The sequence below is a fragment of the Microcaecilia unicolor genome, chromosome 10 (genome assembly GCF_901765095.1).
Source record: "Microcaecilia unicolor chromosome 10, aMicUni1.1, whole genome shotgun sequence".
NCBI classification, from domain to species: Eukaryota; Metazoa; Chordata; class Amphibia; order Gymnophiona; family Siphonopidae; genus Microcaecilia; species Microcaecilia unicolor.
Window position 1 is genome coordinate 214,579,206 of NC_044040.1, and position 72,089 is coordinate 214,651,294.

Here is a 72,089-nt window from a genome sequence, read left to right on the forward strand (position 1 = left end):
GAAACACCTCTTTTAATTTTTTTGTAAAAAGGACTCACATTAAGTCAAAAAATGTAAAAAAAAAAAAAAAATCTGAAAATGCAAAGAGGACCTTTCTAAACCCCGCATGCACAGCTCCTGCCAACGTGCGAGGGGAATCCTGGGTTTTGGCTACCTGAGAATTCATTAGTTTATGAGAAAATACCAAGTCAGACCATGTGACCATGCAAATGAGGCAAAAAAAGACGGGTGAAATATAAATGTCAGGTAGATAACCATCAGCCATACACCTCTGAAGAGCAGTCTTCAAATTCTTTGGGGTTTTACATTCATATTGAGAACCAAAACGTGTACAGAAACCAGACACCCACACAAGCCCGAGGCACGCAGCCGGCTCCCTCTGCAAACAGACCTCTGGAAAGTAGGTTAGATCAGACAGACAAAAAAAATATGTATATATACACACAACTCCTTCTCTGAAATACGCCCTCTGTTTATTGATTACCTATAAGACTCAACAGCAGTGTCATGATTATATCTACAGACATGCAAATGATCAGTGCAATAAAACAAGGAAAACACGAAAGCAGATGCCCAGGGTGGAAGCACAGCTCCTACGTTTAATCAGTTCAAGACTGAAGGAGACTTTACAAATCTGTCACAGTATATAGGTGATCTATACAGAATTGTGGATAAGCATTTTATTTTTAGTCCAGAGCCTCTAAATAGAATACTTATTCCTCTCGACACAACTTTGCCAACCCCTGGGGAGGCATTTTGCAAGGCAGCCCTAGCGATCTGTCTAGCCAAGGGTACACAGGGAATGCTGCAGTCCTTCCCCCCCCCCCACCTCGGTTATGCACATAAACAAGTGTCCGAAATCGTGAGATCCGCCTCCTCCTGCTTTCCACCCACCCTTGAAATCATACAGTCGACATTTACCAGAAGAGACGTGGATTTCACTTAAAAAAAAAAAAATCAAAGCATCGGAAAAGCACACACAGCGTGAACTGCATCCAACGACGGGCAAATTCTTTGCTTTGCAGATCATCTTTTCAGGAATCCTACCTACTCCCCCCTCCCCTAGCGTTCAATAAATCCTGAATGTACTTTTTCTGTTATTCCCCATCGCAGCCACTGAACGAAACACACGTCCCCGATGTCTGCAGCAGCTCCTTGCGAAAGCAGGAGGTAGGGCCTGGGATTCTCCCCTTCTCTCTCCCCCCCCCCCTCCCCGAGAAAATAAAACAGCCAAGTCCTGAAGATGTTCGCTCCCCCCCCCCCCCACCTTACACACAAAATACCCTCCTCTGAGGGGCAGAATCAACACAAAGCAAAGACATTTCATTTAAAAAAATAATAATAATAATACCAAATGCCCGAAATGCACATTCCAATGTCTCTGGTACTGACAGACAAACACACATTGAAATTGCCAGATTCTGCAGACATCATGTGCAGCCCTTGAACAAGTAAGAAAACACCACTTACAGTCCTTGGAAAACATACAAGACAGTCCTTTAAAATGAAGAATATTTAAAAAAAAAGCAAGGCCATCAGTAGGAAACCCAAGCACGCATCAGGAAAAGACGACCTTGGGGGGGAAAAATAATAATAATAATAATGAAGCGCCCACCCCTGCAAAAATCCACAGCTCCGGCCGCTTCCTGCCCCTGCGAAAACTTTGGGAGTCAGAGCCCAGAATGGCTCTGCAGAAGCCAAAGCAAAGGATAAAGGAAAAAAAAAAAAGGAGGGGGGGGAGTTCTGTGTCCCTGCCTTGCATGGTGGGGAAGGGGCTGGGGGGGGGGGGGAAGGGGAGAAGAGTGTGCTGAAAGTTTCCCCCCCTCCTTGTGCTGTGCGCTTGCTTTGCTTGCTGTGTTTATGCGCTTATACTTGCAGCCCGGGCGCTCAGCCCCTGGACTCTGCTCTTATGTCACCGAATAGCAAATGAGTTCTGAGAATTTCGGGGCTGGGCTTTCAACTTGAAAGCCTACGTCAGCGCCCTGCCACGGGGCCACGTGACCCGTCCGCCGGAGCGCACCAAGTGCGCGGGGGAGCCCGCCGCCGTCCCCACCTCCTTTTCTGCCCCCGGGGTGCCGAACGAAAGCTTTCGGGGCGCTTTTTGCCCCTCTAAGGGGCTCAAACCCTTGGGGGTTATCGAGGGCCACCGTCCGGAGGGGGGCAGGGGGCCGGGCTGGGGGCAGGGGGCCGGCGGGGTGACACGCGATCCTCCCCTGCCCGTGCGCAATGGAAAGATCAGAAGCTCAAATTCCGAGAATTGAGCTCTGTTGATTCTTAGAACTGGGGTTCTTAGAAGTGGTGATGCAAGGATTTTCTAGGAAAGCCCAACCAGGTGATTTTTTTTCTTTTTTAATTCTTTTTTTTTTCTCTCTCTCTCTCTTTGCCAATTGCCTGGCGCGAAGTTTCATAGGGTTTTGCTTCTGTGTGTGTCTCTTTTTCTAGCAGGTGTTGGAGAAGCAGAATTTAAAAAAATAATAATAAAAGTCGCTGTTTCTGTGCAGTAAAACTGATGCATGGGGGGGGGGGGGGGGGGCGGCAGCTGATCTGCTGGTGCTTTTCTTTGGAAAGGGAGGAGGAAAGGCTGCTTAATTGTGTTTTGCTTTCTTGGAGAGACGTGTTTAAGATCTGGGAAGGACGTGTTTGTGTGTCTGTCTGTGTGTGTGTGGTGTGTCTGGAGCTCAGCGCTGGCTTCTTCCGCAGGCAGCCGTCCCTGACTGTCACACACACACTGAGCTTGCTCGGCTCACTCAGCCCGTCTGGCTTCTTTCCCTTTCGCTCCGGAGAAGGGGAGGGAGGGAGGGGGAGGCTCCATCTGATTAGCCAGCCTGCGCCTTTGCAGCCCGTGGTGTAGGAGCATGCATGTGCGGCTCTGCGATCTCACTTGTGCGCCCCTTGCACGGACCCAGCTGGATGGGGGGGTGGCGGGGACCTAGAAACCGGGGTTTCTCTCGTCGCACCTGCCTGTTCATGCGCGTTCGGTCGCTCGCAGGGCTTTAGCAGCGGATCCGGGCTGCAGTCGCTCGCGAGGGTTTCCACAGCCAGACTGATTGCAGTAAAAGGAGGGGTGGGGGAGGCAGGGAACGCTATTTTTAGCTTGGAGATGGGCGCATAAAGAGCGATCGCGCCTTCTCGGACAATAAAAAAAAAAACGGTTCCGAGACGTTGTTTTGGGAGGCAGGAGTCTCGATGCAGTGTGGAAGGCTGGCTAGAATTTGTGGCTGTGAAGCGTGCAACATAGAGGAAAAGAAAAAAATCATGTTTTTTTGACCACTTGAATTGTGAATTTTCAAATGAGTGTTGATTTTTGTTTTGTTGTTGTGTCATCAATGTCAAAATTTCTGTGCTGCTGCTCTTGCACTGGGTAGCCTTGTGGGAATAAAAGGGGTCGGATAGAGGTGATCGGTATGTGCAATTCTGGACCTTCCGAAGGGGGTGGGGAAAATACATGGGAGACTGTTGCAAAAAAAAAAAAAATGTTTTGAAATATTCATGCTAGATTGAGCAGACTGACAGGGTCGCCCATTTAAAGTGCTCGCAAAATTTGCGTGGAAACGAAAGGTTTGAAACTTTGTACCTTTCTTCCCCCCCCCCCCCCCCCCCCTCAGTTGTGATTTGTAGCATATTCGTTCTTTCCAGCCAGATAAAATGTAGACATTTTAATGGAAATAACACATCTCAGATCTCCAGCAATGCAGACTGGGAACCCCGATGGAAAAGAAAGTTAACCACAGAGTATAAACTTCTAGCGCGTAACAGGATGCGGGTTTAAGAGGTGCTGGAGGGCTTTTCCCCCTAGGCAGAGCTGCTGGGGTATTTTTAATTTTGCTTCTCTGTATGCACGTCTATATTTATATCGCTACCATCTAGACTTCCAGGGGCGGCTCTGATTTTTAAAACTATTTACTAGTGGAGGGATTGGGATTGTGCCAGGGCTAGTAAATCTTCAGTCCAAACTGAAGTTCAGCTGGCCCGGAGCCACACGCTATTCCTGGAGGTATCTAAAAAGCTCATACCCACATTTGCTGGGGGGGGTGGGGGGTGGAAGAATAAGTAAAATAGATCTGCGCAACTTTTTTTTTGTTCTTAGGGGACAAATGAGGGGGGGAACAGGACTGACGGGGGTGGGAACCAAAACTAGCAATAAAGCATGTCAGACTACAGAACAGCTGTAGATCACTTCATGGAGCTTATCTTGTTTAAAGATGACGCGGATCTGTTTTTTTTTTTTTTGGGAGCGCAGAACAAGAGAACGACTATACTTGGGATTTGACGTGTAAAACAAAAATGCCAAAAAAGCAATGTGTACGTCATAGAGGCCAGCTCTATGGGTGCAGGAGCACCCCTAATATTGAACAAACTCCTTGAGTATAACCATTATATTTTGAAAAGTTGGCTCCTATGATACCCGGACATATAGACACGGATGGGGGGTGGGGGAGGGGGGGCTCTAGGACAGCATAGTCTGCAAAGTCTGCACTTGAGAAATTCTTGCCAGAAAAAGTGCCTTTTGCAGATTAACAAACTATTATGCTGGGGGGCAGGATTGTCTGAGATTCAAATGGGGTTTTTTTGGGGGGGGGGGGGGAGTGGGTTAGTGGCTAACGGAGCTTTAGCGACCTCCACTGGTTTTTGAAATAAAAGTAATAATAACATAGACTGTTGCTTGGAAGGTGCAGATCTGTTAAAAACGTCAGTGACAGCATTTTTACACGTTATTTTAATGAGCTTGGTGTTGACCGCTGGAAAAGCGAGTCATCAAATTCAAATACGGACTCTGGCCAGGTCGCCATATCGGACTCATACGCAGCTTGGCAGTAGACGATGCAAGCTAGACTTTGGGCATTACTTAAGCCAGGCTTAATGTAATTCCAGAGCGTTAGTTTTTGACTGGGACTCTTAAACGCTTTTAGGTTGATGTTTTTACATAGTAAGATATAGGAATATACTTAAAATGTGCTGCAAGATTGAAGTGCCCTGGGACATTCCCAGTGTCACCAGTTTGACAGCAGAAGGGGAGGGGAGTGTAAGAGGTTAGATTTGATTTGTGACTGTGCAATGCGCATACTGGTGGCATACGTCTGTCCTAGACAAGATCTGAAATACCATCTTTGATTATTTATTGCCCAAGGCAGAGCTAGCCAAAAGTGTCCTTTTCACTGCTGGTCCTGTACACCGTTGGGCAGGTCACCTCTTCTGGGCTGGTGTCCTGCCCTCTGCAGAAACATGTTAGGCCACGAAAGGCTGGAAAGATGGTAAAAAAAAAAATGTTTCTCAAACTGATTTTAAAAGTGAATAATAGAAGTAAGATTATTGCCTCTCTAGTATCCAGCCAAAATTCCACTTGCTTTGCTCAACCACATGTAGATTTCCAAAAATAAATTTTGCCATCTAGTGGTGAAATGGTGCAATTGCGTTTTATGCTGCCTTTTCCTCAGGTAGGAAATATCCCGTGGAGTGTTTTCCTTAAAACTCTCCTTAGTTCCTTAATCAAAATGTATTGGACTAGCATCTTACTTTCTTTTCTATGTTTTGCTTTATTTCTATTTATTTACCTTTAAAAGTGAACTAACCCGGCTACCACACCCTTAAAACACAAAAGTTGTGTCTCTCGGACGAGGACATGGAACTCGTGCAGGTGACATGTTTACCAACATAAGTCCTGCACTTACTGGGCCTCTCATTATTACAGAAATTATTTTCTCTCTGTAAAAAATCTAAAAGTCTTATTTAAATAATTGACCAGTCCAGTGCGTTTTTGTAAATTGTGCTGGGCTAATCTTGTAGTGACTGACACTTCACAAAACGTGTTTAATGTTTTACTGCTACGAGCTTAAGCTACCAGTTAAATGCTGACGAAAAGCATGGAAGAGCTTGATTCGAATATTAGAGGACAACTATGAAGCAACGACACTACCTCCTGTAAATAATGCTGTTTATTTTATTCGTACGTGCAGTCAAGTAACAGTGTTGCTAGGCGAAACCGTGTGAAGTTTTTTTGTTCACCCCAGTCGAGTCTAAAGTATGCTGAACTCCAGAACGGCAGAAGTCCCGGTGCTGCACAGTTTTAGTAGCACTTGAAAAAAAAAAAAAAACCTGCACAAATAAAAATAAAATGCATTTAAAAAGTGCTGCATTTAGACTTGATCAAAGCAAATTAAGCATTGGCTTCTGTTAGTGGTAGAAAAGAGCGCAGCCAAGTCGCTGGGTAACAAAGTACCTGGCGAACCCTTCTGGCTTTGCTCTCAGCAAGGGGCGCATCGATGTTCTGCCCAGTGAGGCCTGTAGGGGGCAGGACGGCGCATAAATTGGATTCATGCCAGACATTTATGTACTGTAAAAAGATGGAGGCTCCGCTTGCCCCTTCCTCCCACTACCAGCAATGCGATTTAAACCTTTTTTTTTTTTTCATCAATTTTATTGAAATATTTATAACAGCATCCAGCACTTGTACTGGGGTTTTTTTTTTTTTTTTAAAGTAGTTTCCTTTCTGCTAAAGAGAAACATTTCCACTCACTATGATTTTGTCGATATCAAATGATGAAATTCTGTGTAATGAGAGCTTACCTATGGGATGCCATTTACCAGTCCTGGAAACTGCTGATTCTGAAAACGAGACAGATATTAAAAGGAATAAAATACAGTTGTCATCGAGCAAGCTTTTTTTTTTTTTGTTCCGTTTGGGTTGCCGGTTTGACACTTCAGTCAGATAACCTTTAAAAAGACAGGTTCCCGTGCTCTCTTTGAAGATAGTTTAAAAACCCCTTTGCTGTTCCTTGCGAGCCGTGTTAAGAAACTGAGCCACGCAATTTCTTCCTTTCCTAGAAACCTGTTTTTTTTTTTTTTTTTTTGTGCCTGCTAGTGCTACTCAGTGTTTTTTTGGCAGGACCTGGAAACTAGCTCACCATCTGTTTGTAAAGATTGCTCACCAGAGGGCCGGATGGAAAGTGTTCGTAACACCAAACCTACTTTCCTGCTAGCACGGTAATAACATTTAGAACAGATGTGGAGCTGGGAAAATGCTTTTAGCGTTGGAAATATAGTTACTACGTAATCATATCCTAGCTTGAACATTAGAGAATATTATTAAGAAAAACATCATCCCCATACCTTCTAAAAGCACTTTCCAAACATTTAATGGAACGTTCACAATAGACTCGTGCTTTAGTGTTCGTAGGGCTTGAGTAACGCCCAGCAGTCCTGCCTCCCGCGAGATCTTGACCTTACACTAGTGTCTGGGGAAAGAAACGATACCGAGCAGAGCTCGGGGAGACGCCACCAGAGCTCAGCTCTCATTCAAGAAGAAGAACCACCGACTGGCCGAAGTGCCCGAAAACCTGCAATCAACAAAAATAGGCCTGCAGTTGAATGTGTTGGTGTAGGGCGCCCTCTAAGGGCCAAAAAGTATTTTACACGGGAGGCACAGCAGTTTGCTGTTCCCCATCCCCAGTACCGTTCTAATTTTATGACAATTTTTACTTGTGATATTAAATTATGAATATTACTGTCCCATTCCAGGAAGTCGCCTAAAAGAAAAAAAATATATATATCAGAATTCTTTTTCTATAATCACTGAATTCCCACTAGGGAAGTTTTTACTCATAGGGCAAAAAATGCAGATTAGGTACATAATTTTTGCAGCTTTAGAATAAATTCAATTAACTTTTTTTAAAAAAAATCACTAAATGCCAACCAATAGCTGGTAACCAAAAGGGTGGTTCTTTTACCAAAGAATGGTGGGTTCTCACTTTCTGCATCCAGTAAGGCTGCACCCTTATTGGCAAGCAGAGGAAGGAATTGCTTTGGGGGAGGTGGGGGGAGAGAACAAGTTTAAAAGTGAAGACTGGGTTGAGAACTTCTGTTCTGGACCCTAATATTATGGACTGTAAATACAGCCTCCAGTTGTTCCTAAGTAAGGTCCTGGCTGACCCATAGTACAGAAGACCTAATTTGGCAATGGTAGATTTTGTGTGTGTGCAAATGGGCTGCATTTTTCACTAAGCCACCTAACTGGTTTATGGGAGATGCTTCTAAACCAGTGTTTCTCAACCCAGTCCCTGGGATAAAATTCATAAACCAGCTCTACTGAATGCAAATGTATCTCCTACATAGTCATTACAGGTATCCTGAAAACCTGACTGAGATGTGTCCCAAAAACTTGGCTTGAAAACTAACTAACTTTAAAATCTAAGGAAGTGATAGGTAGGGAACTTCCCTAAAGAATAGAAACACTTTCTGCCCCCCCCCCCCTTCCTCTGCCACATGCACAGCAAGCGTTGCCTTTTTCTTTTAAAATGCCCGCAGTCATTGGCAGGAACTGAGAGGAGGTTGGCACCTACTGGGAGGTGGGGTATTTTCTTATGAAAGCAACACATACAGCAGTCACTGGTATTTTACTGGGTGCTGCATGTGATAGATTAATTACAGTCTCTTGCTTTAGCGAGTCTATTAAAGAGAGAGAGAGACATTGAAATACTTTTAAAACAAATAAGAGGAAATAGTTTTTCACTCAATGAATAGTTAAGCTCTGGAACTCATTGCTGGAGGATGTGGTAACAGCAGTTAACCTATCTGGGTTTAAAAAAGATTTGGACAAGTTGCTGGAGGAAAAGTCTATAATCTGCTATTGAGACAGACATGGGAAGCAACCGCTTGCCCTGGGATTTGTAGTATGGAATGTTGCTACTCTGAGATTCTGCATGGAATCTTGTCACTCCTTAGGATTCCAGAATCTTGTTATTCTTTAGGGTTCTACATGGAATGTTACCACAATTTGGGTTTCTGCCAGGTACTTGTGACCTGGCTTGGCCACTGCTGGAAACAGGATATTGGGCTAGATGGACCACTGGTCTGACCCAGTATGGCTATTCTTAAGTTCTTAGAGAGAAAAAGAGTAAGGGGGTGTTATCTTTGGTAGGTTTAGTTATAGAAACATAATTTTATCTCTTTATTGAAAGTGTGCATTTCGTGCTGATTGTATAAATCAACATACATTGGCTTTTTGGTACTCAGTGAGGGGTTTAGTCAGGGGTGTGCTGGTAAATTTTTAACAGGCTCTTTCTCCGGACGTAGCCAGCTCTGCAGTTGGAAGGGCCATGGGTGGCTGGGGGGGAGGGGGCAACACCTGCCTCTCTCTCCTCCCTCCCTTTGTGCGGGCAAGCTAGGCATACCTTTGCTGGCAGCCAATAAATGGACTGCCACCACTCCCAACGTCTTGCTCTGAGCAGCATGCTGGAACTTCTCTCACATGCTGGAGAAGTCCCAGCCTGCTGCCCAGAGCTGGAAACAAGGAGCGGGGAGCAGCAGTAGTCTATTTACTTGGCTGGCAGGGCTCAGCATCCCCACCATCAAAGTAAAAGATAATTCAGCAGGGGGCCCAAGCCCACATTTTGGGAGCCAGTTGTTAAAGTAGCCATGGAGGGCCCTACTTTAACAACCGGCTCCCAAAATTCTTAAAAACCGGCTCTTGCGAGCCTGTGAGAGCCTGCTCCAGCACACCACTGGGTTTAGTGAAACACCTAGGATCACAGGTAAAAACTCTCTCCTGATTAGTGCAACTCAGACAGTCTGAGGCATATTTTCAAAGCACTTAGCCTTCCAAAGTTCCATAGGTTTCTATGGAACTTTGGAAGGCTAAGTGCTTTGAAAATATGCCTCTCTGTAACTTTCACACTCTCACTAAGCCTTGGATCAGTGTCGTGAGTTTCTGATTGACTATGGACATATTTCCATTTGGGGGGGGGGGGGGGGAAGTAGCCTAACCCTTTTAGTTTCTACAAGTTGCCAGCAATAATAGCAGCTGAGTTGTGCATGTTCCTGATTCTTTTGGAGCAAGAAGTGAATGATGAGGGCGATGGACTCACCTATCAGTCTCTCTTGCTTTCCCATCAGCCTATCTTGAGCTGGATACTGGAGCCAGAGGCCTGGCAGAGAGTCCGAGGGACTACCGGAGCCTGCGCCAGAGAGTTCCTGGAAAGCTGGCTCGGGGGCGCATCTTTTGCTGTAGAGATCTTTCCCTGAAACAAATCTAGATTCAGTTGAATGCTTCCTAGAATAACAGGGCTGAGATGTTCCCCTACCTCCTACTCTACTACAATCATTTTCATACAAGAGAATTAAGAAAAAAAAACCCCATAATGCATTTGCGACTTGATTGATGCCAGACCCTGGGCAGGATTATGAAGGACAGTGTGAGAGGGGCAAGGATCTAATTCTCTTCTCTTTACCTCCCCTCCCCTCATGCTGGTGCTTGTCATTTAGAAAAGTACAGGTAGGATCACTTCTTTTTTTTTTTTTTTACAGAAAGTTGTTCAACTTTGACTTCCCTTTTCTCCAGGGTACTGCAGTGACTAGAGAGCTTTGTAAATCAATGAATTGCGTTCTTGGCTTTCATTTCGTCATGTGGTTAAGTGCAGCGACTTGTTCCAGGAGGAGTAAAAACATTGTTATCCCTTCCTTAAACTTTTTTAAACCTGTAAATAGTTTGCTGTCTTATGTTGTGCTTCCCAGAGAAGGAAATGCTAGCTCCCAAAAACCAGTTAGTTCAATCAGAGATGGTTTACTTTTTTTGTTTAAGTTCTATTCATTCAAGTGGACTAACCCTGGTTTCCATTCTGACTTTTTGGATAAAACAGAGCGTGAGGTGTTCACCAAGAAAACCACGAAACGAGTCAACAAGCCCTGCCTGATGGGGCATGTAAACACGTTTATTTCATGCTGTAATTATTCCACTACTATTACTACTAATCATTTCTATAGTGCTAATAGACATATCACTGTACACATTATATGCAAGAACTTTCTCTGTCCCTAGAGGGCTCACAGTCTAAGTTTTTATACCTTGGGACAATGGAGGGTTTAAGTGACTTGCACAAGGTCACAAGGGGGAATGCGCTTGTTGCACACCTACCAGCTTCCCTGTACCTAGACACCAGTATCTCCTTCTTACCTACAAATGCACTCAGTCTGCTGCCCCTCACTATCTTTCTACCCTCATCTCCCCTTACGTTCCCGCCCGTAACCTCCGTTCACAGGATAAATCCCTCCTCTCAGTACCCTTCTCCACCACCACCAACTCCAGGCTCCGCTCATTCTGCCTCGCCTCACCCTATGCTTGGAACAACCTTCCTGAGCCCTTACGCCAAGCCCCCTCCCTGCCCGTCTTCAAGTCTTTGCTTAAAGCCCACCTCTTCAATGCTGCGTTCGGCACCTAACCCTTACCGTTCAGTGAATCCAGACTGCCCCAATTTGACTGCCCCTATCGGACCGACCGTTCACTTGTCTATTAGATTGTAAGCTCTTTGAGCTGGGACTGTCTCTCTTTGTTAAATTGTACAGCGTTGCGTAACCCTAGTAGCGCTCTAGAAATGTTAAGTAGTAGTAGTAGTAGTAGTAGTATTACATATAGCAGTGATTTAACCAGAGCTGAGATTGTGATGTCATAATGCCTCATTCCACCAATGCCTGAGAGCCAGCCTCATCAGTGATGTCACAATGGCTTGATTGTCCTATATTTGTCTCACTCTTATCTATTAGATTGTAAGCTCTTTGAGCAGGGACTGTCTCTCTTTGTTAAATTGTACAGCGCTGCGTAACCCTAGTAGCGCTCTAGAAATATTAAGTAGTAGTATTACATATAGCAGTGATATAACCAGAGCTGAGATTGTGATGTCATAATGCCTCATTCCACCAATGCCTAAGAGCCAACCTCATCAGTGATGTCACAATGGCTTGATTGTCCTATATTTGTCTCACTCTTATCTATTAGATTGTAAGCTCTTCGAGCAGGGACTGTCTCTCTTTGTTAAATTGTACAGCGCTGCGTAACCCTAGTAGCGCTCTAGAAATGTTAAGTAGTAGTAGTAGTATTACATATAGCAGTGATTTAACCAGAGCTGAGATTGTGATGTCATAATGCCTCATTCCACCAATGCCTAAGAGCCAACTTCATCAGTGATGTCACAATGGCTCGACTGTCCTATACTTGGCCCACTTCCCCCCTTAGTGTGAAGAGTTTCAGTCTCTGGTATCCAGAGCTGAGATTGTGATGTCATAATGCCTCATTCCACCAATGCCTAAGAGCCAACCTCATCAGTGATGTCACAATGGCTTGATTATCCTATATTTGTCTCGCTCTTATCTATTAGATTGTAAGCTCTTTGAGCAGGGACTGTCTCTCTTTGTTAAATTGTACAGCGCTGCGTAACCCTAGTAGCGCTCTAGAAATGTTAAGTAGTAGTAGTAGTAGTATCCTTCTTCTTTCGTTTTAACATTAAACTTAATTGCTTGCTGCAGCTGCTGTCCGTTGTCTGAATCTCTCCAAACCTCAACTCTAGGCAGTAAGGGTGGTGGAAGTAAAGCAGTAACAGGAGTCAGGAAAACCTGGAATAAGCACAGAGAATCCTTGGGAAGGAAGGAAAAGCCAGAGATAATTGTGCACGGAGCACACCAGGAAATGCATTGAGTTTTCAGGATGTCCCATCAGTCTGTCTTCTCACCATCTCAGCCACTTCCTGCTAAAAAGACTCTCCCTCTCCTTTCGGAAGCCCATTTCTAAATATCATCTATATAAGATTTTATTGAGATACTGTACACTGGAGGATAGATACATCCGGTGCAAGTCCAGCAATTACAAATAACCTTACTAAATAACTATCATGCCAGAATAAGCATTAATTCACACCTACTTTCCTTTCCAATATGCCCTCCCCCCTGGTGTTCTCACGTTTGAAGCCTGAGCTCACATTCTGAAAGGGTGAGTCTGCCAATTGGTTTCTGATAACAAACAGCAGTGCAGCACCCTGGCGTATTTAGAATGGTCAAAAAATAGAAAGCAGAACTTCTGATGTCTGAGGCTTTCTGTTGGGTGAGGCTTTCAGTATCTGTCTATACAATTGTTTGCTTCTCAGATCGGTGTATGCAGTTTAAACAGAGCGGGACACTTCATGAGGGTGCCCCATAGAACAGGCTGAAGGCACTAAGCTGTTAGGGAAAATGATGATTCAGTCTTTGAGTTTTGAGCTAAAAGAGTTAGAAGCAGAACATTAAGTACTATGCAACCTATTCTGTCCCTTAGGGCATGTTGTGATTGGAAAACATCAGCTGCCATGTTTGTTGTCTGGGCTCCACTTAGAGAACCTTAGTGTATGTGTGGTTGTAATATATGTTCTTATCCCAACCTCTTGTTTGAAAAAGTAAATATGCCTTTTGTGTATTTGGGTTGTGTTTTGTAATACTGCTGAATGCTGATTAGACAAGGTGTTGGGACTTCCATCCAATCATGCTCCAGTAGGCGTGTCCTTGCAGCTCAATAATGTCACAAACATTGGATTATGACATGGATCAAACTTATTTAGGATGAATGAGCAGACGGTGACTGGCACCCAGGAAGTGTTTTCAAAGGTACAACAACTGCAGGAATTTGGTTTTAAGGTGGAGCTCCTGCAACACAGCTTAGCAGATGCCCTCAGCTGGGAAAGTGGGTGAGGTTGTGTCAGCTCTCCTAGGTTTGAGGCTTCCTTTGGAAGAACAAAACTCTCCAGTAGCTTTTTGGAGTCATCTGAAATGGCCTGTAAGCTGCTTCTTACCCAGCAGTTTGGGGGGGGGGGGGGGGGGGGGGGTTACTTGTAATATTAACAAATCTGTTCCTTTTCAGCCTATAAATATTAACATTTTTGTGTCTTTTGTTTCTTTAAGGTTTTAAAGACATTTTGGGATTCTGACTTCTGGGTAAGTAGTTATACATTATAGTTTCACTGTGAGACAGAGAAATAATTGATTGATCTAAGGTTACCCCATAGACGCAGAATGGGTTCTGAATCCTGCCCAGTGTATGAGCAGAAGATCTCAGGACAGGTGCAGATGGATGTGTTTTGCTTGCAGAGCACTGGTCCTATCAGTGCAGTACCTGAGGATGGTCCAGCTGTCTTTCTGCAAACCTCCACGCTTCCCTTTTTCACACTGACACACACTTCGCTAAATTGCCAGGGAAAGTAGAAGTTGAAACTCCACTGCTATGTGTCCCCCCTCCCTCCCCCCCCCCTGTTTTGTTTGTGTCTCCAAGTCCATGCAAAGTCAAAGTGTGTCATTTTTGCAGATGTACGCTTTGCCGGGCAGGTCTGATGAGGTCTGTGATGTCTCTCTCAGGTCCTAGCAGGATGGCTTCCTCCGCAGACAGCTGTATCCAGTTCACACGCCACGCCAGTGATGTTCTCCTGAACCTGAACCGCCTTCGAAGCCGGGACATCCTCACAGATGTTATCATCGTGGTAAACAGAGAGCACTTTCGCGCCCATAAAACAGTCCTCATGGCCTGCAGGTAGGTGACATGTTTATTGTTGCAAGAGTTTGCTAGTGATTACAACCCAAGAGGTGTTATGAATTGAATTAGCCTATTTAGAGTGGAGGTCTGAAAGGAAGGCAGTTTGTGGATGTATAATTGCTGCTGACTTATTGTGTGAGAAGAATGAAGCTCTTACTTAAGACCTCTGAAGTAAAGTTAACACTGGCCACAAGGGAATGATCTGATTGGCTAATCGTGATTATATGGGTAGTCTTGCATTTCTTTCCGTTGTAGTCAATTCACACCAGCAGTCTGAGGGTAATTCTAATAGTATGGCGCCAATTACGCATGTAAATAGAATAATGGCATATATATTTGTGTAAATTCCAAACATCCACCTAAGCTCTACTCTGTAAATATGTGCATATTTTACAGGTAGGTGGAGTCTGGTTGTAGATTGTACCAGGGGCGTTGCTGCTATGGGGCCACGGGGGCCAGGGCCCCCATAGATTTGGCCCTGGACCCCCCTACCGATGACCCTCTCGACACCCCCCCCCCCGCCTGCTTGCTCGCCGTCGCCTACCTGTGCGGGTGGGGGATGGGGTCCCCGCCCGCACAGGTAGGCGACAGAGAGCGGGCAGGGGGGTCAAGAGGGTCAGTGGCAGTGGGGGTGTCAGCAATGATGATGGCGGCGGCGGGGGAGTGTGGGCGATGATGGCGGCGGCGCCGGGGGGGGGGGGTTAAATGTGCCCCCCCCACCTCAGCTCTGGCCCCCTCTACCGCTGAAGGTCAGATACGCCCCTGGCTTGTACAACTTATAGAATGCTATAAGTGGCACAGCGCTTACCCTAGTTCTATGGTTGATATAGGTGCTCAAGCCTAAAATAGAGCCATACGTGCCTGTGTTACAGAATACTAGCATTACTGGGTACATATGTTTTCCTCTATTGAATAGGCATCCTCTAGACATATATGTAAATGATATCCACATCCACAAACAAACTAATGAATTAATGAGCTCTTAACAATCGGTTATTGATGTTAATGGACACTAAGTAGGACCTTCCAGATGGATTTATCTATGCTCTGTTCTGTAACAATGCGCAACTCCAAAAGGGAGCATGGCCGTGGGTGGGTCAGGGACATTCCCAAAATGTAGGCACCAAAGTAATAAATAAGCGACTTTTTAAATTTAAATTTATTATTTTATGTAAGGCTTCAGCAGGTGTAATTCTCGTGCCCAAAGTTAGGCCAAGATTCGTGCTAAGTTGGTATCCTATAAAGGCAACTTAGTGCTAAGCAAGCTTTATAGAATCAGCACTTAGCATGGATGTTAATGGAGCCTAACTTTGGGTTCCGTTTACTGAATCGGACCCTAAGTGACTGTAAAACTGTTCATGAATAGGGTCTTCTTGGGTAGCTGAAGGCATATGGTCAACACTTATCTTTTTCCTCGTCTTTAGCGGCCTCTTCTACAGCATCTTCACCGACCAGATGAAATGCAACCTGAATATCATCAACTTAGACCCAGAAATCAACCCGGAAGGGTTCCAGATCCTGCTGGACTTCATGTACACGTCGCGCCTGAGCCTTCGGGAAACCAGCATCATGGCAGTCATGAATGCAGCTCTCTATCTGCAGATGGAGCATGTTGTAGACACCTGCCAAAGGTTCCTCAAAGCCAGGTGAAATGAAGCACTGCACCTGGGAAGCTTTTCTGGGATCTCTCCTAGTTTTAGTGATGGGTACAGGTTGGTTCAACACTTCTGAATAGCAGCAAGGATCTGCTTTATTCTAGCCTTGGTATTACTGGGATGTGCATCTGTTAAGAATGACGGAGATGCTCGGTACTATAGATAGTGTGACACACGAGGGACACTTGGTGGCCCAAGGCATTGCAGAGCCTTTGTAGCTCAAAGTCACCAGATTAAATCTAGTTGCTGCAAGCCATTAGCATCCAAAAGCAGCTCAGTGGCCTTACGAAGAGTCGATCATCTCTATTCAAGTCTTAATAGATCAGTGTTCATATTACTATGAAGTTATCATAATTGGCAGCGACATATTGGGAATGTGAATGGAGTTCTTGTACTGAGATGTTGCTGGAAATTGAGCTACACCCTCCTCCCTGGGAAGTGGCCCTTCCAGAGAAGGGTAGAGATCAGGGGCATAGCCAGACAACAGATTGTGGGTGGGCACCAAATGTTCTCCCCCCCCCCCCCCCAAAAGACATCTCAGCTGGCAGGAAAATGCTTCTTTCCACCTTGGCAGTCTGCAGCAGGTATGCGCTGAAAACTGAACATGCGCAGGTGCCAGTATCATGGAGAGTGTCATTTTCATTACCATCAGGAGGAAGTCTTCAGCTGTTAGAGCTTAGGATCTTCACCAGCTACTGCTAAACGTGTGCTGCTGTTGGGTGGGCCTGCGCCCTAAGTGGATGGGCCCTGGCCCACCTGTGGCTACGTCACTGGTAGTGATCCTGGTAGAGCAGTGTGTCTTCAGCGCAAAGACGCAATTTGCTTGCAGAGCTGCTGTACTTGTGGAAGCAAAGTGGTGGAAAGAGCACAGGACTGGTTGGAAGCCTTAAATGGGGCTCAATTTCAAAGCACTTAGACTTACAACGTTCCATAGGTTATTATGCAACTTTGTTAGTCTAAGTGGTTTGAAAATATGCCTCCGCAAGAGGGCATTTTGGAAACAGGTTTTGGCCAGAGCTAGGGTAGACCAAAATTAGGACATCTTTCAATGATAATGGAATAGGAAGAAATGTCCAAGGCACCTATTTCAGTCACATCCAGGGTACAAAAAGGTGCCCTGATTGAGCAGCTGACCACTGGAGGGATGAGGGCATGACCCCTCCTTAATCTCCCAGTGGTTACTGACCCTCTCCCACCTCTCTAAGAAGTGAAAGTGACCGCTTCAGGTATTATGGCCATTATGGAGTAGCCTAGTTGTCAGTGCACTGGACTGTGAACAATACAACCCGGGTGTAATTGCCATGTTAACTCTTTCATTTCTGTATAAATATGTGAGGCAGTGGGAGTGGACTGCTGTGGAGGGCAGCCAACCAGGGTACACCATTGATGTTAGCCCTACTGGAACATAGAAATACCTACTGTACTTGAATTTATAAGACATCTGCAAGCGTGATGGCTACTGTAGTGATGGATTTTTAGATACAGTAGGTTTTTATCTGCTCCTAGAGGGCTCACAATAACATATAAAAGAATTAAGGTGGGATTTGTACCTTGGTCCCATTGTTTAAAGTCCACTGCAGTGACCACTAGGCCTGCCTCTCTGCTCTGCAGGAGTATCTCTGTGTCCATTTTTGTACAAATGATGCCAGATGGATGTTTTTGTGATTGGTTTTTAGGCGTCCTTATTTTGGACGTTTCATTTTGGAAAATGACTGTTCATTTTGGATGTTGTCAGCATAAGGACATCCTTCTCCCATATTTTCGAACAGGAAATCCCAATATTTTTCCTGTTTCAAAATGGCTGTGAGATGGACATTCTGACTTGGATGTTCTTATGAAAATGCCCCTCCATGGTTCTCTCACTGACTTTGTACAACCATTAGCAAGTTACGGTTAATCACAAGGTTGAATTCAAATACCATCAAAGCTAGTTGTCTATGAATCAGCATATCTATTTTGTGCTGAATAACTGTATAACAGTTGTTTGTGTATGTTTGCTTTCTTCCAGCGAAGAGATGGTGTCTACTGTAAAACCTCCCAGAGAAGAATTCTTACCTGGAAGAGTGATGTTGCCTTCAGATGTCATGGCTTATAGGAATCGTGAAATGTCCGAGAACAGTGCACCCCTTCGGAATACGACTATCTGTGATGGAAGAGCCTTTGGCCCCACATTGTACAATGGTATGACTGGATCCACTTCTGCCTACCCCATATACAGCCATATCCCAGTGCATGGTTTTCTCTTCCCGGATGAAGAAGCGCGAGAAGTGAGGATACCCATGTCAGAAGTAGCCAGGGCCAGTCGGTACCAAAAAGAAAGCCTACTGCCTTGTGACAACACTAGGACAGTCCTTACAGATTACAGAAGGGCCATTAACGATGTCTCATCGAACATGTGCCACCCCACCATCTATTCTCCAAAAGAAGTTGCTCAAGAAAAGATGGCAAATGACTTGCACTACAATGTAGTTTCAACTTCTAAATCCGCTACCCCGTCTGGCAAAAGTAACCCTTTCTTTACCTGTGACAAAGCAGGGAAAGAGGAGGAAAGAGCCTCTTCAGAAGATGAGATCAGCCAACATTTTAAACCAAGCAATGCACCAGTGAACCGGAAGGGGCTGGTCAGCCCTCAAAGTCCCCAGAAGTCAGACTGCCAACCCAACTCGCCTACTGAGTCCAGCAGCAGCAAGAACGCCCGCATCAGTCAAGGATCTGGTTCTCCGTCGGCCAAGAGCCCCACTGATCCCAAAGCCTGCAACTGGAAAAAGTATAAGTTCATTGTACTCAACTCCCTGAACCAGAGTGCGAAGGAGGACAACAGCAACCAGAGTGAAATGGAAAATCTCTCTCCTCAGTCCTACGTCTCCCCATCGTCGTGCCAACAGCCCATTGAGCCTGAAAATCTAGATGTGCAGAGTCCAATGAAGATGAGTGTGAACAGTGACGATTCAACAGTACCGCAGGCCAGCAAGCTTAACAACATTAACAGGTACTGAGAAATGAGTTCTGAAATGGTGCTTGGCCATTAATTTTACTAGTGCTATGGTCCAATGTCTTTGTTTATACAGTACTACTACTAATCATTTCTATAGCGCTACAAGGAATATGCAGCGCTGTACATCCTATATAATTCTCACCTCCAACAGGATGTGCTTGGGACCGTGCCTGCCAGAAGTGGTCTGCTAGGCAGGCACGCACTGACATCAGTGACAGACAATTTGACAAAGCAAAACAATCTGAGTGCTGGCCATTAGGACACAGGGTAGATAGGAGAGTTTTAAAAGACTGAAGGAAAGTGTTAAACTGGAGAAGGGGGGGGGGGGAGTTGTGAATGACTGAAAGACATGCAAATTTGGGACAGGAAAACAATCTCAATGCTGGCCATTAGCACACAGGGTACATAGGACAGTTTTAAAAGACTGAAGGAACCAAAAGTGTTCGGGGGGGGGGGGGGGGGGGGGCGGCAAGTTCTGAAAGAATGAAAGAAATGAAAATTTACGAGAGGAACACAATCTGAATGCCGGGCATTTGTACACAGGGTAGATAGGACACTTTTTAAAAAAAAATGAAGGACGTGAAAGTATTACATCTTGGGGGAGGGGTCAGGAGGAAAGCGGTGGGGTATCCGGATACTGGGCGTTAGGGCCACGGGAGTACATAGACTTTTGAAAGCCTTAAGGAACCCAAAGTGTGGGAAGGAGGAGGAAAAGGAGGGGAGGGACCAGGGTGAGGGGCATTAGGAACAGGGGAGGGGGCCCTGTCACACACTCTCATTCTCACACACACACTGTCACACAGACAGTCTCACTCTGTCACACACCCGCACATTCACTCTGGCTCTCTCTCTCTCAAACATACATACTCCCAGGAAAACCTTGCTAGCGCCCGTTTCATTCGTTCCAGAAACGGGCCTTTTTTTACTAGTCATACATAAAAAGACAGTCCCTGCTCAAAGAGCTGACCATCTAAGTAGGACAGACAGAACAACTAGGAGGTAAGGGAATTAAAGAGGGGATAAAAGGGGACAGGGCAAGTGAGTAGTGGTTAGGAGTCAAAAGCAGCGTTAAAGAGGTGGGCTTTTACAGTACTAATACCTTTTTGCAATAACCTTGTAGCATTTTTAAGAACAGTACACAATATAATGCAATCATAATCAATTTAATGAAAGCTGGTTTAAAACATTTTTGAGAGATGATTTGTTGATACAGCTGTGCGTCCTACGTTTCATACAGCAAGAAAGGAGAAGGGCGAGAGAATTCATGAAACAAGAAAGATGACCGGGAAGCGTGTGCATTACAGGCAGTGCAAGGGGGAGTCTTCAGAGGAGAGGGGTGAGGCTGAGCAAAGTGTTTTAGGTGTAAGGGTTAGGCTTCCACATTGTCAGTGAAATCTTGAGTGTAGCCAAAACAAGAGGGTGTGGTTCAAAAGATGGCATGGCCATTAATTTAGGAAAAATAGCCACATGTATCCAATATACATATGTAAATATCAATTCTAGACAGATGCTACTTACATGTGGAGATCCATATTACCCAGAGATTTCAAGCAGGGCATGTGTGTTCCCCATTTTACAAAAGGAAATACATGTGTATGGGGCATGATCTTTTAGATCTTACACCAACTCAAAGACATGCATGGATTTTAAAGTGCTCATTTTGGTCGTGGCTGTACATAAGGTATTAAGAGTCGTTCTCCTTAATCTCGTGTAGTTTAATTCCGTCTCTTTATTGGTGGTACTAACACATGCAGGTGTGTAAAATGAGGCAGCTACATGTGGAGGGGTTGCCATTTACACGGGAAAGTTACAGAATCCTCTCTTCCACATGTTAAGTGCTGACATCTCGACGTGGAAGCTGCTGGGTCTGTGTCATTCCTTCTTCCCCCCTCCCCCCCCCCCCAAAAAAAATGTGTGTGCATTGTAAAATGGCTGTTCTCACTGCATGCGCCAGCAAACTCATGTACCATGTTTAAACTATCGCGGAACACAACCTTAACTGGACATCTCGGTTCCGATCTTTGTAGTCTATGTAAAATCGGGTTCTAACCCAGCAGACTGCAGTGTTTTTGAGGGTCTGAATGGAAGTATAAGTCATAACGATGAGCATGATGGTAATTGAGGCAAGATGCAGAGCATTAAATGGGCACATTCTATGAATGCTAAATAGAGAAAAGCAGATACTGGCATTCCATTCACAAAAATGGAAAAGTGATGTCCTGAGACATCTAGTGAAGGATTCGGTGATCGACTGAGTCAAACATGGAAGATATGTGGAGGAGGAGACTCTCTCCAGTCAGCACATGAGGAGACAGTTTGCTAATTGTATTGAGGCAGTTCTAGTCAGTGTATTTTTTTCTAGCAAAAAAGGTGCCGGTACTCAAATGCCAGGCCACCCTTCAGGGGTGCGGTAATCACTGAGGAACCCACCCCACAATAGCCAGACCCCCTGCAACCAGTCACAGAATCTATGACAAGGCAGCAGGGGCGTAGCCAGACAACAGATTGTGGGTGGGCACCAAGTGTTCTTCCCCCCCCAAAAAAACTATCTCAGCTGGTGAGAAAACACTTCTTTCCATCTTGGCAGTCTGCAGCAGGCATGCGCTGAAAACTGAGCATGCGCAGGTGCCGATATTGTGGAGAGTAGCGTTTTCATTACCATCAGGGGGGAAATCTTGAGCTGGTTAAGCTTGGGATCCCCACCAGCTACCGCTAAATGTGTGCTACTGTTGGGCGGGCCTGAGCCCTAAGTGGGTGGGCCACGGCCCACCCAGGCCACCTGTGGCTACGCCACTGCAAGGCAGAATTGTTGTGTAGAGCCTGAGCTCTTTCATTAAAACTTGGGGACCTTGGGTCAATTTTAGCAGACAATGGAAAAGGTGCCGGTACTCGGTACCCCCTCAGAAAAAGCCCTGGTTCTAATACACTGTGAAGGACTGAAAATGAACTGCCAGAGTCTAGAGCAGACGTGAAAGAGCAATTAGTTGGTGTAAAGAGCTTGGTCAAAGATGTTGCCTAAAATGGAAGTAGGAAGACAGTAGCTATTGCCCTAAGGGATTTCTCTGAAAGGGCCACAGGAGAGCATTTTGGTAAGACTAGAAGGCCAGAAGAAGGTGAGGAACTGAAAGTGGTGATCATAAGGAAGTGAGATGGTTAAGCTGGAGAGGAAAAGGAGGCAGGTGATGGGTCATTTTGGAGATATTGTGGGTTTATAGACTAAAAATTAGATGTTGAAGCTTTATCAGCTGAAAGTGGGCGGGTGAAGAGAAGAGAACGGTGGTTTCACAGGAAGGAATGGGAGTAGAATTAGAGAGCTGGATGGGTGGAATCGCAGATTTATTTATTTATTTTGACAAAATGACCGCCTAGAAATCTCAGACAAGACCAGTGATGATAAGCTAGCAATATCGAAGAGGGAAAGGGCTTTGTGAAAGACTAGGACGTGAGGTTACAATGGAGTAAAGAACTTGTCTATTATTTCTTCAATCAGATCTAATCAGGAAGAGGGTTAATTCATGTGAATCGCAGTATATCAAGTGTTTGGAAATAAGTGATCGGGGTGGAGTTTTCTTAGAACAGACAGAGGTTGGAGAGGACCTAATGATAGAAAGTTTTTGAGAATGATTCATGTGAATTATTGTCTAGCTATAGTGAGACACTGGATAGGGCTCTTGCTATTGGACATGCTGCCCTAACATACCATGTACATTGTCCCCGAAATTCTAGAAATAGTGCTTAAACTTACTCACGCATACTTGGGTGCATGCCTGATTTGTGTGCGCGACTTAATTGATTAACGAGCCAATTAGCAGCAATAATTGGGTGCTAATACTCAGTTAATTGGCGTTCATTGAAATGTATGCACTCACTTTTAGTCATGGGGATCCACATATTAAAAAAAGGGGGCGTGACCATGGGAGGGTCATGGTCAGATCAAGGGCGTTCCTACAATGTATGCACATTATACAATAAGGGGGCCTCCGTGCCGAATTTATGTGCGAGGATTTCCACCAGGGTTTACTTGGCATAAATCCTCGCATCTAAAGTTAGGCACATTCTATAAACCGCGCCTAACTTTCAATGCAGTTTATAGAACGCTTAGCATGGTTTTTTTGTTTTGTTTTTGTTTGTGCTGATTTTTTTTTCAGTGCTATTTATAGAATTTGGTCCTGAATGTGTAGGGTGGAAATACATTGTACCAAAATACTGCAGGAGACGAAGGGGTTTTTGCCATACTTTGAGAGTTATACACAAATGCTAGGTGCTACAGGCTGTATATTGGAACTAGGCCGTGTACCAATAAACCCTTTTAACAGATTATTGAAGAATTATAACAGAAGCCTACTTTCCCTTCTGATCTGGTAATATGAATGTCTTGCAAAAATGTCAGGCTTTCTTCAACTCCCTCTGCTTTTCAGGGGGAGACAAACTAGCCCTGCCCTTTTGGAGAAGCTTGAGTGGCCATGTTTGTTGAAGAAATGGGGAAATAAGTTGTAAGGAAACAGCTGGTCAGAGTGCAGAGATGTGTAGGCTACTGCAACCACAGTATGGTTAGTGGTGGCCAAAATATCTGGGAGATCCACACTGTCATATACCTGAGTGTTATGCAAGAGTTTTTTCCTGCATGGTGTTTGGCCAACGCCTTCTCCTTTCATTGTGTAATGGGAGCGGAAAGTAATTTTTGGTTTCATAATAACATCCTAACTGCGTACAGTACACCTAAATGTGACCTGTATTTGTTTCCAGGTCAATGGATGAGTCATCTCGAGGAAGGGAGGGGCATTCTCCTCTCTATCTGCACACACCCAAATACAGTTCCTGTGGATCCCAGTCTCCGCCTCACTTTGAGATATGCCCTCACACACCCGGCTCTACTTTTGGAGAGGAGATGGTTGAAACACAGTCTGAATATTCGGACTCCAGCTGTGGTAAGACAGTTTCCCTTTGCTTTCTCTCCTCTAGAAGAGAGCACTTCTATTCCATCAAGTGAAGGAAAGGAACCTCACGTAGATGGTGTTCAGAAATGTCTTTATTTAAAAGTCTTCTAAAACAATGAGGGAGACCCGACACGACTCATTTCCCTAGATCCCTGATGCAGGCTGGTTAGGCCAAAACACGTCATTCAATATATGTTCCTAGATTGGTCATCAAGCAGCACAATCTCCACTCGCTGTTTTCTCTTGACGACCAATCTAGTAACATATATTGAATGACGTTTTCCTAGACCCCTGATGCAGGCCGGTTAGGTCAAAACACGAGTCGTGTTGGGTCTCCCTCATTGTTTTAGAAGACTTTTAAATAAAGACATTTCTGAACACCATCTACGTGAGGTTCCTTTCCTTTGCTCTACTGTTACCTGTTTGGTTTTTTACCTTCAAGTGGAGCAATTTGCCTTCTGTTTGTAACTGAAATTCCTCACAACACTACATGGGAAGGAACACACAAGCTAGCATTTTGCTATTTGCACAATCACCCTAGGCTTTGTTGTAAATGTTTTGTTCATAAGGTGACCGGTCGAGTCTTGCATATTCTTAATACATTTATGGTACACTGTGCCTTTGCATCAGTTCTTTGTGGCTAGCCCACTGGTCTTTAACCCCTTAGTGATCTTTGCAATTCCCACCTCTTCCCCCTAGTGGCTTGGCTAGTGACCCTTGCTGGCCTTTGGGTTGAGAAGTGCACTTTCAGTGCTGCTGCTGGACCACCAGGGGGCGTCACTGAAGCAGCGGTTGTCTTCCCTTCCTCTGGAAGCTCTGAATTCAGATTGCTTAGGCCACGGTGCTGTAATCCGAGCCATGGGGGCAGGCCCTGAGAAGTCTGTGTTTTCCAGTTTCCATGCTCAATCCTTCCCTTTTGTGTTTTTCAACAGAGAACGGGACTTTCTTCTGCAACGAATGTGACTGCAGATTCTCTGAGGAAGGCTCACTAAAGAGACATACCCTCCAGATGCATAGTGATAAGCCCTACAAGTGTGATCGCTGCCAGGCTTCCTTCCGCTACAAGGGGAACCTAGCCAGCCACAAAACAGTCCACACAGGTAGTTTTCTTGGCATATGGCTTACTTCTGATATACAGCCTGCAGTCCCTCAGGTGAAATGTAGGCCTTTTGGTAGATGCTTGATTTATTTAAGGTCAAGAATAAATCAAACATGAGCAATAGACAATTACAGCAGTAAAATTCAAATAATACTAAGTATGGTATAGTATACTACTTACAATGTCAACACAATACGTAATAGAACATTTTAATTGACAGTGTAGGGTATAAGCAAAGATGGAACATATGGATAGGTAAGAGAGTAAGAGGAGTTAGAGAGTAAGGCGACTAATTTAAAGAAAGTTGCACAAGAGGTCGGAGAGATGGTTAAATATTATCTCGGCTAGGGTAGGAGTGGATAAACGTGTCCTTCTGCAGTATGTGCAGCCCAAGAGAGACTAGCAAGTTAGTTACGTCTTCCATTAAAGGCTTCTTTTGTGGCTTTGACTGAATTACTACATTCAGTTACTTCACCCCTGGATCTGGACCATGATGCCTATTAACATAGGGTATAGCTAATGTCACCATGAGCACCTCAAACCATGAGTGCAAGGCCAGACGCATCCTCTGCTTTTACCGCCAGGTTTCAGCCTTTCTACATCCACCAGAGATTTCGTATCAGCATGTCCAGGTTCTGGAAAGAAATTCTAACTCCAGCTCTACCCTGATCACTGTTGAGCTCAGATCTGTCTCCTTATCTCTCTAGATCCCAAATAGAAAACCAGGCACGTCTTCATCTAGCTCATAGGAGCCAACATTTCAAAATGATTGGTGTTGCCAAGCACAGTACAGATCTTCCTGCATACAATGAAGGAGCTTGCTGTATATTCGGGGTGCTTTGCACCCACTGTCACCCACATAGCTGGCACCTATGATCTAGCGTTTCTGTCAAACTGTACTTTTTGATTGTGGTGGAGAGGATGAGGCAGTGGCCTAGCTATGGGGGAACCACGGGGGCCTGGGCCCCCTCAAACTGGCTCTGGGGCCCCCGGTTTGGCTGGCGGGGGTCCCCAATGCGCATGCTCAGTTTCATTACAACGAGCGTTCACGGCACTGAAAGCAGGACAGGGCGCCAGCAACGTAAGACCAGTGTGGGACAAAGTTTAGCTGGTGGGGGTTGGGGACCCGCGCCAGCCAAGGTAGCTTCCAGCTGTGGTGGCGGGGGAGGGGGGAGCGGCGGTGGCAGTGAAAGGGCGGCAGCAGGGAGGCGGGCCAAAGTGTGCCCCACCACCTTGAGCTCTGGCCCCCCACCCCCTTCCCGTCGATGTCTGGCTACACCCCTGGGATGAGGGGATCCTTTTTCAGAATAAACGATTAGGCTAATGGGATTTATCCCATGGATCCCTCTGCTCTCACACATTCAAACAGAGGGATTAAATACTCCGTTTCCTGGGCTTTCCAGGGGTGGCCTCTTCTGCTTTAAGTCTGTGCAATTGAAAACGTCTGTGGTATCAGCCAAACAGAGCTTCTGAGTTAACTGAAAAAAACAATTCACCCGTTTTTTTTTTCTGTCTCTTTTCCTTGGACTACAGGAGAAAAACCCTATCGGTGTAATATTTGTGGGGCTCAATTCAACAGGCCTGCCAACCTGAAAACTCACACGAGGATCCACTCGGGAGAGAAGCCGTACAAGTGTGAGACTTGTGGCGCTCGCTTTGTCCAGGTGGGGATCCACTTTGCTTCCATGGTTTTTAAACATAAAAATAGTTCCGAGTAAATGTCGGCAGATTTATAGAGCAGTTTTCATGCAAATACTGTTCCAGTGTATGATGCAGGCCGGTGCTTCAGAAATGCACACGAAGCCACCTCAAGGGCACATGGCCTGACACGTAGGGTTACCATATGGCTCCAGACAAAGGAGGACTCATTGATCCAGTCTGGGTTTTGCTTCAATTGAAAGCAATGGAAGTAAAACCCAGACTGGCTCAATCTGTCCTCCTTTTTCTGGAGCCATGTGGTAACCCTACCTGACAGCACGTGCACTGTTTGAAAACCTATTGGTCAATCCAGGGCCTGCTTTAGGCAGACTGAGGCCCAGGGCAGACATTAAGGAGGGGGCCCTCTCCCCCGTCTCCCCATCCACCCACCGCTACTGCCACATATGAAACAACTTTAAATGACTTCTTCACACACAAAACACAGACAGGCCTTCACCAAATACAGAACAAGGGATCAGAAATTAGACAAAATAGAATTATGAACACCAAAATCGAAACATGGCAAGTACTGCAACACTGAAGAAATAAAAACAGAAATGTACTTGCTTTTTGTATTGAACATGATTGGTAGCATCACTAGGGTGGGTGGGGGGGGGGGGGGGGGCTTGCAGTGGACTGCATTGGGGACTTATAAAGCCCATTTAGATATAAGTACATAAGTAATGCCACACTGGGAAAAGACCAAGGGTCCATCGAGCCCAGCATCCTGTCCACGACGGCGTATTATTCCTGGAATTGTGGATTTTTTCCCAAGTCCATTTAGTAGTGGTTCATGGACTTGTCCTTTAGGAAACCGTCTAACCCCTTTTTAAACTCTGCTAAGCTAACCGCCTTCACCACGTTCTCCAGCAATGAATTCCAGAGTTTAATTATGCATTGGGTGAAGAAAACGTTTCTCCGATTTGTTTTAAATTTACTACACTGTAGTTTCATCGCATGCCCCCTAGTCCTAGTATTTTTGGAAAGTGTGAACAGACGCTTCACATCCACCTGTTCCACTCCACTCATTATTTTATATACCTCTATCATGTCTCCCCTCAGCCGTCTCTTCTCCAAGTTGAAAAGCCCTAGCCTCCTTAGTCTTTCTTCATAGGGAAGTCGTCCCATCCCCGCTATCATTTTAGTCGCCCTTTGCTTCACCTTTTCCAATTCCACTATATCTTTCTTGAGATGCGGCGACCAGAATTGAACACGATACAACGGCATTATAACATCCTCACACCTGTTTTCCATACCTTTCCTAATAATACCCAACATTCTATTCGCTTTCCTAGCCGCAGCAGCACACTGAGCAGAAGGTTTCAGTGTGTTATCGACGACGACACCCAGATCCCTTTCTTGGTCCGTAACTCCTAACATGGAACCTTGCATGACGTAGCTATAATTCGGGTTCTTTTTTCCCACATGCATCACTTTGCACTTGCTCACATTAAACGTCATCTGCCATTTAGCCGCCCAGTCTCCCAGTCTCGTAAGGTCCTTCTGTAATTTTTCACAATCCTGTCGCGAGTTAATGACTTTGAATAACTTTGTGTCATCAGCAAATTTAATTACCTCGCTAGTTACTCCCATCTCTAAATCATTTATAAATATATTGAAAAGCAGCGGTCCTAGCACAGACCCCTGAGGAACCCACTAACTACCCTTCTCCATTGTGAATACTGCCCATTTAAACCCCACTCTCTGTTTCCTATCCTTCAACAGTTTTTAATTCACAATGGACATTTCCTCCTATCCCATGACCCTCCAATTTCCTCTGTAGCCTTTCATGAGGTACCTGTCAAACGCCTTTTGAAAATCCAGATACACAATATCAACCGGCTCCCCTTTGTCCACATGTTTGTTTACTCCTTCAAAGAATTGAAGTAAATTGGTCAGGCAAGATTTCCCCACACAAAAGCCATGCTGACTTGGTCTCAGTAATCCATGTTCTTGGATGTGCTCTGTGACTTTGTTTTTAATAATAGCCTCTACCATTTTCCCCAGCACCGACGTCAGACTCACCGGTCTATAATTTCCCAGATCTCCCCTGGAACCTTTTTAAAAAATGGGCGTTACAGTTTTTACCCTCTCAGTTGTCCCCCTAAGTTTTTTTTTTTTTTTTTTTTTTTTTTTTTTCCACCGTTCTTCTCATCTTATCGTAGTCTCCTTTTTTAAAGTTAAACGCTAACGTATTTGACTTCCTCTGTATAATTACTTCAAGGTTGATATCAAAACTGATCATATTATGATCACTGTTATCAAGTGGCCCCAGTACCATAACGTCCCTCACCAGCTCCACTAAGGACCAAGTCTAGAATTTTTTCTTCTCTCGTCGGCTCCTGCACCAGCTGCTCCATAAAGCTGTCTTTGATTTCATCAAGGAATTGTACCTCTCTAGCGTGTCCCGATGTTACATTTACCCAGTCTATATTTGGATAATTGAAGTCGCCCATTATTATCACTTTGCCCATTTTGTTCGCGTCTCTGATTTCTTTTATCATTTCTGCGTCTACCTGCTCATCCTGGCGAGGCGGACGGTAGTACAGTCCTATCACCGTCCTTTTCCCTTTTATACATGTTTAAAAAACATAAGAGATCTGCATGAAACTAAATATTTATTACCACTTGCAGTGGCGTTCCTGGGGGGGGCTGGCACCCGGGGCGGATCATCGATGTGCCCCGCCCCCCGGGTGCAGCGCCCCCCCCCCCCAGTGAAAGGACACCGCCGTGAAGGACCCCCCCAGCAGGTGCACGCCGCCGGGGGGGTGCCGCGCGCACCTGTCCTCCGTTGTTCCATGCTTCTTCTCTGCCCCGGAACAGGAAGTAACCTGTTCCGGGGCAGAGAAGAAGCATGGAATAACGGAGGACAGGTGCGCGCGGCACCCACCGCCCCCCCCCCCCCTAGGAACGCCACTGACCACTTGTCCATGAAACATGTTCAAAAACAGAATAATCAATTTGCGCACCTAAAATGTAAACTTCTACAAAACAGATGCAGACGTGATTCCGTGTGCGCCAATGAAAGGACAGTTTAATTTCACTTCCAATCTTTATAACACCAGGCTTCCCAAGGCAGATTACAACAACAGTGAAGATGAACCCATCAAGAAACAGGATATCCTCACTGAAATTTGGCCATCCGTATTGAATAGAACGGTCTAGAAATATGAGCACAAAATACAGAGTTTATCACTGCTGTTTCTCTACCAGCTACAATACTTTTTTTTAAAGCTATTTTAGTGACATTCAATTGTTATTTCATAATATTTATAGTTACATATGGGAAGCTTTCAAAATAAATTAAAAAGATGTCAAATAAGTAAAAAAAAAAATAAAATAAAATCTTTTGTCCTCCACCTTTTAAGGCACTGCCTATCCAACTGGGACACCTTTAGTTTTTTTTTTTTTTTACAGTAGGATCATTTTATTTTAGTTACATTTGTACCCTGCGCTTTCCCACTCATGGCAGGCTCAATGCGGCTTACATGGGGCAATGGAGGGTTAAGTGACTTGCCCAGAGTGTCAAGGAGCTGCCTGTCTGAAGTAGGAATCGAACTCAGTTCCCCAGGACCAAAGTCCACCACCCTAACCACTAGGCCACTCCTCCACTGTTGCTACTATTTGAGATTCTACATGGAATGTTGCTATTCCACTAGCAAAGTCAGCCCTTGCAGATCACCCATGTGGCCGCACAGGCTTCTGCTTCTGTGAGTCTGACGTCCTGCACGTACGTGCAGGACGTCAGACTCACAGAAACAGAAACCTGTGCAGCCTTCTACATGGAATGTTGCTAGTGGAATAACATTCCATGTAGAATCTCCAATAGTATCTATTTTATTTTTGTTACATTTGTACCCTGCGCTTTCCCACTCATGGCAGGCTCAATGCGGCTTACATGGGGCAATGGAGGGTTAAGTGACTTGCCCAGAGTCACAAGGAGCTGCCTGTGCCTGAAGTGGGAATCGAACTCAGTTCCTCAGGACCAAAGTCCACCACCCTAACCACTAGGCCATTCCTCCACTGTTGCTACTATTTGAGATTCTACATGGAATGTTGCTATTCCACTAGCAACATTCCATGTAGAAGTCGGCCCTTGCAGATCACCAATGTGGCCGCGCAGGCTTCTACATGGAATGTTGCTAGTGGAATAGCAACATTCCATGTAGAGTCTCCAATAGTAGCAACATTCCATGTAGAATCTCCAATAGTATCTATTTTATTTTTGTTACATTTGTACCCTGCGCTTTCCCACTCATGGCAGGCTCAATGCAACTTACATGGGGCAATGGAGGGTTAAGTGACTTGCCCAGAGTCACAAGGAGCTGCCTGTGCCTGAAGTGGGAATTGAACTCAGTTCCCCAGGACCAGAGTCCACCACCCTAACCACTAGACCACTCCTCCACTCCATGCATAGGCAGTCCATTATTTCTAATAATCCTTTTACTGTTGGTTTCACCAGTGGTTTTGTTTTAGGTGATGAGCTGAATCCAGTATATGGTGGAGATTTGCCATCACACTAGTTTACCCAAAACAATAGCAAAACGCTATTGAAAACAATAGTAAAAAGATTATGGGCTAGATAGGCTCACCCCGTCTCCTGTTCTACCTAGCCTCCTTGCCCCAAGCCCAACTTCTTTCCCACTCTTTCCCACCCATGCAGCAGGTCAGCGTCGCCTCCCTTCCTCCCTCAACCCTCTTTCCCCGAGCCTACCTTTAATACGTTTCAAAACTTGCCGGGCGGCGGCAGAGATTCACAGGCCGTGCGCTGCAGCAGGCCCGACATCGTCTTTCTCTGCTGCGTGGCCCGCCCTAGCAGAAACAGGAAGTGACCTCAGAGAGGGCGGGCCGCTGCATTAGAGAGAGGATGTCGGGTTGGTGGCAGCGCAGCACCTCTGAAACGCTGCCACTGCCTGGCAAGTTTTGAAACAAAAATTAAAGGTAGCACTTGGGGGAAGAGGGTTGAGGGAGGGAAGAAGGAAAAGAGGAGATGCGGGTCCAGGGTGGGGGGAACGGTGGCGGTGAATAGAAGGGAAGGGAAAGATGCCGGAGGAGGATGTCGGGAGATGACCTGCCAAAGTGGGAGACTTGGCAGGTCTGTGACAAGAAGGGGGAAAAATGGTGGACCATGGGGGGGCCCCTGGAGCTGTGGGGCCCAGGGCATCTTCCCTGTTTGCCCTCACCTCCACCCCAGTGCTGGCCCTGAGTCAATCATAGGTGGATGAATACAACAGGGAGTGAAGCAGTGTTGCTGAGGCTCAGGGAGACCTCCTATCCCAGGATTTGTTTTCAACTGTAATCCAGTTCCTAACTTCTTAGCAAGACCCACAAGCTTACAATTTTTTTTTTTCCTCCATAAAGCAGTTTTGAATAGAACAGTACTCCTCTCTCCCCAACACGTTGGGGGCTCATTTTCAAAGCACTTAGATTGACAGACTTCCATAGGTTACCACGCAACTGTGTAAATGCAACTCATTGTCAACCAAATGCAAAATGGTTAGGTCGGTTACGTTACTGTTCGTTAAGCAAGATTGTTGTCATTGGTCACCAGTATGAGAGATTCTGTGACATGTAGTTAAGATTGCATGACAGGGAAGTAACATCACCCTTCATCTGAACCCCTAAAACCAGCCCTCCTCCCTCCCAGTGTGTTGGTGTATGAGGGGACGATGTGCCTCTTCAACCTTTTTTCTTTCTGTTGTTCAGGTGGCCCACCTTCGAGCACATGTTCTCATTCACACGGGGGAGAAGCCTTACCCATGTGAGATCTGCGGCACCCGCTTTCGACACCTCCAGACACTGAAGAGTCACCTCCGAATCCACACCGGGGAGAAACCTTATCACGTGAGTTCTGGCCTACTCCCAGCTCATATCCGCATCAGCCCTAAGTGTCCGCTTGGCCGTCATCTCCCAGGAAGCAAGATTCCACAGTTAAAATGATAAGGGTGCCGAAAAATGACCTGCGCTGTTGTAGATTCACGTATTGGACACGCACAGGTCTATTTTTCAGCACGCTTGCAAAAAAGGCCCTTTTGGGGGGGGGGGGCTGAAAATGGATGTGCGGCAAAGTGAAAATTGGCATGTTTCCATTTTGGGCCTGAGATCTTACCGCCACCCATTGACTCACTGGCCGGGCCATGTGATAGCCAGGGGCGGGAGTTCTGAATTGGCGTGTGTTGGGTGCACCTAGGCGCCTTCGCGGCTTAGTAAAAGGGCCCCATAGTTCTTTTTACTCATATTTAATCACCAAGAGCTATGTGTGTTGGAAATGGATAACCTAAATTTGGAGAATGTTTATAAGTTCTCTGTGGTCTCTGCTTCCTGGCTGAAAAAAAAACCTACCATGGACAGATATATAGGGAAAGGGAAATGGGATGATCTACCGCCTTTCTGAGGTTTTTACAACTATATTCAAAGCGGTTTACATATATTCAGGTACTTATTTTGTACCATGGGCAATGGAGGGTTAAGTGACTTGCCCAGAGTCACAAGGAACTGCAGTGGGAATTGAACTCAGTTCCCCAGGGTCAAAGTCCACTGCATTAACCACTAGGCTACTCTTCCATTAGCAACATTCCATGTAGAAGCCTGCCCTTGTAGATGAGCAATGCGGCCGTACGTACGTGCAGGACGTCAGACTCACAGAAATAGAAGCCTGTGTGGCCGCGTTGCTGATCTGCAAGGGCAGGCTTCTACATGGAATGTTGCTAGTGGAATAGCAACATTCCATGTAGAATCTCCAATAGTAGCAACATTCCATGTAGAATCTCTAATAGGGAACGGGAAATGGGACTTGATAATACCGCCTTTCTGAGGTTTTTGCAACTACATTCAAAGCGGTTTACATATATTCAGGTACTTATTTTGTACCAGGGGCAATGGAGGGTTAAGTGACTTGCCCAGAGTCACAAGGAACTGCAGTGGGAATTGAACTCGGTTCCCCAGGATCAAAGTCCATTGCACTAACCACTAGGCTACTCCTCCACTCTATATAGGAAGCACATCACACTGTCAATTCTTTATGTGCATCAAAATAATACAGTTTTGCAAAGAAGGTACTTTAGCTTTCAAAAAGCTCCAAAACACTTCTCCTGGCAGCTGTAGGTTGAAGTGGCCATCTACGTTTACCCCATACTAAAAGAACCTGAAGCAGCAGGGCGAACGTGAGCCGAGCAAAACGCTGGCCAACGTTGGGTCTGTGGGTGTTGGCGGATACAAAAGACAACCACTCAAGCTGCCAACAGAAGGTGTTTTGGAGCTTTTTGAAAGCTAAAGTACCTTCTTTGCAAAACTGTATTATTTTGATGCACATAAAGAATTGACAGTGTGATGTGCTTCCTATATAGAGTGGAGGAGTAGCCTAGTGGTTAGTGCAATGGACTTTGATCCTGGGGAACTGGGTCCAATTCCTACTGCAGCTCCTTGTGACTCTGGGCAAGTCACTTACCCTCCATTGCCCCTGGTACAAAATAAGTACCTGAATATATGTAAACCGCTTTGAATGTAGTTGCAAAAACCTCAGAAAGGTGGTATATCAAGTCCCATTTCCCTTTCCCCCTTTCCATTATGACATCACAATATCAGAAGTATCGGGCAATCAAGCCATTGTGACATCACTGATGAGGTTGGCTCTTATTGGTGGAATGAGTGGAGGAGAAGCCTAGTGGTTAGTGCAGTGGACTTTGATCCTGGGGAAATGTAATGGGCAATCAAGCCATTGTGACATCACTGATGAGGTTGGCTCTTATTGGTGGAATGAGTGGAGGAGAAGCCTAGTGGTTAGTGCAGTAGACTTTGATCCTGGGGAACTGTATTGGGCAATCAAGCCATTGTGACATCACTGATGAGGTTGGCTCTTATTGGTGGAATGAGTGGAGGAGAAGCCTAGTGGTTAGTGCAGTGGACTTTGATTCTGGGATACTGAGTTCAATTCCCACTACAGCTCCTTGTGACTCTGGGCAAGTCACTTAACCCTCCATTGCCCCAGGTACAAAATAAGTACCTGAATATATGTAAACTGCTTAGAATGTAGTTTCAAAAACCTCAAAGGCAGTATATCAAGTCCCATTTCCCTTTCCCTATATCTGTCCACAGTAGTTTTTTTTATTTTTTTTTTTTTCAGCCAATGATGAATTGTAAATCATTTACGATCCTTTCAGCTTTATAGATCTTCTGATCTGGAGCTCTTTGAGGCTTTTTCCTTTCCATATTTAACTTTCTTACTGTGGGACACCCCAAGTTTTGTTTATCCCAAGGGATCTTTGGTGTTGGAGACGTTTGCTATTTTAAAATAAACAAACGCTAGCACAGGGATTAAACAGTTGATACTAATGTTTTATTTTTCTTGTTTTCCCCCTCTAGTGTGAGAAGTGTAACCTACATTTCCGTCACAAAAGTCAGCTGCGGCTCCACCTCCGGCAGAAGCATGGCGCCATCACCAATACCAAGGTGCAGTATCGTGTGTCTGCTGCTGAGCTCCCGCATGATATCTCCAAGACCTGCTGAGGATGGCCTTTCTGGGTTGTTTTTCCCCCGCTGCAGAGGCCGCATGGCCAAAGGTGGCTGGGACGCTTCCACCACATGCCACGGGTGGCAGTGCTGAGGAACAGCGGACTGCTCACCTACGATGCAGGCAGAAGCGGGCCGCCTGGGTTTTGTTCCTGCAGTTCTGTGAAACCTGACTCAAGTCATTATTGTACATAAGACTTGGAGATCCCCTGAGGGAGGGAAAGAGGGGCACAGTGTGCCTAAGCTTCACAAGCCAGCCCTCGGCGCTTAGTCGGGAGAAGAGGAATGTATTTGTTGCACAGGAACTGACTTTTGCAAAGCAAAATGTGGAAAAAAATTTGTGTTTTTATTTTTTATTTTTTTAAAAAGAAAGAGATGATAAAAAAAAAAATGAATGGTATATGATTATGAGAGTGCTTTAACATTTGTTTTAACCAAAGGTAAAGGAATTTATGGTCGAGCTGTAAAAAAAAGAAAAAAAGAAATTATATTATAAATATATATATTATAAAAAAATATATATAGAGAGATAAATATAGATATATTATGAGTATAAATATAAGAATAAGGATTGATTGTATCTGCAGGCAGACACCAATCAAAGATTCTTTATTGTGAAAGAGCCCTTACAAAATATTTTAAGAGTATTTGATCTGTATACGTAAGAAAATATTTTGTCTATCTGCGTCTGTGTATTTGTATTTTCTTTTTTTTTTTTTTTTTTTTTGTAAGTGGAGGTTTACAATTTACAGTATGTATTAAAACCATTTAAGACAAAGCTACAGAAGGAATTAACTTTTTGGTTTGTAGTTTTCAGTTTGTATATATGTACAATACTCCTGGTGCCTTTCGATGGAAGTTTTAACTCTGCTCTACAAAGGTACAGCCTGGCTTCAGGCATCCACTTGGATCTATGGGAATGCTTCTGTCCTATGCTATGTTTTGCTTCTGTTCTCATTAATCGGGAGACAGGGTTTGGGCTGTGTCTGAACTGCATTAACACGTTGTAAATTATAGCTGTACCGGAATAAAACTCGAAAAGGAAACAAAGACTTGTAAAAATTCATTTTTCCAGTTGAAAAGCCTTTGCATCAAGAAAGTTGATTCTTAGGTCCTCCCATGCGCCTTTTGCTTCAATATCCCTCATGTATTCCCAACGTTCTCTTGAAAAGAGTGAGGGAGGGTCTCTTATGGTAGTGCTTGTCAACCCAGTCTCGAGGCACACCTATTCCCATCAGGTTTTCAGGATACCCACAAAGACTATGTATGAGAGAATTGCATGCACTGCCCTCTTGGTATGTAAATCTATCTCATGCATATTCATTCAGGACATCTTGATAAACCCGATGGGGCTGGGTGTACCTGAAGGACTGGGTTGAGAAGCACTTTCCTGTGGGATTGCACTGCAGTCACCAAAATTAAGCTTCTTTAGGTATATTAGAAGCAAGAAACCAGTAAAAGAATCTGTTGGACTGCTAGATGACTGAGGGGTAAAAGGGGCACTCAGGGAAGACAAGGCCATAGCATATAGATTAAATGAATTCTTTGCTGTGGTTTTCACCAAGGAAGATGTGGGAGAGAACAGTGCCAGAAATGGTATTCAATGCTGATGAGTCAAAGAAACTGAAACAAAGCTCTGTAAACTTGGAAGATGTAATGGAGGAATTTGACAAGTTGAAGAGTAGTAAATTGCCTGGACCGGATGGTATTCATCCCAGAGTACAGATAGAATTGAAAAATGAACTTGCAGAGCTATTGCTAGTAATGTGTAATTTAACTTTAAAATGAAGCATGGTACCAGAAGATTGGTGGGGTGGCCAATGGGACACCAATTTTTAAAAAGGGTTCCAGAAGTGATCCAGGAAATTATAGACCAGTGAGCCTGATGTTGATGCCGGGGAAAAATTACAGAGCATATACATAAGCATGGATTAATGAGACAAAGCCAACGTGGATTTAGTCAAGAGAAATCTTGCCTCATTTGGGGACCCAGGCTCAATTCCTTCTGCAGATTCTTGTGACTCTGGGCAAGTCACTTAACCCTTCATTACCACAGATACAAAATAAGTAACTGTATACAATATGTAAACCATTTGATTGTAACCACAGAAAGGCAGTATATCAAATCCCCATCCCCTTTCCTCTTTCCCTTTGATTTATAAGCAGATGAGTGGGCTAGAGGGTATGTATCCTTCAAAAGGAACTGTTTGGTCTCCAAGTCATAGAAACTCATTTAATAGAATGCATCATCATTTCTAAAATTTTCCCCAAGATGAAACTGGAGAGTACAACACCCATGGAACAAAAAACAGAAGGAAGTAACATGGTCACCGAGCCCACTGCTGGATCTTAGCTTTCTTACCATCATGAGGGACATATAAAGCCACCATTCTATATGGCAAACAGTGAAGAAGACTAAGGGCAACCAAATGTGGAGTATTTTTTTTACAGTGGCTAGTGGAAGACATAAATAGAAACATGACGGCAGATAAAGGCCGTATCACCCATCCAGTCTGCCCATCCTGTGTAACCCCTAATTCTTCCTGTTCCTAAGCGATCCCACATGCTGTTCCCATGCCTTTTTAAATTCTGGAACAGTCCTTGACTCCACCACCTCCACCGGGAGGCCATTCCACGCCTCACCACCCTTTCTGTGAAATAATACTTCCTTAGGTTACTCCTAAGCCTCTTCCCTCTTAACTTTGTCATATGCCCCCTCATTCCAGAGCTCTCCTTCATTTGAAAAAGGCTCTCTTCCTGTACATAAATGCCCTTGAGATATTGAAATGTTTCTATCATGTCTCTTCTCTCCCTCCTCTCTTCCAGCATATACATGTTGAGGTTCATAAGCCTGTCCCTATAATTTTTGCATTCAAGACCGCTTACTAATTTCGTAGCCGCCCTCTGGACAGACTCCATCCTGTTTCTATCTTTCCGTAGGTGCGGTCTCCAGAACTGCACGCAGTACTCCAAATGAGGCCTCACCAGAGACTTATACAACGGCACTATCACTTCCTTTCTCCTGCTGGTCATGCCTCTCTTTATGCACCCAAGCATCCTTCTGGCTTTGGCCGTCGCTTTTTCAACCTGAAAGCTTTAAGGTCGTCTGACACAATCACCCCCAAGTCCCACTCTTCCTTCGCATTCTGAAGCACTACACCCCCTATACTATACCGTTCCCTCGGAGTTTTGTGACCCAAGTGCGTGACCCTGCATTTTTTGGGATTAAACCTTAGTTGCCAAATATCGGTCCATTCCTCTAGCTTCGCTAGGTCCTTCCTCATGTCATTCACACCCTCCAGGGTGTCCACCCTGTTGCAGAGTTTAGTATCATCCGCAAAGAAACAAACCTTACCAGACAGCCCTTCTGCAATATCGCTCACAAAGACGTTAAAAAGAGCCGGCCGTAGGACCGATCCCTGCGGTACTCCACTGACGACATCCTTTTCTTCAGAGCAAGCTCCATTTACCACCACCCTCGGTCTCCTACCATTCAACCAATTTTTTACCCAATCAGTTACTTTAGGTCCCATACCGAGGGCACTTAATTTATCAGTTGCCTGTGCGGAACCGTGTCAAAGGCTTTGCTGAAATCCAAGTATAAGAACAGAGTCAGCTATGTGCTGTCAGAGAACCAGGAGAGAGCCATTCATCAGTCAGGGGTGTCTCCCACATCTTTGTCCATGGGCAAATGCTGCACTTAGCAGGATGGAAGTGACAATGGCCAAAATCATCGTTTTTGCTCTTTGTGTACCATTAAATAACACAGATGACTAGCAGCCCACTTGATCTTGGAGAAACCTGGAGTTTGTCAGTCATGTTCCCGTTTCTTGCCTAGGCCCGTGCTAACCTGTAACAGTACCTGAGCTTGGAAGACCGGGGTTGAACATCTGAAGGAACTCCCTGTGTTCTCTGAAGTTCATACACTGTGATAGTGTATTGTTGATCCAAGGAAAAGTATCACAACCAGTGACTGTTAATTAACGGGGTTAATATTGCTTCAGAGGCCTAAGCAGTAACTTCTCTTTTAAATTCAACAGCTATTATCTACACCAATCTCAGTGCTGAGGGCCTGAACCTGTTAGATATGGGAAGTTAAGTAGGGTCAGGCCTGGAAGGTATCTGGATAGAGGAAGGCCAAGTGACATGGGGTGCAGAAAAGTAGTGGTAGAGTTCTACAGGTATCTGCCAAGAACGTCATGCTCAAGTGATGGGACCTTTCTAACCAAAGGTGTTGAAAACTTGGCAAGGTACTTTTCACTGCAAGCGTATAGGAAGTTTTGCATTCTTTCTGAATGTTTCCTTCAAGTTTTTTTTTCACTCACATAATTTAACTAATTTAAAAGCAAATAAAAACCAGCCGTCACTGTCCCTTAACCCTCAATTGTCCTTAGAAACTACTGTTTGTTCTTCCCACATCTGATACCATGACCAGTCACTTGAGTCTTTGAATCTTCTGACCTGTAGATTACAGCCAGACAAGGCTAGCAGTGGTCTATAGAGTAATCAGTGCTACCAAACATTCCGAGACTGTGGAGAAGGGTAGGGTAGGCTAGGGTGAGTAACAACCAGGGGCGTAGCTACGGGTGGGCCTGGATGGGCCCAGGCCCACCCAGTTTCGTCTCAGGTCCATCCTCACCTTCTCCCACCCCCGCCGTAGCGCTGCCTCCTCTCCTGCACTTCGCGGTGTCTGTCTCTCACCCTCACGGCAGCGCTTTCAATTTGCTATCAGCGCTGCCTGCCCGACAGCTGACAGACGCGACGTCCTCCTGCTCCGGGGCCTTCCCTCTGCCGCGTTGATTCAACTTCCTGTTTACACAGAGTGGATTGCACGCGGCAGAGGGAAGGTCCCGGAGCAGGACGTCATCGCGCCACGTCTGTCAGCTGTCAGGCAGGCAGCGCCGATAGAGCGCTGCCGCGGCAGTGGGAGACGGAGACCATGAAGTGCAGGAGACGAGTCAGCGCCACGGTGGGAGAAGGTGAGTGGAGGCAGCATCGATAACTTTAAAGGTGCTGTGCGCTGCGTATGTGTGTGTGTGTGTGGGGGGGGGGGGGTTGGTTGGGGTTGTGCCCACCCATCCAACCCGCTGGCCCACCCAAAAATTGTCTTCTGGCTACGCCACTGGTAACAACACCCACCCCCGTCAAGACAGCCCATTTGGGAAGGTCTTTGCACGGAGGAGAGTCAATCTACCAACAAACGTTTATAAAGATATATCCACACCCACATCGAGATGCTGTCAAGCTGACCCAGTTTGATTGTGCATCAGGTCTTGCCTGTATAGTGTTCATCCTGTTGGAATGTAATTGTATTTTACATGCATTGCCTGTCACCTATTATTTCTCTGTGATTACTCTGTGACCTCTGATGTGAATTACTTAGAGAGGTCACACAGCTATGCAACTTCCTGTTGGGGGTTAGATGCAGCACATGCAGCACATGGAGCACATGGAGCTCATGATCTCTCCTAACCTGAGAGGATCTATGGTGGTGTGAGCATCCATTACCATCTAAGCACATGGAAGGAGCTGATAATACAAATGTATAGTAATATGTATATATAAGCCTGTCTGATTATAATCTAACTGCAAACTGTGAGTAAACAGATGTTTTGTTACTTCAACTTTAAAGTGACTCAGCAGTGAATTATTCAGGGGTGAATGAGAGAGAGATGAAGAAAGAAATTAACATTTCTAAAGCTGAAGCTGTGTGTACTAAAATCTGCTAATTATTTACTACAAATAATCCAACAAAAGGGTTATGGGCCCAGGGCCAGGAATTGAAAAAGAAGAGAAATATTACCAGGCAGAAAAAAAGGCCACATTTTTCTCTTAAGTTTTAAAGGAAAGATTCAGTCTGTCTCTCTCTCCCCCCACACAGCAGACAGAAGGCTAAGAAAATGGCTGAGGGAAGAAATTCACCATTTTTCTATTCTCTCAAGGTGCCTAAATTAACTGAGTTTAATTATCAGCAGTGGGAACTAAGATTCATATGTCTCCTTCGAGCAAAAAGATTAGATATATGCTTAGACCAAGACAGAACAGCTGAAAATATGGCTGAATGGGACAATGCAAACTATTATGTGAAGTGCATGCTTTTGGAAGCTCTCTCAGAGAAACAAGCCATATTAGTGGAGGGAAAAGATACACCAAAGGACATTTTATATAAACTGAGAACTATGTATGCAACTACATATGCAAAGCAGCAACCAATTTGGCTGGCAGAGTTGAATGAAACCAAATTAAGGGATAAAAGTAAATGTAATGATCACATTATGCATCTTATGTCTTCATTTCAAAAGTTAGAACTTTCTGGAATTCCCATGTGTGATGCATTGAAAAGAGCATTTCTTTTTACCTCACTATCAAAGAAGTTTGATGTTTTTAGGTCTGTAAATGAGGCCATTGAAGGGCAATCTTTGAACAGGCAACATCAAAACTAAGGCAGGAATGCATAATAAATGATTCTGAGGAGATGTGTTCTCAAAGCAAGTCAGAGAGAAATGAAACAAATTTCTTGGCAAAGAACAGAGGAAGGCGGAGCTATGGGAAAACTCCACCCAAGGGCAAGCTGATTTGCTACTCATGTGGAAAGGAGGGACATGTATCTAAATGGTGTAAGGAAACACAAAACACTCCCTCTAGCTCACCTAAGCCAATGGAACTAAAGAATTTTCAAACCAGGAAATGTATGAAGGACAAAGATAAACACAAGGGCTTTCTAATGGCAGAAAAATCTTTGACTATGGTAAATAATAATTCAAATGAAAGTACTTGGATTTTGGATTCGGGGAGCACATGCCATTTAACCAATTGTAAGGATTTCTTTCAGGAAATGTGTCCAGAGGAAGGTATTCTTAAAACTGCAAACGCAGGGACTGCTAAGATCCAAGCAAAAGGTATTGGATTCTTAAAATGCAAAGTGTCTAATGAAGTTAAAGAAATTCCTGTAAGTGATGTCTTGTATATTCCCCAAGCAGTTTGCAATATGCTTAGTGTATCTACATTAGATAAGAAGGGATTTGTGATTCATTTTGAAAACAGTAAGTGCACAATCTCTAAAATGATGAAGTGTATGCTGAAGCTTTTATGCATAATGATGTTTATAAGCTGAACATTTCAGGTGAAGCCTCACATATGGCGCAAGTAAGGAAGAATGATGGTAAATGTAGTCTGGAAATCTGGCATCGCCGCCTAGGACATCGTGATTCTAAGGTGATCCAGGATCTTTACAGTAAGCAACTGGCCACCGGCATTCAGATAAGTGCAGATGCTGGTAATATGGAGAAATGCATAGACTGTGTTACTCAAAAAGGTGTGAGACCCTCATTTCCTGCATACACAGGAAATAGGAGTAATAAAGTACTGGACTTAATACACAGTGACTTATGTGGACCGTTTAATATCCCATCATTGGGAAATAACAGATTTGTGCTGATATTCTTGGATGATTTCTCTAGATATTGTGTGGCCTATTTGCTGAAAGAGAAAAGTCAAGTCACAGACATGCTGAAGAAATACGTAGCCATGGTGAGCAATAAATTTGAAAGAAAACCAAAGGTTCTTCAGACCGACAATGGTGGTGAGTTCACTTCACAAAGCATGCGCACATTTCTAGAACAAGAAGGCATTCAACATATCACAACAGTAGCTTATACACCAGAGCAAAATTCTGTTGCAGAGAGAAAATTTAGGTCACTTGTGGAAATGACCAGATGTATGCTGTCAGATAGCAATCTCCCTAAAAGATTATGGGGGGAAGCCATTCTCACAGCAGTGTACCTACAAAACAGAATGCCAACTAAAGGCGCTGAGCGCACACCACATGAGACATGGCATGGTAGGAAGCCAAACCTGTCACACATAAGAACATTTGGAAGTACAGCATATGCTCATGTACCAAAGCAAAGAAGGCATAAGCTGGATTCCACAACAGAAAGGGGCATTTTAGTTGGCTATACTCCAGGACACAAAGGATATAGAATTTTAAATCTGAAAACTGGCATTGTTGGCATAAGACATGTTACATATTTTGATGAAAACAAAAGGGTTGATAAAGGCTGGATTATCCCAGATGAGCCTTATCATCCAGAATATGAAACTAGAACCATAATAGACATGCCAGTGTATATAAATGCCATACCAAGGCAGATGTCTGAAAGCAACTCATCGGTATCTAACGAGGAACAGGCAGAGGAAGCAGACACAGAAAGGATCATTGAAGAAGACAGTACAGTTGGAGAAGGGGAATCAATTGGAGAAGGACTCTCAGATTTAGAGGATGCGGAAAGGTCAGACCAACCTGTTGTCAGACGCTCATCCAGGGAAAACAAAGGTGTTCCACCCCCAAGACTGTCTTACCTGACAAAGTCAGCAGAAGCTCAAGAGCCCTTAACATGGGATGAGATTGAGAAAATGCCAGCAGAAGAAGCTGCTGAATGGCGTAAAGCTGCACAAGAAGAAATTGATGCATTGGATAAAAATAATACTTGGATTCTTACAAAATTACCTCCTGGCAAGAAAGCTATAGGATGCAAATGGGTATTCAAGTTAAAAAGGAATGCACAAGGAAAAGTGGAAAGGTATAAAGCCAGATTAGTCGCAAAGGGATATCTTCAAAAATATGGAGAAGATTTTGATGAAGTGTTTGCACCTGTAGTGAAACACACGACAATAAGAACACTTCTGAGCATTGCAGTCTCAAAAGGCATGCAAGTCAACCACATTGATGTGAAAACAGCGTTTCTTCACGGAGATATAACTGAAGACTTGTACATGGAACAGCCAACAGGTTTCATAAATACAAAACAAAGACAGCTAGTGTGTAAATTAAACAAAGGTCTTTATGGATTAAAGCAAAGTGCAAAATGTTGGAATGAAAAATTGCATGAAATATTGACAAATTTAGGATTTAAGCAAGGTGAAGCAGATAAATGCTTGTACACTAGGTGCACAAATGGACAATATGCATACATTTTAGCTTTTGTTGATGATCTGCTCATTGCAAGCGAAAGTGAGCAAGAGTACAAGGACATTGTAAAGTGTTTAAACCTCAATGTTGAGATAAAAGAACTTGGTAATGTGTCATACTATCTTGGTATAGAAATTGAGAAACAAAATGATGGTTCTTATCTTCTAAGCCAGAAGCAGAAAATAAATGAGCTTATTGAAAGTTTAGGTATGCAAGATGCCCAAGTTGTAAGCACTCCCATGATCACTGATTTTCTGAAGGATGAAACAGTAAGAGAACCTTTACCAGATAACATCCAATATAGATCAGCCATAGGTAAGCTTTTATATCTAACTACCACATACAGGGCTGATATAGCAAATGCAGTAGGAATTTTGAGCAGAAGGGTCAGCTCACCTACCAAATCAGATTGGACTGCAGTTAAAAGGATGGTAAGGTATTTAAAGGGTACCATTGATTGTAAATTAAAGATTTCAGCCAATAGTAATCCAAAACTAATATGTTACTGTGATTCAGATTGGGCAGGGGATCATTCTAATTATAAATCCACAAGTGGATATGTGTTTATGTATGGAAATGTACAAATTTCATGGGCCAGTCATAAACAAAGTATTGTGAGTCTGTCTTCTACAGAAGCTGAATATGTGGCTGTATCGGAAGCGTGCAGAGAACTGATGTGGATTGAAAAACTTATGCTGGATTTTGGAATAGCTGAACAGAGACCAATCCAGATAATGGAAGATAATCAGAGCTGCATCCGACTGTCACAGAATGACAAGGTTCAGTCACGCACCAAGCACATCGCAACGAAATACCACAACGTGCGAGAGTTGGCAAAAGAAGGGGTCATCAGTCTACACTATTGTCACACCAGTGAGATGACAGCTGACATCATGACCAAACCGTTACCCAGAGAACATTTTGTGAATCTGCGTATAAAGCTTGGACTTTGTATGAATAAATAATTGCATGACAGTTATGCATGAGAAGGGGTTTGTTGGAATGTAATTGTATTTTACATGCATTGCCTGTCACCTATTATTTCTCTGTGATTACTCTGTGACCTCTGATGTGAATTACTTAGAGAGGTCACACAGCTATGCAACTTCCTGTTGGGGGTTAGATGCAGCACATGCAGCACATGGAGCACATGGAGCTCATGATCTCTCCTAACCTGAGAGGATCTATGGTGGTGTGAGCATCCATTACCATCTAAGCACATGGAAGGAGCTGATAATACAAATGTATAGTAATATGTATATATAAGCCTGTCTGATTATAATCTAACTGCAAACTGTGAGTAAACAGATGTTTTGTTACTTCAACTTTAAAGTGACTCAGCAGTGAATTATTCAGGGGTGAATGAGAGAGAGATGAAGAAAGAAATTAACATTTCTAAAGCTGAAGCTGTGTGTACTAAAATCTGCTAATTATTTACTACAAATAATCCAACACATCCAAACCCTGTTTACACAGCACTGCTAAGCTTGCTGTGCACATATTGTACCTGAACTGACTCTGCAGGTCATGTGAGGGAAAGCTCAGCGTCCCAAACCTGCATTACTAAAATTCATATTTCCTTCTAAGAGACACTGGTCCTTTTACCAAGCTGCAGTAAACGGGGTCCTTTGGTAGCGGCGGGGGGCCGTTTTTCCCCACATGCCAGGGCCCTTTTTACCACAACGGGTAAAAAGCCTCTAAAAAAAACATCTATGCGGTAAGATTGCTCTTACGGTGTGACCATGCGGCAGGGAGTGTTTAGGCAACTCTTTAGTAAAAGGGTCCCATAGTTACCCACATTCTGTAGGTCTGGGGCTCTTGTTTTTATGGGATATCTGCAATGAAAATGCATGAGACAGAGTTACTCAAAGTGGATACAGGGTATACAAATTTATCCCATACACATTCTGCATTAATATCCTGAAAACCTGCCTGACCAGGGATTGCTCGAGGGCTGGGTTGAAAATCCCTGGGATGGATGCTTGTTTGGGCTGACACACTTCTGATTAATCACAGAATTACCTACAAAAGTCCAGCACTACAAAGGAAACTAGGTCTCAAAACACTTTTCACCAAGGAAGGAACAAGCCTCAGACTCCCTGCCAATGATTATTAAACATTGATATAGGGAGTATTCACGTCACAGGCTCAAAAAAAACCTTCCAAATACTGAATTCTATGTTAATAAATATAAAAAAATTACATGCTAAGTGAAAAATGTGAAAATCAAAACATAGTATAACAACATCCCCCCCCCCCCCCCCCCCCCCCTAGCATTTAGCTTCAAAAGCTCCTTAAAAACAATTATGGACCAACTGACAGGGCCAGTGTTTTGCAACTCACGGCTTTAAGGTTTCAGGACTGCCACATTTTGCTTTTCTATATGGACTGAGATCTGTTTGAATCGCATAGAAATGCAAGATATGGCAGTTCTGAAAACGTGACACAGTGAGGTGCAAAATGCTGGCCACTGTTCGTGAGAACATGATAATTGTTTCAAGGAGCTGCACTACTGTGATTGGCAAAAATGCACCTTGATTTAAGGCATGATCACTTAATCCATGGAGGCCTAAGGATGGTGTGAATGCTTACGCCTAGGTATTAGAACATGAATGCATAATAGTATTTTATTTTTTTTTTAATTTCTAAAAACCTTTATTATCAAAAAGCAGAAATACAAGAGTTCTCAACAACATCACATCTTTGAAATACACACTGTGGCAAAGCCCAAGGAACCTGCTCCCACCCACCCCACAGAGCAAACCACGAAATCTAATACAAAGGTTATACGTTTTGCAAGGAACTGTGGTCATCCAATGGAGCCCATATCTTCCGGAATGCAACCTCGCTTAAAAGCAACTTCTTTGTACTTACATACAAGAGAAACCCCAGTCCATCGAGCATTCATGGACAAACTGGAGCTGTCCTTCCACTCAGACAACTGCACTGTATAGCTAATCCCATTAGCACATCGAACAACTGGGCCCTGCTTCCTTGCTACAGGCGCGGAAGGGCTGAAGATCTCAGAACCACCACCCTATATGAATGATCATGTTGAAAGTGCTGGATCCTGGATTCTTGCACAGATCATATCCCAAAAACTCAACATAGCACTACATTCTTACAACATATGTCACAACTTGGGTTTCTGCCAGGTGCTTGTGACCTGGCTTGGCCACTGTTTGGAAAACAGGATACTGGGCTAGATGGACCATTGGTCTGACCCAGTATGGCTACTCTTGTGTTCTTATGTGGTACAAAATACCAAATCCAGCACAAATTAGACCTGCTTCTAGTCAGTCTCAAAATCTTAGAAGGTGTCCATAAAGCCCTATGTATAAGTGTATTTGCATGCGCTGTTCTGTAAGGACGTGCGTAAGTAGCACAGTGTGTACATTTTAGGGTCTGTACACATGGGTGGGGCATGGACGCAACTTTTAATTCTGAACATAAGTTATGCGTGTCTGCGCCACATTTACGAGACCTGCAGTTTAGATGTTCTAGGTTACTCTATCGTTCTATATTGGAATCCGGATGCCCAGATGCCATAGAATAGTTCCAATCCATGTTTTATAGATCACTTTTATAATGAAAAGTGAGACAGGATGAGGTTTCTGAACATTAATTTAATTTAGTCTAATGTGGCATTTTATACCGCTTAGCCAGGAAAAATCCTGGATCAAGGCGGTTTACATTTATTAAAACATAATGTTATCCTCTCTTCAGCAGATCAGCAAGGAAACAACGCAGTTACACGGGGTTTGAATGGTACGGTCAGTTCAGAGTGATGCCATAAGGCATAGGTCATTATTATTACAGCTCACAGAAGGGAAAAGGGGGTAGGAGAAAAGCAAAGGGGGTCGGGGTCTGAGAAATAGTAAAGACCATCTACATTTAAAATTATTATAAATGTAATTGTGCCTTCAGAATCTCATCTGGGACGTGTCCACCGGGATAGGAGGAGTGTTGAAGATTCTCTGGGAAAAGGAGGCTGTAGGGATGACACAAAAGGGAGCTTTGGAGGGGCGTTTTCAAAAGAAATGTCCAAGTTGCGATTTGGACGTCTTTGCAAAACGTCGAGATCCAGGGGCGTGGAAAATCGTATTTTCAAAAAACATTTGACCTCCCTAGATTTGGATATCCTTGGATTTGGACGCTTCTGACTTTCGGCAATTTTCAAAACCAAAGACGTCCATGTATGCAAGCTATTTGGACATGGAAGGAGCCAGCATTTGTAGTGCACTGGTCCCCCTGACATGCCAGGGCACCCTAGGGGGCACTGCAGTGGACTTCATAAAGTGTTCCCAGGAAGATAGCTCCCTTACCTTGTGTGCTGAGCCCCCCCAAAACCCACTAACAACCGTACACCATTACCATAGCCCTTATGGGTGAAGGGGGGCATCTATATGTGGGTACAGTGGGTTTGTGGTGGGTTTTGGAGAGCTCGCTGTTTTCTCCACAAATGTAACAGGTAGGGGGGTATGGGCCTGGGTCCACCTGTCTGAAGTGGACTGCAGTAGCCACTAAAACTGCTCCTGGGACCTGCATACGCTGTCATGGACTTGAGTATGACATCTGAGGCTGGCACAAAATATTTTTAAAGATTTTTTTGACGGTGGGAGGGGGTTAGTGATCACTGGGGGAGTAACATGAGGTCATCCCTGATTCCCTCCGGTGGTCATCTGGTCATTTCGGGCAACCTTTTGTGCCTTATTCGTAAAAAAAAAAAACACGTCCGGGTGAAAACGTCCAAGTGCTTGTCAGGGACGTCCTTGCTTTTTTCGATTATGTGTCAAAGACGTCCAAGTGTTAGGCATGCTCAAGTCCTGCCTTCGCTACGCCTCCGACATGTCCCCTTGAAATTTGGATGTCCTTGCGACGGACTGTAGTTGGAGACGTCCAAAATCGGGTTTTGATTATACCGATTTGGACGTCTGTGTGAGAAGGGCGTCCATCTTCTGATATATGTCAAAAGATGGACGTCCTTCTCTTTCGAAAATGAGCCTGTTGGTGTAATAGCTTTGGTTGTCTTTTTAAATTACATACAGATTTCATTCTTTTGATTTTTTTTTCATTACAGTAGCAGGTAAGCTATAGATTCTAAGGTCAAACAGTCACCGGCTTCTCGCTCCTGGGTAACACAGACATTTCTCACGGATCTCCTCACTTCCAGTTCACTTTTGTGGTACAGAGAACAGCTTTGAAATTTTGATAACATCCTCTATTGTGAGCCAGACTCGAGAGAAAAAAAGGTGCTGTGTGCTTTTTCCCTCTGGGCTTGTAATACTAAGAAATCACAGCAAAAGGAACTGAAAGGTTTCACTGATGGATAAAGTATCCCTGGCTTAGCTCCTGTCTCACTGCTATGCAGCAACAGCACCACCTTCAGGCCCCACAAGCGAATGTCCTGCAACTGACTGAAAAGACTTAGGGGTCCTTTTACTAGGCGCCTACACGCGTCCAACGCGTGTCAATATGGAACTACCTCCTGGCTACTGTGAGCCCCATTTTTTTTGTGCGTCCGATACACGCCGCAGAAAATATTTTTTATTTTATACCACGTTGCGCTAACTGGGCGGTATTCGGCAGCATGCGCTCGCTGACAATTACAGCCCTGTTAACGCATGACACCTTACCGCTAAGTCAGTGGGTGGCGGTAAGGTCTCAGGCCCAAAATGGACGTGCGCCAATTTTTATTTTGCCACACATCCATTTTCAGTCAAAGAAAAAAAAAAAAAGGCCTTTTTTGCAGGTGCGCTGAGAAATGAACCTGCACGCGTGCAATACATGCAGCTACACCAGCGCAGGCCATTTTTTAGTGTACCTTAGTAAAAGGACCTCTTAGGGCCCTGTTTACTAAGCAGCGTAAGGGCTCATTAGTGTTTTTAGCTACCTAATGACTAGGATGCGCTGAACGCTAAATTGCCCTTAGGAACATATGGGTGACTCTAGCGTCTGGCGTACATTGAAAATGCTGGTGCGGCTTAGTAAACATGAATTTGCCACATATTACTGACCATTCACACACTGAAGTTTAGACAGGGTCCGTACGAATGTGGTGGGTGCCCTAAGCGAACCTTCAGCCTTACACCCCCCTCAATTATCTTTCAGGTCACTAGCTTGCAGCCCACCCAAGATTTTGATAATTAACCATATCGATTATCATCGACACACAAACGTCCTATAAACACGCAGGTTAAATATGAGCTGATAGTTCTTTTTCTTGTGTGTGTGTACCTGTCAGAACATATTGCTTTGCTTAGATTGCGAGTTTTCTGAGCTGCCCTGAAGAACCTTCTGCTCTAGGTGACTGCCTAGTTATGATTAATGGTTGGACCAGCTTTGAGCTTAGGTTACAGATTCCTAAAAGGTAGGTGCCAAGCCCTGGTTACAGGCTGTGTCATAAATTTGTTATGAAATTACCAGGGCAGTGACTCTCAATCCAGCCGGTTGACGTTTGAGGTTGGATGATGTGTCCAGGTTGACATGCAAAAATAGCTTACACATATTTGAACAATGAAAACCAGAGTGCCAAGGTGCTCCCCAAAACTGGGTGTGGACCCACTGCCCAAGAGGATTATGGGAATGACAATCACCAGTTACTATTGCCTGATTCTGATCATAAAAAACTCATAAATTATCACCAACACAACCAATTTAATATAGATGGTTTATAGCTATTTCATGAAAATGATTACCATGGCATTCTCATGCACCTTATTTGTTAGCTATATTCTGATTTCCTTATCCCATTAATGTGATTGTTGTTGTATTATATTGTAAGCCACATTGAGCCTGCAAATAGGTGGGGAAATGTGGGATATAAATGCAGCAAATCTCTATATATAAAAGGCACCACCAACGTTCTATGAAGCCTCCAGCCGGAAGTGTGAAGGGGGAGAGATATCCGGTTTCCCCATGAGTGTCTGCCCCACCCTTGCTCTCTCTGTAACACAAACAGTGAAGGAAAAAACACAGCAAAGCACGAAATCAAATCGCTCTCTCTGTAACAGTGAAGGACTCAGAGGGGGGAGGGGAGAGAGGGCAGAGGGCACTGGCAGGGACACACACACTCCCACATGCACACAGAAGAAAGCCTTGCTAGCCCCCGTTTCATTTGCATCTGTAACGGGGCTTTTTTACTAGTAAATAAATAATTAGCATATGAAAGATTCTGACTTCAGGTGTAAAACTTAGATTGTGTGAGCCCAAGGACAGAGAAAATACCTACCAAATCTGTATGTAATATAGAAATTGTTTTGGTTGTGCTACAGAAAGGCGGTATGTCAAGAATCTCATGAACATAACATGACCATCATATAAAGGACTAACCATAGACAGGTTATTGATGCCTGACTCCAAAAACGAATCCCAACCAATCACCAATCCTTATTCAGGTCACTGACAAAACGCCAGTCCTAGGCTCAGAAAATCTGTTATATGGGCAGGGACCATCCCAAGCTGGAAACAAGCCCAGTGTGACACAGTGGCGTAGCCACAGGTGGGCCTGGGTGGGCCAGGGCCCACCCATTTAGGGCTCAGGCCCACCCAACAGTAGCACCTGTTTAGTGGTGGCTGGTGGGGATCCCAAGCTCGGCCAGCTGAAGACTTTCCCCCTGATGGTAACGAAAACGCTACTCTCCATGATACCGGCACCTGAGCATGCTCATTTTTCAGCGCATACCTGCTGCAGACTGCCAAGGTGGAAAGAAGCGTTTTCCCGCCAGCTGAGAGATTTTTTTGGTGGTGGTTGGGGGGGTGGAGAGAACACTTGGTGCCCACCCACTTCTTGCCCAGGCCCACTCAAAATCTGTTGTCTGGCTACGCCCCTGGTGTGACACACCCCCTAGTCTTCTTGCTCTACCCATTGTGTCATACCCAAACAGAGGCGGCAATGGACGGGGTGCAATTTTGCAATCCGCCCCTTCCTTTGCATGCACATAGGGGTAAATCTATGAATGGTGCTAAAAATTAAATAGTAAATAGTAGGTAGTAAACAAAATAGTGAGGTGGTTCCAAAGAGGATATCAAGAAGTCTTTATTGTATAGACTGAAAAACGACCCAACATGGTCAAGTTTCGGTACAAAGCTCTGCCTCAGGGATCAAGTAGATCTCTAATGTTATGGCAAAACGGTTAACAAAAGAGTATTGTCAAAGTCCAGACTGTTGAATCCTCAGCTGGACAAACATACTGAGCTGCAGTAGCCATCTGACCGGCGGCAAACGTTACTCCTTTATATGATGGTTATGTTATGTTCATGAGATTCTTGACATACCACCTTTCGGTAGCACAACCAATGTTAGTTTGCCGGTTGGACGGCTACTGCAGCTCAGCGTTTTGTCCAATTGAAGATTCAACAGTCTGGACTTTGACAATACTCTTTTGTTAAACGTTTTGTCATGACATTAGAGATCTACCTGACCCCTGAGGCAGGCCACTGTGCCGAAACACGGCCGTGTCGGGTCGTCTTCAGCTGTTTACAATAAAGACTTCTTGATATCCTCTTCGAATCTACCTCACTATTTTGTTTGCTGCTCATGGTTATGTGAGGTTACTACTACTATTTAGCATTTCTATAGCGCTACAAGGCATACGCAGCGCTGTACAAACATAGAAGAAAGACAGTCCCTGCTCAAAGAGCTTACAATCTGCTCCTCCTTTTTGTTCGTTTTGCTAAAAATTAGATGCCAGAAACTGGGAACTAAGCCAGTATTGCGTAATAGCAGATTTGTGTGCCAAATCAGTTATAGCATTCTAGTATAAGATTGCCGATACGCGCCAAACTTTAGATGTGACCACTTACGGCTGGCATAAATGATGGTGCCTTAGGGGTCCTTTTACTAAGCCGTGGTAAAAAGTGGCCTGCGGTAGTGTGGGGGCGTGTGTTTTGGGCACGCTTTGAACCATTTTTTTTTACCGTGATTGGGAAAAAGAGCTTTTTTATACGAGGCCAGGAAATTGGTGTGCGCTGAAATTTAAACTAGTGCATGCCTATTTCTGACCTGAGCCCTTACCGCCACCCACTGACTTAGTGGTAAGGGTTCATGCACTACCCATGCAGTAACCATGCAGTGCACACCAACTGCTGATAACCGCTGGGAACATCCCCTGCGGTAGAAAATACTAACTTATTTTCTACCGCGTGATTTGGTATATGCCAAACTCAGAATTACCACAGGGCACAACACTCTAGCCTGGTGATAGTGCCAATTTGGTGTACGCTACCTGTGAATTAGTCCTCCCACGCCTTAGTAGGAAGTTGGGTGCATAAAGTTTGCACAAGAATAGCCAGAATGCCCTTGGCATGCCCATACCCCCCACCACATAAACACCCCCTTTGCATTAGTGTGCGAGAGAAGTGAGGTGCACTGTTTATAGACTAGAGATACGAGTTATGCACACAACTGCGTATTAGTGCCAATTACTGCTTGTTAATGCCAATTATTGGCCAATTTAGTGCAAATTAGTTAATTATCTTATGCACGTAACTGGCCCAATTGTGCACCTGCTTTTGGGTGCCATTTATAGAACTGTCTCCACTGGGGGGCCATTTCATGAGTTCACTACCCTTTCTATGAAGGGGTATTTCCTCAGGTTACTTCTGTCCCCTTTCACCTTCATCCTTTGCCCCCTTGTTCCCATCTCAGTGTTGGAATCTCTCCCTAAATCTGTTCGATTCCATTTTAATTATAGGCAATTTCGAAAGAAGTTAAAAACTCGTCTCTTTAAAAATTCATTTCAAATTTCTTCACATTAGTTTTTGATCTAATTAACTGGTCAACAGCCTTATCTTCTGCTTTAATTATGTCTTTACCTAATTGTACATTGTTATAACCCTTCCAATAATCTGTTATTCTGTGCTACACATTCCAACATATTATGACCAGTGTAATTTCTCATTCTATATTCATTCAATCTACATTGAACTCAAGACTTTTTGGGATGAGGGATATAAATGTCTCAAATAAATACATTTCTACCACAACAAGGGTTAAATTCTTCTATCAATTGGTCACCTGATAGTCTACTACAAAATATATGTGACCTTTTTAAACAGACAATTCGCTATTGAATATATTTAGCGCTTAATACATCTGTGGGATATCTATATATCGAGTGATTGTGTCTAATTATGTGTTAAATGCATTTTGTTATTCTGATTTGTTAGGATTGATTGATTCCATGTAAGGTTAAATCTGTCCATGTTTAATGAAGTTTTAATAAATGAAGAAAATTACATTTAGTTTATAATGTGTGATATACATTATATATATTCAATAGCTAATTGTCTGTTTAAAAAGGTCACATATATTTTGAAATAAATACATTTGAGAGAGCACTCATTACAGCCCTGGTTATGGATTATTCTTCGGTGTGGAGGAGCAGTGGGCTAAGAACCAGGGAAGCCAGGTTGACATTTATTTTTTGTTACATTTGTACCCCGCGCTTTCCCACTCATGGCAGGCTCAATGCGGCTTACATGGGGCAATGGAGGGTTAAGTGACTTGCCCAGAGTCACAAGGAGCTGCCTGTGCCTGAAGTGGGAATCAAACTCAGTTCCTCAGTTCCCCAGGACCAAAGTCCACCACCCTAACCACTAGGCCACTCCTCCACTGTTGCTACTATTTGAGATTCTACATGGAATGTTGCTATTCCACTAGCAACATTCCATGTAGAAGTCGGCCCTTGCAGATCACCAATGTGGCCGCGCAGGCTTCTGCTTCTGTGAGTCTGACGTCCTGCACGACGTCAGACTCACAGAAACAGAAGCCTGCACAGCCTTCTACATGGAATGTTGCTAGTGGAATAGCAACATTCCATGTAGAATCTCCAATAGTAGCAACATTCCATGTAGAATCTCCAATAGTATCTATTTTATTTTTGTTACATTTGTACCCTGCGCTTTCCCACTCATGGCAGGCTCAATGCGGCGTACATGAGGCAATGGAGGGTTAAGTGACTTGCCCAGAGTCACAAGGAGCTGCCTGTGCCTGAAGTGGGATCGAACTCAGTTCCTCAGTTCCCCAGGACCAAAGTCCACCACCCTAACCACTAGGCCACTCCTCCACTCCACTGATCTTAAGCGAATCAGCATCCATTGTTTCAGGTACAGACTTAGACTAAGTCCTCTGAGGACAGGGTAATACCACTGTGGTTGACCCAGCTTGAGCTACTACTGAAAAGTGTGAGCTAAATCCAAAATCCATTCGCTTAGACATCAGTAATCAAGATCAGATTGTGGGTTTATGCCTCAGTCTTGGACCAGCTGCTTTTACTGTGGAAGGGCTTCAAGAGGTTCTTTCTACTACTACTACTATTTAGCATTTCTATAGCGCTACAAGGCATACGCAGCGCTGCACAAACATAGAAGAAAGACAGTCCCTGCTCAAAGAGCTTACAATCTAATAGACAAAAAAAAATAAAATAAGCAAATGAAATCAATTAATGTGTACAGGAAGGAGGAGAGGAGGGTAGGTGGAGGCGAGTGGTTACAAGTGGTTACGAGTCAAAAGCAATGTTAAAGAGGTGGGCTTTCAGTCTAGATTTAAAGGTGGCCAAGGATGGGGCAAGACGTAGGGGCTCAGGAAGTTTATTCCAGGCGTAGGGTGCAGCGAGACAGAAGGCGCGAAGTCCTACATGTGGAGAGATACTGGGGAGCAGCAGAGTGAGTACATTTATAGGTTAGTAGAAGAAGTTTGAACAGGATGCGAAAACGGATAGGGAGCCAGTGAAGCGACTTGAGGAGAGGGGTAGTATGAGTAAAGCGACCCTGGCGGAAGACGAGACGGGAAGCAGAGGTTTGAACCAATTGGAGAGGGGAGAGGTGACTAAGTGGGAGGCCAGCAAGAAGCAGATTGCAGTAGTCTAAACGAGAGGTGACAAGGGTGTGGATGAGGGTTTTGGTAGAGTGCTCGGAAAGAAAGGGGCGGATTTTACGGATGTTCCTTACTAACGGCTTCAGCTTTTCCACAGTTTCTGAATGTGATGCTGTCAGGGTTGGAGAAGAGATTCATGACACTCTTTGAGGGGAGGTGTTGGGGGAAGACTATACTGTATTTACCAAAATTCAGGTGCTGAATTGAGGCATTGACTTTTTTCTCCACCCTTTCTGAGGTGTACTAGAGTTTAGGGGAATCTCCTCGTCACTAGCGTAGCAGGTTCTTAGGGCACCAAGGGAAGGGGGACACAACAGACATTTTTCCCCTAGCTAGCAAAGAAAAGCTACGAGAATGGTATGGGATTTGCATTCAAGACGTATGAGCAAAGACTTGCTGACCTGAACATGTAAACCCTGGAGGAAAGGAGGAACAGGGGTGATATGATACAGACGTCCAAATACTTGAAAGGTATTAATCCGCAAAAAAATCTTTTCCGGAAATGGGAAGGCGGTAGAACGAGAGGACATGAAATGAGATTGAAGGGGGGCAGACTCAAAAAAGATGTCAGGAAGTATTTTTTCACGGAGAGGGTGGTGGATGCTTGGAGATTTCTTTATTTACAGCAACGAATAACAAAAATACAGAAATCATATAAATACCAATATTCACATGCCTAACACAAACCATTCTATCACCAAAACAATCCCTTCTGCCCCTATACATATATACACCCCTCCCCCTCCCTTTTCCCCCCCCTTATTCCCCCCCTAAAATTACAACCAACACAACATCACAGTAACTATAATCATAAGGCCTTTAACCTCACATGCTTCCACCACAGGGACACCATCTGTGAATCCCTCTCCACTCTTTCCCATTGCGCCACTTGCTGTACAGCCCGCACCACATCCCAACTGACCTGTTCAATGGATCGATCTTCTTGGTGCAGGGATACCCGGCAACGAGCCATCCAAAGACAGAACCGGAGAATGAGCGAAATCAAGAACCCCGTCCCCGGATCCAGCTGACCTCTCTTAACATAAGTACATAAGTAGTGCCATACTGGGAAAGACCAAAGGTCCATCTAGCCCAGCATCCTGTCACCGACAGTGGCCAATCCAGGTCAAGGGCACCTGGCACGCTCCCCAAACGTAAAAACATTCCAGACAAGTTATACCTAAAAATGAGGAATTTTTCCAGTCCATTTAATAGCGGTCTATGGACTTGTCCTTTAGGAATCTATCTAACCCCTTTTTAAACTCCGTCAAGCTAACCGCCCGTACCACGTTCTCCGGCAATGAATTCCAGAGTCTAATTACACGTTGGGTGAAGAAAAAGTTTCTCCGATTCGTTTTAAATTTACCACACTGTAGCTTCAACTCATGCCCTCTAGTCCTAGTATTTTTGGATAGCGTGAACAGTCGCTTCACATCCACCCGATCCATTCCACTCATTATTTTATACACTTCTATCATATCTCCCCTCAGCCGTCTCTTCTCCAAGCTGAAAAGCCCTAGCCTTCTCAGCCTCTCTTCATAGGAAAGTCGTCCCATCCCCACTATCATTTTCGTCGCCCTTCGCTGTACCTTTTCCAATTCTACTATATCTTTTTTGAGATACGGAGACCAGTACTGAACACAATACTCCAGGTGCGGTCGCACCATGGAGCGATACAACGGCATTATAACATCCGCACACCTGGACTCCATACCCTTCCTAATAACACCCAACATTCTATTCGCTTTCCTAGCCGCAGCAGCACACTGAGCAGAAGGTTTCAGCGTATCATCGACGACGACACCCAGATCCCTTTCTTGATCCGTAACTCCTAACGCGGAACCTTGCAAGACGTAGCTATAATTCGGGTTCCTCTTACCCACATGCATCACTTTGCACTTGTCAACATTGAACTTCATCTGCCACTTGCACGCCCATTCTCCCAGTCTCGCAAGGTCCTCCTGTAATCGTTCACATTCCTCCTGCGACTTGACGACCCTGAATAATTTTGTGTCATCGGCGAATTTAATTACCTCACTAGTTATTCCCATCTCTAGGTCATTTATAAATACATTAAAAAGCAACGGACCCAGCACAGACCCCTGCGGGACCCCCACTAACTACCCTCCTCCACTGAGAATACTGGCCACGCAATCCTACTCTCTGCTTCCTATCTTTCAACCAGTTCTTAATCCATAATAATACCCTACCTCCGATTCCATGACTCTGCAATTTCTTCAGGAGTCTTTCGTGCGGCACTTTGTCAAACGCCTTCTGAAAATCCAGATATACAATATCAACCGGCTCCCCATTGTCCACATGTTTGCTTACCCCCTCAAAAAAATGCATTAGATTGGTGAGGCAAGACTTCCCTTCACTAAATCCGTGCTGACTTTGTCTCATCAGTCCATGTTTTTGTATATGCTCTGCAATTTTATTCTTAATAATAGCCTCCACCATCTTGCCCGGGGTTGAATCGATATCCATACACCCAGTCCGCATACGTATAGGAACGGAACGTGGGGATCTGGAGGAGAGCAGAAACCCTGTCACCCACCCCCCGGGAAAAGGGACAGTCCTTCAAAAAGTGGTCCATGGTTTCTAACTTCCCCACACATTCCCCCCTTGGACAATTCCTGTCCTGGATCTTCCTATCTCTCAGATTCTCTCTGACATATAATTTGCCGTGTAGGGACAGCCAGGCAATGTCCCGATATTTAGCCGGAATCCTCTCCGAATTGATATTCCGTAGCCCTTGCCTCAGCACTTCCCCGGGAGCATCCCTAAGTACCAGAGGGGACGAGAACATCTGGGAGCGCACTCTCTCCACCCAGATTCCTCTCTTCCCATCCCTAATCTCCCCCACTAGAATCCCCCAGACCCGAACTAATTTTACTAACGTTTTATAGTACCCTACCCTTTCCGGAGCCCCTTTCCGCAATACCCCTACCCTCTCCCCTCTCCTCCACCCCACCCAAACCCTCTCCCACCACCCCAGCACACTACTCGCCCACCCTGGAGGAGCCTGACCCACCGCTCTCCCTAGATTAAAGTGCACAAACAAAGAACTAAAAAACAAAACCGGATTGATCATCCCTACCCCCCCCCTCCTTCCTAGATAGATATGTGGTGTTTCGTTTGACTGGATTCAACCGATTGCCCCACAGCAGCTGGAAGAAAATGCTATACAACGAGGCATAGCACTTTTCAGGTACCAAACAAATGTAGCTGATGAACAAAAAGAGGGGCACCAAATGGGTCTTGATGAGTTTCACCCGATCTTCCATGGACATTTTCCACCTCTTCCACCTGTCCACCCGCCCCTTTGCTTCCTGAAGACAACGGTCCCAGTTGAATTTAGCATAATCTCCTATCTCAAAGTAAATCCCCAAAACCCTCATTCTATCCACCACCCCCGGGAAACCCCCTCCTAATTCAAACTGCTCCCCTACTGGCCCTAACCACAAACTGTTGCATTTGTGGATATTCACCCGTGACCCTGTATCCCCTGCGAAATCGTGGATGAACTCCAAAAGTTTATCCCCTTCTGCTTTGTTTGCCACCCACACAGTAATATCGTCTGCGTATGCCACCACCCGCAACTGTTCTCCCGTGCTTACCTCCACCCCCCTCAATCCTCCCACCCCACCCTGCTCCAGACGCCTAATAAAAGGGTCTATAGAAAATGCATACAGCAAAGGGCTTAAAGGGCACCCTTGCCGAACCCCTGCCGTCAGCTCAAATTCCCCCCCTTTCCACCCATTGATCAATGGAAATGCATGTGCATGAGAATATAACAACCGTAATTGTGCCACCCAATCCCTAGGGAACCCGTAATACTCTAAAACCCGCCAGAGGAATCCCCATTGGACCCTGTCAAAGGCTTTTTCTTGGTCAAGCGCCACCATCAGCCACCCTGACCCCTCCTCCCGACTCCGCTCTAAACCTCCCTCACCCATGCCGCAGCCTCCAGCACCCCTCTACCCGGCACCCCACAAGCCTGTGAGGCTGCCAACAAGTCCCCCGAGAATTGCCGCATACGCTTGAAGAGCATCTGCGCAAAGATCTTACGATCACAGTTTAGTAGCGCAATAGGCCTCCAGTTAGTTAACAGCTGCGGATCTTTGCCCTTACTTAACAAAATCAATGCAGACTCCAACAAGGATTTTGGAAGAGACCCCCTCTGACGTGCCTCTTCCCAGAGATCCAATAAAATCGGAGCCAGGCGCCTGCGAAACGTATGATAGAATTCTGCCGGCAGCCCGTCCGGCCCCGGAGATGTCCTCTTTCTCAGGGCCCCTATAGCCTCCTCAACCTCCTGCAGTGTCCAGGGGCACGAAAGGGCCTGGAGATGAGACCCCCAATTCCCCACCCCCGGAGTCCCTTCCACATACTGATCCATCCTCCCCCCATCCAAGTGCTGATCCGAAAAAAAAACCCTGAAGTGCTCTTCCACCACCTTCAATATTCCCTCTTTGGAATCCTGCATCACCCCCCTAGTATCCCTAAAACCCTCCACCACCCTATGCTCTCTTCTTTCCCTACAACAAACGAAGGGATCTGGGCTAATCAATTTACCAAAGTCCCTCTCATAAACTAAAGAGGAATACCGATCGTATTGCGTCTTCTCTAACAGAGACTGTAATTCTTGGATATCCTCTTTCCTCCCTCCCTTGGAAATCAAATAATCCTTCCTTTGCTTCAAGGCCATCCCCAAACGTGTCCTTTCCCTTCCCCTCCTCCGTGCCTGTCCCATGAAAAGGAAACGCGTCCGTTTTTTCACCACCTCCCACCATTCTCCTCTGGAGGGAAAGATCCCCCGTAAGGATAACTGGTCTTCTAAAAAATTCAAATATTTCTTTTGAGCCTCCTCATCCTGGACCCATCTTAAATTCATCCTCCACAACCCCCTACCTATCCTATGAGCCGCCGACCCCCCTACTTCCACAAGAAGCAGTTTATGGTCGGAAAAATCCACGTCCAGCAGGCGAGGCCCCCGCTGGCATACCCCTCTACGAACCAAAAACCGATCAATTCGGCTCCTACATCTCCCCCTGCTAAACGTGAATCCATCCTCATCTGGGAAATGTTCTATGTGAACATCTATCAGCCCCCCCTCTTTCATGATCCCGAGCAAGCGCACCCCATCATATGTCACCTGTACCTTAGTACCCCCACTATCCTGTTTCCTAATAATTAAATTGAAATCTCCCCCCCAAATTACCTGGCGTGCAGTAAACAAGTAAGGCCTGATCTTCCCTAATAACAAACTGCGCTCCTTCCTAGTCTGCGGCCCATAAAGATTAATAATTCGCAACGCCATACCCTGCCATAATACGTCTACCACTAAACACCTCCCCACCCCGAGTTCCATCACACGCTGAATTTCCACCTTATGTGTCTTAAATAAAATCCCCACTCCCCCATATCGTTCCCCTGCCAGCCCCCACACCGAGGGTCCCCATCTCCAATCCCTGCGCGCCCTTCTCAGCTGCTCCAGGTTCTGCAAACGCGTTTCCTGAAGCAGAAAACAATCGGCCTTAACCTGAGAAAAGCACTCATAGGCCAAACACTGAGCTCTCTGGGAAGCCACACTCGCCACATTTAGGGTGGCGAACGTCAGAAGAAGCCCTGCCATACCCCCCATTAGGACTCATGCAACTCCTCACTCTCTTCCTTCCTTTGCATACTATCTACTCTCTGTGGCAACCTGCTACCCAGAATGTAATCCTCCTCTCCATTATCCCCTATCTCTGCCGCCCAGTCCCGTATCCCTGTATCCTGATCCCAACCTTCCCCTCCCCCCTCCCTCATACCTTTCTTCCTCCCTTTCTTCTTTTTAAACCCTACGGAATCCCCCCCTGCAACCTTCCCCTCTTGAACCTCTCCCCTCTGCACCCCCTCCCCCTCCTTTCCTACCTCTACATTACCGTCCCCTTGAGCTTGCTCCTGGCTAACCACCCCCTGCCCCATCCTCCTCTTACCCCCCCCTCCCTTCCCTACCGGAACCCCCTCCTCCTCCCCAACCTCAACATCTTCCACTTCCATCCCCCCCTCCTCGTCATGGGTACCCCTTCCCTTCCTACCTTGACTCCTTTCCCCCTTGACCTTTCCCCGACTCCTCTCCCCTCCTCCCTCTTCCTGAGGTCCCTTCTCCCCATCATCCCCCTTCCCCTGTATCTCTGCCCCCCCATCCTCTTCTTCCAAGACGCCCGCACAAATTGCAACGGATAGAGGAACAATTTTCTGTATAGTGCTCCTTACTCCCGCACTTTACACACTGTTGTACTGGGCAAGACATACTATAATGGCGAAAGGATCCGCAACGGAAACACTGCCGTGGCTGTCCCTTGTAAAAACAGAGAATCCTGTCCCGGCCAATAAAAGCCGCAGAAGGAATGTGCTTGACCACTTGCCCTTCCTGTCTTAGCTTAACCCAAGCCCCCCACCCCCCTGCCCACACCCTACTTGGATCCGGGAGTTTGGATAACGGGGTTCTCAAATCCGCATGCCGCTGTAACCAGTAGGCCAGGTCTGCCCCTGAAATGGACTCGTTTCGTACCAATACAGTGACTTGCACCAAGTCAGGTCTACTAATAGGAATAACCACATAATTGCTCCAATCCCCCCTTCCTTTCACCCCCTCATACCTCTCCCAAAAGATTTCCATACCCCTCTGCGTTAGAAAACTAACATCGTACTCAGGCAAATTAACTGGGTGAATACAGGCATAGAAGTCCTCCGGCACAAACCCCAGGCCCATGACCATCCTCAAAACCGTCTCCCGAGAAGGCATAGCCCCCTCCCCCACCCATCTAATCTGCACCACATTCCTTCGTTTGGGGATTTGCCCCACCCCTCTCCCTTCCCCCCCTTTCCCCCTTGATCCCTCCACAGACACTGGCCGCCCCCCCATCTCCCCTCCCCCCTCACCCCTCACCACCCGCCGCAAAGGAAAGAGCACCCTGCCCCTCCCCCGCCCCCCTCACTTCTCCCCTACCCTTCTTCCCTTCCTCCGAATCCCGGCTCCCACATCCCCCTCCCCCACCTTCCGACAAGAAAGCATACCCCTCTCTTGACCAAGACCCTCCCCCCGCCCCCCACCCTCCCCTCGCACAAAGCCCCCCCTCAACCAGTTCAAACCCAGACCTTCAACTGGGACATCAGGAGCTTTAAAAATTAGTGCACTTTCAGAGCTTACTCTGGTCTGAGCAATTGGTCCAATGTCCTGCTCCATTCCATGCAACTCCTGTTCCAGTTCCTCTTTCTCCTGCTGATTCTCTATGTCCTGGGCACCATACCCTAGCAGGTCCCCTGCAAACTTGGCTGCAGATTGAACAGAGATCTCTCCTGATTCTTCCTCCTGTCCGTCCTGACCTCGCGGGCAGACCTGCTCTGAGCCAAGCTGCACAGCTGATGATAATTGATTACCAGACACTGCTGCCTCAATCAGAGCACCTTTGGAGTGCTCCTGCAGTTGGAAGCCTGCTGGTTTTTGCTTCTCTTGCAATCTCTCCACACAGGTAAGTTCAATACTTTTTTCCACACCCTGTTCTTCTTCCCCACTAGTGGGTACTAAAAAAGTGTCCTGGGTGGAAAACCTGTCTCCATCCGTTTCAATAATATGAAAGTGTTGTAACTTTGTGTCTTTTCCTTTCTGTTCTACCGTAATACCTGAGGCCAAACAATCCGCCCCTCCCCCTTCTCCTGGAGCTGTATCCAACCTGAGTACTCCCTCTTCCCTTGGGCTCATCAGGGCTTTCATAGTTTGCAATGTACTTTGACTGTTTGGACTTTGTACAATCTCTGTTACCAACTGCCTTTTGTGAAACAATGTTCCTGAGCTTAAACTGGTAGATTCCTGTGCTGGGGAAAAAACCTCCTGGCTCATAGTTTTAGATGTGCCAGCCTGCATCCTCTCTTGATTCTCATAAACCTCCCTCAAGGGATTTGCAGAGCCTGTTTTTAAACAAGCAATTCTTTTTTCCTTCTGTTTCAGCAACTTTGTTAAGCGCTTTTCTTCCGTCTTATACTTTTGACCATGCTCTGCTGGGGCAAGCCTACTCATGGCTTTAGTCATTTTCAACCGTTTCCCCAGCTCCTCTATTTCCTTCTCCAGAGACTTGATGTGCCTCACCCGCTCCACCGTTTCTCTGGCACACTGTCCTGGGTCCATATTCTCCCACTCACCGGCCTCCTCCCCTTCTTCTGACCACTCTTCTTCACTGCTGGCTGCCTCAAATCCCAACTGGGCCTCCTGCCCCACCTCCATTCCTTCTTGTCCTTGCTCCTTCTGGGTCTGCACCTTTAGGGCCTCAACCTTCCTCCTTCCTCCCCCATGATCTTCAGGCTCCTTACCTGGACGCCGCTGGGTCATGGAGGAGGCTTCAGATCCACAATCTTCCCTGGCCCTGGGCGCTTTACGGTCCAGGGGACTACGCTCCCTTCGTGCTGGAGGAGGGACTGGCTGAGAGCTACTCCGCCGGGCCTTCAGATCCTTCGGCCTTGTAGGCCCCATAGCCTGGGAGTTTCCTGGGCCTCTCTCCCCAGGCCCCCTCCGCATAGCTGGGGAAGGGACCAGGCCTGGCTCCCTTTCCTCAGAGCCTCTGACCGCACCTCCTTCCTGCCCTCTGTCTGACAACGACTGACGCTTGGAATGCCCTCCCGCGGGAGGTGGTGGAAATGAAAACGGTAATGGAATTCAAACATGCGTGGGATATGCATAAAGGAATCCTGTGCAGTAGGAATGGATCCTCAGAAGCTTAGCCAAAATTGGGTGGCAGAGCAGGTGGGGGAAGAGAGGATAGGGGAGGGCAGACTTATACGGTCTGTGCCAGAGCCGGTGATGGGAGGCAGGACTGGTGGTTGGGAGGCGGGAAATACTGCTGGTCAGACTTGTACGGTCTGTGCCCTGAAAAAGGCAGGTACAAATCAAGGTAAGGTATACACATATGAGTTTATCTTGTTGGGCAGACTGGATGGACCATGCAGGTCTTTTTCTGCCGTCATCTACTATGTTACTATGTTACTATCATGCCCTTAATTCTTTCACACATCCCTGCCACACCCATTGTCCAACATGAATTCCAGTGCTTTTCTAATCATTATAAATATATATAATGTTTTGTTTTGTACAATAATGATATTTCCCAGTGCTTAATGATTCTTAACATCTTGAAGTTAAGCAATGGAAGGGCCAAGGGGCATCATTGTTGGGCTGTGGTTAGGCCATCAGTTGGCCTTAATCCAGCCCTGCACAAGAGAGTTGATCTCTAAGGTCCAGAAAGGCATGGAGCTGGGAGAAAGGGCTAAAGGGTTTATGGTGTGATGTTAACAATTAAAATTGTTTTACAATAATTCTCCGGAGTTGAGAAGGAGGACAAGCTGCTGTGGAGAGTAAGCCAAGTAAGAAGAAGCTGGGAACGGCATATCCTATGCAGGAAAAGGGGATGGGACTTGATGAAACGAGTCCCAGGGGAGAGCAGTCCTTCTAGATGAACAATCGGTGATTGCACCTAAGGAGCCCTCGGCGTCAGATTGGTTTGGTGCAGGGCTCATAAGATAAGTAACAACATGTTCTGAATTATGTTTTGCATACTTTGAAACTTTCTTCATTCTTGATAGCAGAAAGCTGGCTATTTTTGGTTTCCGTTATTGCCTGAGAAGTGGTCAGGGGACATTAAATAACACTAATAGTACGTGTTGCACTATACCACTAAAGAGAGAGCAGCCCAATGAATTAAGTGCTATGTCACCCGTCAATGGTCTACGTGGGTGTGTGAATCTCTGCGGGTGCTCTTCCCAATTCACGAAATATGTATGTTATAGTTAGGTGTGTTTATATCAGTAAATTTTCCTGGCTCTTTTGAGCATCAGTTGATGTTAAGTAAATCGTTGTTATAATCAACCTCTGGACAGACGTCTTTTTTGATCGGTCAGCATTCCTTCCCTACTTCTTTTACCTGCTTCGTCATCATCACAGCCACAAGATGGCAGTGCAGGGAAGATTTTCAAGCAAAGGCCTTCACATTCCATTGCTTGTCACTGGCACTTGGCACAGAGCTCCACTAGCTATGCTGTTACCCATGGAGAAAACCGAAATCTGTATAAGCTGTGGAGTAATCTAATAGAAGTGAAACGTGGACTTATATCAAAGAGGTGATGAAGAAAATTCATATAATGCTATGGACCTGATCTTAAATGAGCGTCTTCCTGAGATGATGAAAGGTGAAGATTCTGGACACAGATTGGTTAAGCATTCCAATTTTTGTTTTATAAACATGGAATTATGACAGCAGGTGAGGGCCAAATGGCCCATCCAGTCTGCCCTTCCTCAGTAACCACTAGCTTCTTCTTTCTTAAGGGATCCCACGTGCCTGTCCCACACTTTCTTAAATTCCATCACAGTCCTCGTCTCCATGACCTCCACCGGGAGGCCATTTCATGCATCCATCACCCTTTCCGTGATATACTATTTTCTTAGATTCCTCCTAAGCCTATTTCCTCTTAACTTCATCCTATGCCCTCTCATTCCAGAGTTTTCCTTCATTTGGAAAAGGCTCACCACCTGTACATTAACGCCACTGAGGTATTTAAACATCTCTATCATATCCCCTCTCTCATGCCTTTCTTCCAGCATATACTTGTTGAGGTCCTTAAGCCTGTCCCTATATGTTTTATGACAGAGACTATTTACTAGTTTGGTAGACGCCATCAGGACCAACTCCATCCTCTTTATATCTTTGAATAGGTGCGGTCTCCAGAATTGCATGCAGTATTCCAAATTGGGCATCACCAGAGACTTACAAGGGCACTATCACCTTTTTTTTCCTGCTGATCATCCCTTTCCTTATGCACCCAAGCATCCTTATGGCTTTGACCGTCACCTTTTCTACGTGCTTGGCCACCTTAAGGTCTTCAGACACAATTCCCACCAAGTCACTCTCTTCTTTCATGCACATAAGCACTTCACCCCCTATACTATACCATTCCCTTGGATTATTGTAACCCAAGTGCATGACCCTACATTTATTAGCATTAAATCTTTGTTGCTAATTTTCAGACCAGTCTTCAAGCTTTGCTAGATCCTTCCTTATGCGATCCACACCCTTTGGGGTTGTCCTCCCTATTACAGAGTTTGGTATCATCTGCAAAGAGACAAACCTTACCAGTCAGCCCTTCCGCAACATCACTCACAAAGATGTTAAAATGGGCTGGCCCGAGGACCAATCCCTGTGGTACACCACGGATAACATCCCTTTCCTCAGAGCAAGCTCCATTTACCACTAACCTCTTTCTCCTCCCATTTAACCAGTTTTTGATCCAGTCAGTCACTTTAGGTCCCATACCAAGGGTACTCGGTTTATTTATCAGTCGCCTGTGCGGAACCATGTCAAAGGCTTTGCTAAGATCCAAGTACACCACATCTAGCGCCCCTCTCACTTCCAACTGTTTGGTCACCTAGTCAAAGAAATCGATCAGATTCGTCTGACACGACCTGCCACTAGTGAAGCCTCGCTGCCTTGGGTCCTGCAGTCCACTCAGCATGAGGGGAACAGAAAATGACAATAAAGCAAATTTTGCCTTGATTCTGATGCTACTTCTCAAAGCCAAGCATTTGCAATAACTATAACAGCTTTACTCTAATAAGATGCTCATATGAGAAATATCCGTGAGCACATTAATACCTTATTTCCACTGGAACATCCCTTAATATAATTCGATCTTGGAGATATAGCAGTTGTGTTTATTTTTTTCAAAAATATGAGTGGCAGCTCAGCTGGGTTGTGTAGCAATGTCTACCTCTAGATGTCAGAAAAGTGACACCTTCATTTCCCAAAAAATATTTGCCAGTGTTCTGCAATGTTCATACACTCTCCAAACCTGAACGGAAGAAAATTAGAGAAGTTTGGCAGTTCAACGGTGAACCATTTCCCAAAGTAATAAACAGTATAGAACAGACATGAGCTTTACAGGTTTTCACCAGATTTTGATAAACACAATTATTGTTAAAGTCCACGGTGAAGGAGCTCATAAAAGTTATACATTTTGGAGAGATGGTTTACACCAGGATGAAAGAAAAAGAGTTTTTGCTGTAATTAAATTCCACAAACGTATTTGAATCCATGAACCTCCAAGTTATCTCCAATGTGGGTTCCCTGGACAGAAGGGATGGGTGGATTTGTGGTGGAGTTTGAAAATATGCTCATAACTTTACATTTTTGAAAGTACTGAACTTTATTTTGCTTGTGTGATATGTCCACACAAAAACTCAGGGTGGATGTGGGTGTGGAGACTTTTTAAATAGGGATACCTTCACTTTGAGAACTGGTACAAAGTCCATGTGCGAAATTTACCTAGGCACTTTGCAGATATGCGGCCGTTTGACACCTGTTTAACTTTAGGGGTCGATTCTCAAAAGTCATCGTTAACAGCCGCGTGCGTTTATAGCTGCAGCTGAACTTACCATGAACGTGGAACAGCGATTGATGCTCAAAGCCAGGAAATCTCATGACTTGGAAATATCGTACAGTTTCCAGAACTAGGGCTGAGTCTCCTGCTCAAGTGAAAGTAGGAGGAGACATCTCTTTGGACTATAAATACCAAGTCCTTGGGAATGACCTTGTGTTTCACTCTTTGCTCCCCTGACCAGTGCATCATTAAGGGGAAGCCTATGACTGACTAACAGCCAGTGCACAGGGAACAGTAACAGAACCCAGACAAGTAGAGCTATACCTGGGGAGGAGCGCCCCCCATCGCTCCATCCTTGGTATGCCACTGACTGCTGCTGTACTATGGGCTGGACCCTTGTACAGCCTGGCGTTTGCAGTGGGATATACTTAGCTGCTGTATAAGTGTTTACAGATCCAATCATATGTTCATGCTTTTGAAAGTGGAGAGCTGCAAGGGACAGAGCAGCGTACGTACGAAGCCTTCATCACATCTGTGCATAGTCCAAAGCAGCTCGCCTGGAACTAGGACCCATCTACTGGGACAATCAAGTTATTTACTGGAACAGATGCCATAAACTCTTCACTGTCTATGAAATCTGTTTATTTCCATCTGCCCATAATACTAGAGAGAGAGAGCGAGCCCTGAAGCACTTCTGCTCTTGAAGTCATTGCATTTCAGTATTTATGGGAAAATAATCTCTATGGGACAGGTACAGTTCTAGGTCTGAACTATGTTATCATCTAGCAAAGAAAAAACCCAATTCTTTTTTTATTTTGCACATTAAACTAATTATGTTCTTTTTATAAGAAGGTTACATTTTTCCCTAATAATGAGAATATCTATACCTGTTGCTGTCTTGGACAGTGTTCCTAGAGGGCCCTGAAGCTTAGTAAAATGTTCCACAGGTACTTATGAGACACTGATGCCGACAAGAAGAAAGAGGTTTTCTTCTGACCATGGAAACTTGGAATCAATAGCAGCATTATTATTAGCAAACAGAAACTGTCGCTTCAACATTCAGCACTCTTGTATGTCAGAGGAAGAGAACAGATTCGTATAATAAAATAACAACAACACATACAGGACATAAGCAAAGACTAAAAGTAATGCAGAGAGGGCTGCGCCTTGAGTTACCCGACATTTGATAGGGTACCATGAAGACATCAATGTCTCTATGTGAACCTGCTGTTGGCGATCAGTCATAAAGAAAACCAACAGACCCAATTAGGCCTATAGAATGAAGTTGAAGTTACATATAGTGACATCAAGAAAGAGTAGGTATCCAACAACACAATCAATAAGGTCTCAACACCATGAAATGGATGAAAACCATGTTGTTCATAATCAAGAAGAGTTCATCACAGTAAGCCTGAAGTTGGTGGAGGGCCACACACTCAAGAACCATCACAAGGAAAGGGAGGCTAGAGATTTGTGGATAAGAAGTAGGATGTAAGGCGTCCAAGACAGAGCTTTTTAGGGCAGGCTAGACACTTGCCCTTTTAAGTTGAGAGGGCCGTACACTTGTAGACAAGGAGAGATAGACAATCCTAGTGAAGAATTTTGCAAGCTCTTTATGGGCAAACTTTATCCAGCTAGTAGGGCAGGGATCCAGGGCCAAAGTGGTAGCATGTAAGACTACAAGAGCCTTACTGATATCCTCTTTTCCAGGACACATAAAGTCCCTCTATTTCATTGAAATATACAAAGAGGAATCAAGAATCATCCTGCTGCCAAGGATCGAGATGCATAATAATTACGACTACTACTATTTCTATAACACTACTAGACGTATTCAGCAATGTACACTAAACACATATGAGACAGTCCCTGTTCAACAGAGCATACAATCTATTCAAGACAGACAAACAGGACAAATAAGGGATTAGGGAATTATTGTAGGAATGATTAAGCAGACATGAGTACTGAACAGAATAGGAGTTAGGAGTTAAGAGTTAAAGCAACTTCAAAAAGGTGACCATAACATCAGGATGAAGAGCACAGGAATTAAAAGAAGAGGGACATTTATCAGCTCTTGGATAATCACGAAAGGCACCCATGGATGGTTTAGAGCCTTGACTAGACGAGTAGTAAATTAGGATCATTTGGCCACATCCCTATATCTGTTAAGATTATCGGATGCATGTCCATCTTCGTTCCAATCTTCACAGTTCTCTCTTATAGCAGCGAAGAGTCACTGTATACCAAAGAGCAGCTAGAAATCTGGCAAACAGTGGAGGCTTCCATTTTTGAGTGCCAACACTGAACATAATTATCCAACGTGTACGACCAGAAACCCACCAAACAGTTCCACCTGACTGTTTATGATATCATCCATGTTATATATATATATTACTAATTGTATTTGTACTCTGAAATGACATAAATCATGACGGAAAATTGTAAGCCACATTGAGCCTGCAAATAGGTGGGAAAATGTGGGATACAATTGAAACAAATAAATAAATAAATAAATAAAAACAGCAAGAAAAAGACAGACATCAACTTTTTCAAACGCAGAAATGGCCTCAACAACTGTGAAGGAGGCAGAGCATAAAATGATAGATATGGAAAAGGTCAACGAATAGTGCTCTGACCAACCAGAAGATTGGCTCAACCAGCAAGGAATCCCACCCTTATGATAGTGCAAGTGCAGATCCTGTGGGTTGGGAAGACTCTTCCATTGACCACAAGGAAGCTCTGAGGATAATATTAATAACTGGGCATCCACAAAACTATAGAATACTAGCACTTATGCGCATAAGTTTGTACTTCCAGGATGTCAAAGTGCTATTTTGTAAAGGTAAGTAAGTGGCATAACGTATAAATGAAAGGGGGCTTACACCTGGGAGGAATATGGGCGGGCAATGGGTAGGACTGTAAGTTACGCACATCCCTGCCACATCTATGAGAATGCAGTTACACTAGGTTGAAGTAATTTCAGATATGTAGATGGAAGGCATGTCGATACTGGGTTATACAAATGTTCCATAATGGATTGCCAGTATGGAATAGACTGTCACCATACAGCTATAGAACTGCTTCCCTGATGCTTAAAACCTACCTTTTTTTTTTTTTTTTAGGAAATACGCTTTAAATATAGTGAATTAGGTCATTTTTGTTAGATGTGTGATCTAGTTCTCTTATTGTTATCCGTTTTGAACTACATTTGGTAATAGCGGACTATAAATTCTGTAACGGTAACTGTAACTAGGGATGGAGATGTTACGAACTTGAAAAGCCTGAGTTTACCACATGGATGGTTTGAGTCTCAAAGTTTCTACGTGACCAATATGTGGACAATTTTATAATAAACATGCCTGGTTTAAGAAGGCAAGTAGGCTGGTGTAAATGCATGTGAACAAATGATAGGTTAGGCAGATGCCCAGTTATAGAATTATCTCCACAATGCTTAAGAAATTAAAAAAAAAAACATGAAATAACAACAGCATTCAAAGTAGGGTTATATGTGTAGAAGTGCAGACTTTGAAAACTGGTTACCCTATCCATGGATAAACTTAAGTGCATAGTTCTGTTAGACTCATAAGTTTACCCACATATCAGGGCAGCATTCCTGAAGG

General features: G+C 44.9%; 1 protein-coding gene across 4 annotated transcripts; it reads left to right on the plus strand.

Moving 5' to 3' along the window:
- Positions 1–2,280: 2,280 nt before the first annotated feature.
- Positions 2,281–36,250, plus strand: BCL6 (BCL6 transcription repressor). Of its 4 annotated transcripts, none has more exons than XM_030217230.1 (10): positions 2,281–2,332; positions 13,693–13,725; positions 14,143–14,314; positions 15,742–15,963; positions 17,981–18,961; positions 23,714–23,895; positions 24,837–25,004; positions 26,537–26,667; positions 32,408–32,545; positions 35,063–36,250. In XM_030217230.1, the coding sequence occupies exons 3-10, from the start codon at positions 14,154–14,156 to the stop codon at positions 35,204–35,206; spliced, it is 2,127 nt and encodes a 708-aa protein (XP_030073090.1). In that variant the 5' UTR covers positions 2,281–2,332; positions 13,693–13,725; positions 14,143–14,153; the 3' UTR covers positions 35,207–36,250. The 4 variants fall into 4 exon arrangements, with proteins under 4 accessions (XP_030073090.1, XP_030073089.1, XP_030073092.1 ...); XM_030217229.1 differs by having other exon boundaries at positions 2,289–2,332; positions 14,093–14,314; XM_030217231.1 differs by lacking the exon at positions 2,281–2,332 and adding an exon at positions 13,262–13,567.
- The last annotated feature ends 35,839 nt before the right edge of the window (positions 36,251–72,089 follow it).

Coding starts and splice junctions, on each gene's coding strand:
- BCL6 (XM_030217229.1), top strand. CDS start 14,118: ATGAGGTCTGTGATGTCTCTCTCAGGTCCTAGCAGGATGGCTTCCTCC. Junction 14,315..15,741: donor ACAGTCCTCATGGCCTGCAG/GTAGGTGACATG, acceptor CCTCGTCTTTAG/CGGCCTCTTCTACAGCATCT. Junction 18,962..23,713: donor AAGCTTAACAACATTAACAG/GTACTGAGAAAT, acceptor ATTTGTTTCCAG/GTCAATGGATGAGTCATCTC.